General features: G+C 44.0%; 3 protein-coding genes across 3 annotated transcripts; all 3 read left to right on the plus strand.

Annotated features, from left to right (window-relative positions):
* Positions 1-2326: 2326 nt before the first annotated feature.
* On the plus strand, positions 2327-10465 carry LOC136612708 (C-type lectin domain family 17, member A-like). Its single transcript, XM_066593246.1, has 5 exons — positions 2327-2380; positions 2508-2585; positions 3362-3513; positions 4589-4701; positions 10161-10465. Exons 1-5 carry the CDS (start codon positions 2371-2373, stop codon positions 10291-10293), a joined length of 486 nt encoding a protein of 161 aa, XP_066449343.1. The 5' UTR covers positions 2327-2370; the 3' UTR covers positions 10294-10465.
* A 13240-nt stretch (positions 10466-23705) lies between these two features.
* On the plus strand, positions 23706-36256 carry LOC136612705 (hepatic lectin-like). Its single transcript, XM_066593244.1, has 8 exons — positions 23706-23833; positions 23943-24026; positions 26365-26469; positions 28374-28415; positions 30037-30114; positions 30882-31033; positions 32687-32799; positions 35966-36256. The coding sequence occupies exons 1-8, from the start codon at positions 23809-23811 to the stop codon at positions 36096-36098; spliced, it is 732 nt and encodes a 243-aa protein (XP_066449341.1). The 5' UTR covers positions 23706-23808; the 3' UTR covers positions 36099-36256.
* A 14593-nt stretch (positions 36257-50849) lies between these two features.
* Positions 50850-58199, plus strand: LOC136612706 (C-type lectin lectoxin-Phi2-like). Its single transcript, XM_066593245.1, has 7 exons — positions 50850-50955; positions 51061-51144; positions 53166-53270; positions 54361-54438; positions 55209-55360; positions 56081-56193; positions 58021-58199. The coding sequence occupies exons 1-7, from the start codon at positions 50931-50933 to the stop codon at positions 58151-58153; spliced, it is 690 nt and encodes a 229-aa protein (XP_066449342.1). The 5' UTR covers positions 50850-50930; the 3' UTR covers positions 58154-58199.
* Positions 58200-72089: the final 13890 nt, after the last annotated feature.

The raw sequence follows: 72089 nt of genomic DNA on the forward strand, positions 1-72089 counted from the left end.
GGTTGTGGCCAGGGGAGACTGCGTTATACACTCATGGTTCACGATAAAATCCTACCATGAGTGTAAACAGCAGCACAGTGTATAGTGAATGGAGAGGGGCAGAAGAGAGCCGAGAGAGAACGCTCCTGCAGCCCCCCACTGCAAAGCTACCTACTGCCCCCCCCCCACCCTGCTAAAGGAAAGTAAAACAAAACATTTCCCCACACACACATGCCCTCATAGTGCCCCTCCCACAGCAACCCCTCTCACAATGACCCCCCTCCCGACCTCTGTCAGCCGGGTCCCTGCACACACACACACACACACACACACACATCACTGCACCCCCCCCCCCTTGCACACATCCATCCATCCATCTCTCCCTCTCCACCCCCCCCCCCCCTTCCCCCGGGACTTCTGACAGCCGGGTCTCCAGACACCACTAGCACACACACACATCACTGCACCCCCCCCCCCCCCCTGCACACATCCATCCATCCATCCATCTCTCCCTCTCCACCACCCCCCCCCCCCCCGCGAGAGCCCGCCCCTCCACTCATTCTTACCTTGGAGATGAAGAGCCAGCAGCCACGCCTCCCCTGCAGGCAGAACTGAGCTTCCCAGCGGCTGAAGTTCTTCTGCACATGCGCAGAGCTGTGCTGGAGAAGCGCGTCCCCATCGTTCCGACAAGAAGAGGACAAGAGACTTGTCGGAACCATGGCAACCGAGGAGCAACACAGGGGGGGGCAGCCCAAGAGGTAAGTGAATAACTTCTGTTTGCCTAATTTACAATGCACAATGTATATTACAAAGTGCATTGTATTGGGCAAACAGAAGTAATGAGACCTAATGTTTATGGCCGGACAACCCCTTTAAATACTGCATGCAGGTTTTTTATGTGTCTTAATTGTGGTTCTAAAGTACAACATAAACATGACCCCCCTGAGGCCGCTCTCACATATGTGTTCAGAAAACGCAGCTCAAAATCGTGGCATTTTTACCAGAATTTCAAGCAGCCTTTTCGAACACAGGTACAGCGTTTGACAGCACTCTTCAATGCACCCCATCATTGTGATGGGTGATGAGATGTGTTAAAAACCACAAAAATGCAGGAACAGAACAGACAGCTCTCGAAAATCACAGTGTTAGAAACACCGTGTTCGAGCGCAAATTTGAGTAACCTCATTAAAATCTCTGGGAGTGTTGTACCGCGGTTAGTACGGCACTCGGGGCACTGTGCTAATAGCGGTAAAAAGCGGTGTGTGTGAGAGTGGCCTGCGGGGCTACAAACAAATCTTCATGTAGTGCAGGAAATGCGTCATGTTTGGAAAGATTACGCCAAGGGACAGATCATGTATGCAGCACGATCTAGGTATGGGTGCGGGGGCGTGTGGGGTGGAGGCCCGGGGTGGGGGGGCCCCAAGCTGAACTTTTGCACCCGGGCCCCTGAGCCTTTAGGTACACCCCTGGTATGCACTAATGTCTATGGTCAGCTTATGGTTGCTGCTACACATGATTATTGTTTTAGTGAACCGAAACATTAGAATCCTGTTTTAAGTCAAATTATACTAAAAGTTTAGCTCAGCACAAACCTGAACCTCGAGCAGTTCATCTCAGCCAAACCCACTAAAATAATAATAATTCTTCATCTTTACTTTTTTTCCCATCTTCTTCATTATTTTTCCTCCTACTACTTCATTCTTTTTTTCTCCTCCTCCTTCTTTGTCCTCGATCGTTATCCTCCTCCATTTTTTCATAATTTTTCTCCTTCTTTATTAATTTACATTCCTTTTCTTCTTTATCCTCTTCTTTCTTTTGCTTATTTTACTTCTTCATCTCATACTGTCTTTTTCTTCTTCTCCTTTACCTTCTTTTTCCATTTTTCTTCTTTGTTTTTTTCTTCACTATTTTTGCCTTAAAACAGCTCCAAAATGCTTAGATACACTGCTAGGTAACCTTCTTTATTTTTTTCCTTCTTCTTTTGCACCCTTTTTTATATACTTTTTCATTATTCTTCTTTTGTCTCCTTCTGTTTTGTTCTTGGCTTGGTTTAAAGTAATTTAGATAAAACAAAACATTTTGCTCAAATTCGGCAAACCGGCTAAACCAAACTTTTGAAAAGTTGACTTATCACTACACACTTATGGTTGCCTTGGACGTGCTATTGTTCTCAAGCTGCAAATCCAAGTTCACCATGGGAATTAACAGTAAACTGCTAGTTAACAAACATAACCTGCGGCAGCAGACACATGTAAGAGTACCCTACAGTGCCACTCACAAACTATTATTTATACAGCAGTGTACAATAGTGTTTGCAATACAACCACTGTCTGTTTCTGCAGATTCAGCTACCTGTAGAGAACTGAAGACTCTGATGGGCCCTGCATAACTATGATAGGAAGTAATAAGATAAATGTCTTCTGCATTTGTACATGGCTTACATGATTTGCATTAATGAAATAAATATCATTGTTGAATTTATGGAAATATTGCATTGACATTTTTCTGTACTACCTTACTATCTACAGTTTCCGAATTGCAGCAGCATACTATGGAGGAGCAGGACAACCTGAACACAAAGGTGGCCAACCTCAGTAATTTGATCGGTAAGACAATGTCTAGATGGTTCTAAGTGACCATGGAGGTATCCACAAACTTCTCTAGCTTGTCCTGAAGTTTCAGAAAATTAGCTGTGGAGTCTGTGAGCTAGGGTGAGGGCGGTCTCTAATCCTGTCTCATACATTTTACTTAGTTCCCCTTTCCTCTCAGCAGGATTTAAACAGCTAATCTCAGACTTAATGAGATTTGTATAAATCTATAGGCATTGAGCTCCCCCTAGTGGCAGTGCAGGTATACAGTATGAACATTTCCCTGCAAGCAGGGTAAGCAGTTCAGTGTAAGGCCCCTTCCACTACAGCTCCCACATTAGTCACATACGCTGCCTAGTAGATATATCACTGTTGATATCTATGCAAATGGTAAAATGGACCAACGCCTCTACAGCCAAGCCAGCACCCTACTGCGCAATGATGAGAGGCAAAATCCCCCAAAGTCTGTCTGTACATGGTTATCTTCTCCTTCAGGACAAGACTCCGGCTTTGACTTATATTCAGTCATTGTTACAAGGCTTCTTAAGAGGTCTGACATTGACTTACAAGAATGCTGCCTTCCAATAGGTGGTACTATAGAGGCATTGCTCCATCTGCCATTTGCATAAATTTCCCAGAGCAACATGCATGGCTTATAGGTCTTCTCAGTAGTTGCTTTCTCTAAGGATACCATACCCTTCCCAACCTGTCGATATCTAGAGCTTCTTATCCAATTGCTGCTCTCTAACTCCTGGATCTTTTACTTCTGTCTCTTTTACTGTCCTTTTACATAGACAAAATCTGCACATCGTGTCCCACTGGTTGGCATGCCATGGGTTCTTCATGCTATTACCTCTCGGAGGAAAAAAAGACTTGGTATGGAGCCCGAAATGAATGCTACAAAATTGACTCCTTTCTTGCCATGATCACGGACAGGAAGAAATCTGTGAGTGTTCTAAATTAGAGTTGAGCGAACATATTCTGTTGAGCTTGATGCTCGTTTGAGTATTAGCGTACTTGATGGTGCTCGTTACTCGAACGAGCATCAAATCGTGTTCGACCTCGCCCCAGCTTTTGGCTCCTCCCCGCTGTGACATGCCTATTTTGGCCCCTTCCGCCACAACGCAGGGCACGTCATTTGAACATTTTTGGTCTGGCAGGAAGGGGAAGGGAAAGGGGAAGAGAGAGAGAGAGAGAGAGAGAGAGAAACACGAACCAAGAAAAAAAAAAGCTTGGGACCCAGCGTCCCACATACTAAAATGCTCGAATCTCCCATTGTAGTCAATGGGGTTTGTTACTCGAGTAGAGCTCTCGAATTTTACGGAAAGCTCGACTCGAATAACGTGGCCCCTAGCATTTGGGTGCTCGCTCATCTCTATTCTACAAGTATGCAATAAACAGCTGTGTTGCTGAGTCTATATATTTATAGACTCTGTTTATCAAATTAGTATATAAATAGTAGTTTTAGCTTAAATAAATGGTCTGATTTTCTGCAAATAACAGTGCCACTCTTATTTCATAGGCTGTGTGTGGTATTACAGCTCAGTTACATTCACTTGAATATGTGCAAAACCATATACAGCTTACGAAGAAGAGTGCTATTGTTTCAGAAAAAAGAACAACCCTCTTGAGGCTCGTCTAGAAAACCTTCTTTAAGTAACAGTAATAGAACTCTGCCTTAAAGGGAACCTATCACCAAGATTGTATCTCCCAAACCAAGAATAAAGTCTGAACGTGCATACTCACCCATGTACCTGAGATGTTATACTGATGTCCTATCTGAAGGACCACTATGTTTGTTTCGGTTACCTTTAAAGCCCACTTTCTTTCAGAGCCACATTTACCCTGCTGGTTGTGGAATTCATAATTCCCAAAGTTCTGTACTAAGAAGAGAACTTACTCTTCTCAATACCTATGATAACACTGTCTTATTTTACTGAGAATGTAGTTCTGGGAATGAAGAGTAAAATCCACTCTAAGGTCAAATTCAGCTTAATGTATTTGCTGATGCTTTATTGTAGGATTCTCTGAATACGTTGTTTACCGGTTCCATAAGATACTGGATAGGACTGCGACGAGACCCCAAGAATATTCACATCTGGAAGTGGTTAGATGGGACAGAAGTGACCTTTACGTAAGTACAGCTACTCGATCTATCTACACTCATTTACAAATAATGCACCAAGAAGGAGCTGTTGGAATCGGATGAAATCTTGTATGTATGATTGTAATGAGGATATAAGTGTTTACAACATTAGAGTGAAAGGACAAATTTATTGGGGAAAACTATACAATTGAAAGGAGGCTCTAGTACGCCTCTAGTTTGGATGCATAATGAGATACAATTGGGCATGGAGGCATACAGGCTCCATATGTTATCCTGAAACATATTTGCCCACAGATTTTGCAACTCGGCCTCTACATCCTGCACACTGATAGGCTACCAAAGCTGACATCCCAGCTAGTCCCATAAATGCTCAATTAGTGATAAATGTGCCATCTAGGCAGGCCAAGGAAGTGTGGCAACCTGATAGAGGCATTCCTGGGAACCCCTTGCTGTGTATAGGCAAGCATTATCTTACTAAAAAATGCCTGTTGGAAGCCTGTCATGAAAAGCAACACGTGACCACAGGATTTCCTGCACGTCACTGAGATGTTAGTGTCACTTGTATTCGAATGATGATTGACTGTTGTATGCAATGGCTCCCCAAATCATCACACCAGCAGTAGGGATAGTGGGTCACTCCACAACAAAGGCAGGATTGTAGCACTCACCACAAGGACTGCATACTCAAACACGACTGTGGTCGGCTTCCAAACAGAACCTGGAATCATCACTGAAGACAATATTGGTTCCAGTCAGTATCAGTCCAGGTTTATCATTCATAACATCACTGTAAACTAAGGTGAAGGTGTTGGGGTTGCAGTGTCCCATAGGGAGACCCCGAACACCTGACATTCGTGGGGAGGTGGGAGGGTTTAGTGCTAACGTGTCACGGTGGCACTTACCAGACTCTTTCTTGGAGAGACACATGCAGCCACAGCCAGAGTATCACTGCAGGCTACCTTAGACACCCCTAGGGTAGGGAAATGCCCACTGAACAGGAGAACAGGGGTTGTAGTTGTCACTGTTCCTACACACACTTTATCATCCTCGGTGGATAATATATTCAGCCACAGACAGTTCTGAGTACCTTGGGTCTCTAGGAACGGTTAGAGCCCGGTATATAATTTACTTGAAAACAGATAATACAAGGCAGTTCAATCTTTAGACTTTACAGTGCAGGCAAAATGAATTCAGAATGTAGTACCTCCACACGGCTCTCATATACTCAAAGACGCACATGTGTGAACAGAGATTATTTTCTTGCAGTACCTCCACCCCAACTTGGAGATGCGTGGGTGTGACAATTAAGGGTGTACCTCTATGTGGTTATTCAGACCTCAGACAGCCACGTAGGAATAAGTAGTGCCTCTGCACTGGCCTTGAGAAGAAATAGTTACTTACAAATGCTCTCTCACTCTTAGGGCTCACTCCATTTACATCCAGTCTACAAGCTTCACAGGAAATCTCTCCTCCTCTTCCATCTTCACCACAGGAAGGCTGAAAGTGCCTCCATGTGGCTCTGTGTTAGGTGGAACTCAGGTGGCAGACAAGATGGAAGACCGCTTTCAAACACTCACATTTATAACCTCCTCTCGTACCACGTGACATGACATAGCTTGATACATTTACATGCAGGCTTTGGATTTTATTAAACACTTAACCCTTCTAGCGCTGCAGCTGGGGAACACACATACTGGAAATAACGAGACAGGTTTACACAGCGCATCCACATAAGACATTCATGTATGACAATTATGGAGGGGACCAGGATGATGTACTGGATCACTACAGAGTGTCAATGTAAATATGTTTCTTACATCAGCCTAGGCAAATATATATATATTCACCTTTAAAGGAAATAGCTACCGTGTTTTCCCGATAGTAAGACACCCCCGATTGTAAGACGTATCGGGGGTTTCAGGGGGGTCGGCTAATATAAGCCGTACCCCGAAAGTAAGACATATGTCTTACTTTCGGGGAAACACGGGGGTATTGCCGCCTCCCTCTCATCTAGCTGCGCGCCGCCTCCTGCCCACGTCCGTAGACAACCCCAATGCAGGGGTTAAAAAAAAACCCGGTTAGTACTTACCCGAATCCCGGCGGTCCGGCGTCTTCATACTCACCTGCTGAAGATGGCCGCCGGGATCTTCTGTCTCGGTGGACCGCAGAGCTTCTGTGCGGTCCATTGCCGATTCCAGCCTCCTGATTGGCTGGAATCGGCACGTGACGGGGCGGAGCTACACGGAGCCGGCATCCAGCACGAGCGGCCCCATTGAAGAAAGCAGAAGACCCGGACTGCGCAAGCGCGTCTAATTTGGCCATTAGACGCCGAAAATTAGACGGCTCCATGGAAACGAGGACACTAGCAACGGAGCAGGTAAGTGAAAAACTTCTTATAACTTCTGTATGGCTCATAATTAATGCACAATGTACATTACAAAGTGCATTAATATGGCCATACAGAAGTTTTTTCCAATTTTTTTCCAATATAAGACATACCCCGAAAGTAAGACATAGTGGGGCTTTTGGGGATAAAAAGAAAGTAAGACACTGTCTTACTTTCGGGGAAACACGGTAGCAGTTAAATGGTTAACTGGTTCAATATTGTACACTGGTGTGTGTGTTGGCTTCTTGTGCGCTATCCACAACACACACTCCTGCGCACCTTTCCCACAGGAGAGCGCTCTGGGGCCCCCAGCACTGATAAGGAAAAGCTACTTGCACAATGAACACAGTTTGTTCTCATCTAGTTAGAGGTGACATGTTTGGTAGCGGCATACACCTGGGGCATTAACATATGTTAATCATAGTCATTACCTACTAAGCCAATCATGAGTCGTTATGATGTTTGGGGACGTACATGTAATTGGTGCACCATGTTCAACTATATCTATATTGTGATATTAAAAATAAAGCAGAAGGGTATTAGAGAATAACTGATAACATGAGTCAAGGTCAAATGCATTTTCGTTTATGAAGCTTCTCATTATAACCAGTTGATACCAGAATATGATATTATTCCCATAACAACACGTAATGGAAACTGTGACACCAGATTTCCTTCTTCTAAGCACCTGGAAATGGTCCGTGCACAGACAGGGGTCTGTAATTAAGCTGCCACCTGTTACTGGATGGTGGACAACAAATCTGTTGCATCTGCTCATGCTTGTCAGCGGATCAATTAAAGGAGATGTCTCGAGGAAGCAGTCAATTTTTTTTTTTGCCCAGTCCCCCCTATTAAACACACATTACTAAGCCCCCCTGTAAATGACATTTCTAGCTGGTTCGTACTTACCGTTCCAGCGTTTCAGCAACTTATATAAGTTTCCTCAAAATGGCCGCCGGCTCTTTCCCCGTCGCTCGCTGCAGCCCGACGTGCGCGCTCCCGAGACGCCGCCAGCTGTGTCTCCATGGCAACCGGACGCATCGCAGCCGCCGACCAGACGCCCACCGCCAGGCAGCAGGTAAGCGGCGCTAGCCCCCGGCTCCCCAGCGCTAGACCCTCAGCCCAGGTGAAGGCCCCGGAGCCCAGCGCTAGGTTCCGGAGCCCAGCGCTAGTTCCCCCGGCCTAGCGGCAGCCCCCCCCGGCCTAGCGACAGCCCGGCGCAGCGGCAGCCCCCCCCCGGCCTAGCGCTAGTTCCCGAATCGCAGCGACAGCCCCCCCATCGCAGCGACAGCCCCCCCCGGCCTAGCGCTAGTTCCCGAATCGCAGCGACAGCCCCCCCGGCCTAGCGACAGCCCCCCCATCGCAGCGACAGCCCCCCCCGGCCTAGCGCTAGTTCCCCCATCGCAGCGACAGCCCCCCCGGCCTAGCGACAGCCCCCCCGGCGCAGCCCGGCGCAGCGACAGCAGCCCGGCGCAGCGACAGCAGCCCGGCGCAGCGGCAGCCCCCCCCGGCGCAGCCCGGCGCAGCGGCAGTCCCCCCCGACCCATCACTTACCTGGGAGGCTTCTCGGGGCGGCTGGGCTGGGCTGGTCTTCTCCGCTGGGCAGCTCCAGTTTCTGCACCTTCCTCTAACAGAGGATGGTGCAGAATGGCCGCTCCAGCGCGCTCCCGAGCAGTGACAGCTCTTCTGCGCATGCGCAGAAGAGCTGTAGCGGGGAGCACACTGAAGCGGCTCGTGCTGAATGGAGAAGACCGGACTGCGCAAGCGCGTCTAAAAAAGCAAGCTGCCGGCGAATTTAGACGGAACCATGGAGACGAGGACGCTAGCAACGGAGCAGGTAAGTGGAATAACTTCTGTATGGCTCATATTTAATGCACAATGTACATTACAAAGTGCATTAATATGGCCATACGGAAGTGTATAACCCCACTTGGTTTCGCGAGACCACCCCTTTAATCCTCAGTACTATTGGTCTGTCTGGGCCGTCCGGAGCCTGTGCACCGTATGTGTGTGCCCTCATGTAACCACTGCTCCCAACACCTCCAACAGCTTGGTCAGAAGGACCTAGATTGGAGGCAAATCATCAAAATGACATCCAGCTTCTCTCATTCCAATTATATGCCCCCTCTCAAAGTCTGTTTACTGGGCAAAATATCTTTGAGTGCATCGTAAAGGCATGTCTATTGATCAACGATCTCTCAACCAAAGGTCCACTACACAAAGGTAGCCTCTGAGGTCAACAGGGGAAGCACTTTTATGTCCTCTGGTAGCAAGACCCCCACATCTAATCACACCACAACTGTAATCATTTACATATCTGCCTAGGACATAACCGTTTGCTGGGTTTTGCAGCAATCCGATATTTCTATCTGATTGCATTGACCTCAATGAGTCTATCTGTCTATCTCAGTTGTAAGACAGTAGGATCTCTTGTACTGAAGTGCTCTACGCTTTGGTCGGTGTCCAGGACCATTAGAATTCTGCCGTTCATTGACATGTATTGTTAAAGGGGCTGTCCCGCGAAAGCAAGTGGGTCTATACACTTCTGTATGGCCATATTAATGCACTTTGTAATGTACATTGTGCATTAATTATGAGCCATACAGAAGTTATAAGAAGTTATTCACTTACCTGTTCCGTTGCTAGCGTCCTCGTCTCCATGCTGCCGTCTAATTTTCGGCGTCTAATCTCCAGATTAGATGCGCTTGCGCAGTCCGGTCTTCTGCTTTTCTCAATGGGGCCGCTCGTCCCGGAGAGCGGCTCCTGGTAGCTCCGCCCCGTCACGTGCCGATTCCAGCCAATCAGGAGGCTGGAATCGGCAATTGACCGCACAGAAGAGCTGCGGTCCACGGAGGGAGAAGATCCCGGCGGCCATCTTCAACCGGTAAGTAAGAAGTCACCGGAGCGCGGGGATTCAGGTAAGCGCTGTGCGGATTTTTTTTTAGGTCCCTGCATCGGGTTTGTCTCGCGCCGAACGGGGGGGCTGTTGAAAAAAAAAAAAAAAACGTTTCGGCGCGGGACAACCCCTTTAATACAGTAAAAATTCCTTTCATCCCTGGAGGTAGAGATTTTTGGTCATTTATTTTTCATATATTTGCAGAAACTGGGCAGTGAATCAACCCGACTATCTTGACCCATGGCAGCATTGTGGAGCAACCTCGTCAGGACCCTGGAATGATGTAAACTGTAATTTCTTCCGAAATTATATCTGTGAAAAGAAACGATCCTGTTGAGTTTAGTTAATAAATACTCTGATAATAAACAAGTACCGAATGAATCAATGAGGATTATGATCAAACACATCAGCTGACTTTGCATTTGATAGTTGAACTTTTATTTTATTTAAAGTGTATCTGAATTTTCAGCGAGTATTCTACAATAAACCAAGTCCTCCTTACTCTCTCAGTTCCTGCTGTTTGCACAATTTCTCATGTCTGTAAGCTCTTATTTTCAGGTGGTCTTTCCCATTTTTTTGCTGCCCTGTTTTTTTGCAATCCACTTTCATGCAGAAGTCGTGTAGCAGACCTAGCATTCTGCCAGTAGTTCACTGTCCTGACCTACTTGCCCTTATTTCCCATGTTGCATAGCACAGCCTGTAGTTTAATTGGCAGGGTGGCAGTATCTGAATGCCCGCCTCTTTGCTCTACCAGAATGATTCAGTCTTTTTGGCCAAATGGTGAGTGAACCCAATATAATGTGTGTACAGACATCCACAGGAGGGTCTGAGATTGTGTAGATTGTTATCACAGCATCTGCAGATCTGGCAGTCTGCTACCTCTGAGTGCATGGAAGCCCCCCTGTCCTGTATAGATAGCTCCTCACCCTGTAATGGAAAATATTTGATTCTAAAATATTTGGTTATGTTATACGAATTAAAAACTACAGACACCATTGAAATATACCAGGAGAAGCTACTTCACAAGCTAGGTTGTGTAACTATACTGAGGGACATATGTCTAGATGAGATAAGAATATCCAGGAGCTTCCACATGTTGGCTCAAGGAGCCCTACCAGAAATATCAAGATACTAGGGGGGGTTGACGCCTCACACTAAGAATAGAGAATAATGTAAATATATATATATATATGTAGGTGTACATGTATGTGTGTATGCCTATATGTATATAAGTGACATTTGAAATATTACGCCACAGAATCATCCTGTAATGTATTGCACAGATCGTGTGGCCATATTCTTGGCTAAGGGAAACATATGTTGAGATAAGATAAGAACTTCGAGCTACTTAGGCCTCTCAGCACTCTGTCAGGAGGTTATTTACTGCTGACTTGGAAGTTTCTAGAAGATATGTAAATGAAGGATGGAAAACTAACCAATAAACGGGCATAGTTAATTGTCCAATGATGCTGCGACCCTCCAATGTAAGGGGGCTACAAATAAAATGCCCAACTTCTATTTGTTGGGAATTCTTTGATGAATCCATAACTGTCTGGGCTCTGTCATTTAATTCCTCCGTCATATGACGTACTGAACTCTAGGTGTGGGCAGCCCTACTGCACGGGCCACCTGGAATTCAGTCACAAGGTACACTCTGCTGTCCCTCATCAGGCTATTGCCGTAGCATGGGTCATATGACGTCATTCACAAGGTACACTCCGCTTTCCCTAAACGGCCATATATTTTTGCCGTAACACACCCCTTTTGCTATTCCGGGTTACTACAGAAGCTGTGTACCTAATGAGAGATAGTAAATTGCAGAGACGCTGGAAGGATGACCCCTAGTGGCAGCTACTTCAACTGTGATTTACACTGGTAAAACGGCAACATTTGTAATGCAAGTATATTACAGAAATGATGAGACTAACATAAGCTAGTGCAGTGTCCCAGAGGGTAACTCCAGGCACTAATATAATTGCATCACAGAAGGGGAAATCAAGAATTCAAAACAATTACAGAAAATGACCTTTACTTACTGGGTGAGGAGTGCATATAGATCCATCCTCCTCTCACCATGCAGGTAGCTGACTACCAAATGGAGGAGCCAATAACACCTGTGCGGGACACCGATAAGACAGCCACTCACACTGTCTCTTGATAATGAGGGGGGGTGGATGCTTGGTGTAAACTCCCACACATAGTGGATACAGGGTGCCAGACCATTCTGATATATGTAGTTCACCATGCAGACTAGCAACCTATTAATGACGCCATGATAATTCGGCGGGTTGCCCTGCATTTCCTTCAGTGAACCACATTGGTACTGCCACCCTGGGCTCCCCCTGGAGTCTTAAAGCCACACTAGATGTGAATGATAGATAATAAATGCAAGGCATTGGTTGGATGTTGGCCAAGATACATGAGCCCACTAACCACTCCACTTTTTTAAAATACGGGTGCAGGTAGACAGAAGATTAGAGGTCAGGGAGGAAACTCAGAATGAAACCAGTCCTGCAGTCTTAGTTGTCTGCTGGGAACCGGTCCTGGAAGGGGAACTCTCCAGAGGAGGATAAGAGTAGGGTCACTCCACAGACACTCCTAAAGTACAGAACCTCTGCACGGTGCTTGGCTCTCTGCTTTCATGCTCTCTCTCTCAGTATCTCTTCCTTTCTATTTGGCCCCTGGCATTCGGATCCTCTGGGTTCCTCTCAGCCTCTTCCATTCTTCCCCACATGAAGGTACTTAGAATGGAACATTTCTCACACCCAAAATTCCACATATTTATAAAGTCTCTCATATCACATGACTAGTCAAATATTGATACATTTTCAGGCATCTCCCAATCTCATGCAAACATTTAACTCTTTATTTGCTGCAGCTGTTCAATACATATAACATTAGACAAGGCAATTTGCACAGTGCATCCACAAAAGACATGACATGTATGACACTTATGGAGGGGCCAGCAACATACACTCTCATCTACACTAGTAGATGAGCAGAAGTTGTCTGAAAAGTTAGTGTCACTTTAACCCTCCTTCATAACCCTGGCCCCAGTGGCGTCCCATATACAGGTCACATGAGCTTGTAGTTAATCCACGTAAACGGGATGTCATTGATAGCATCTTGTTGGTCATAGGCTAAAGCAATCACATGGATTGCCAGTGCTAACTACTAAGCAACCGTGCTGCCAACTACGTGGATATAATAGATGGGGCGTAGCATTTGGCATCAACTTCAATTATCTACTGTATAAAACCACTACAGACTATCTCAAGACTTGTTGGCGGTTTTCCCCCATCAGAATATCTTATTGTGGATGAAGAGTAATACCAGCGGGACCCTTATTGATCAGCTCATCGTTGGGGCAGCTTTTCCTGCCCCTTCTTTGGTGGTGGTTTAGGTAATACAATAAAGCAGCAGCAGGCTACTCTTACTGGAGTCACAATGTGTGTATTGTGCTGATGCAATGCAGAATTTTAATGCTCTTGCTCTCCTGCACCTTGCAAGCAAGGGGGTAGTTCAATGAGAATGCCCATACATGTATAACACTGTGATCAGAAATCTGTTTCTGCACAACTATCAGTTGGGGCATTTGGGCAGCACCGTCTAGAGGCAAAGGCTGGAGAAAAGTAACAATTATGATCACCACACCTCAGGGGTGTCAACAGACGAAAGGACTTGGTCAGTTTTTAATGCACAGGCAAAATGCCTTGGAACACACATAGTTAAATTGGCTACACAGGATAACTGCCAGTCAGGTGAGCAGAACAAGGAATTAGGATGGTTTTTTATAGGAGGTGCTGGATGAGTGCCATGATGTTTAGTGGGAGGAGCTAGTGAGGAGAAAAGCCCGTTGTTTTCCCACCAGTGAGGAGAGTCGAAGTGGGTGCATCCTGTTGTAGCTGTGCCAGTTTATAGAAGTGGTAGATAGTTCCAGCACATCACTGCAGACCCCTGGGGGATCGATCCACAGGGTATGCCACAAATGTCTGATACATGTGAGATTTACCTCTGGGACTTGCACCCATGGCTCCCACAATTTTTCAGGGGCCCCTTATCGGAATACCAACCAGTCCCCCATCACACCCTCGTCCACCAACTCTCTACCCCCATAAAAATGTTGTTACGGTACCCTGCATGTTTTAATCAAACAATAGATAAGGTTATATTATTAAATAAGTGTTCATAGAATACAAACTACAAAGTGAGTGTTCCAAACGTAGCACAATCATTTAAAAAGGTTTTTGCAATCTTTCATTTGAGCAAATTAATTTATTATATCTGAAAAATCATCAGTTTTTGCCAATTCATTTACTATTGCCGGTAATGCTAACTTGTTTGTCTTTCTTGCGATGTGGAGCTCCTCTGACATGTTTTTAACATACTCGCAAGTCTACTGAAGGACCTTTCTGCAGATGTCGCTATAACTAGTAGGGTGCAGAAGAGCCGAAGAGCCGGCAGGACCAGCCTATAAACATGCAATTCAACTCAATCACTGATGCTTATGCCTCCTAAGGGGGTGGATGGTTTAGATTTAGAGATGAGCGAGTACGCTCACTTAAGGCTGCTGCTCGAGCGAGTAGCAGTCTTATCGAGTAACTGTGTACTCGCCCGTGCAGCATGCGGGGGGGTGGCGGTGGGGGCACGTGGGGGGGGAGAGAGACAGACCTCTCTCACACTCTCCCTCGCATGCTGCTCGTTACTCGATAAGACTGCTACTCGCTCGAGCAGCAGCCTTAAAGGGGTTGTCCCGCGAAAGCAAGTGGGGGTATACACTTCTGTATGGCCATATTAATGCACTTTGTAATGTACATTGTGCATTAAATATGAGCCAGACAGAAGTTATTCACTTACCTGTTCCGTTGCTAGCGTCCTCGTCTCCATGGTGACGTCTAATTTTCAGCGTCTAATCGCCCGATTAAACGCGCTTGCGCAGTCCGGTCTTCTGCTTTTCTGAATGGGGCCGCTCATGCTGGAGAGCGGCTCCTCGTAGCTCCGCCCCCCCACGTGCAGATTCCAGCCAATCAGGAGGCTGAAATCGGCAATGGACCGCACAGAAGACCTGCGGTCCACCGAGGGAGAAGATCCCGGCGGCCATCTTCACAAGGTAAGTAAGAAGTCACCGGAGCGCGGGGATTCAGGTAAGCACTGTCCAGGTTTTTTTTTAACCCCTGCATCGGGTTTGTCTCGCGCCGAACGGGGGTCTATTGAAAAAAAAAAAAAACGTTTCGGCGCGGGACAAACCCTTTAAATGAGCATGCTTGCTCATCTCTATTTAGAATATTTTGAAAGCTTTCCCCCTCTCCTGCAATAGTTGTGTTTCAGACTCTTCCTTGTTATTTGTGTTTATTGCTGATGTCTCCTTTTTGCCTAAGGAGGGCAACCAAAGAAGAGGACGGGGAATGTAAGGTGCGGTTCTGTTATGTTTTGGGAGTTCTGATATATTTTATTGATTTTTTGCAACAGTTCATATATTAGGTCTAATGGAGGGATACTGTAGCATGTGAATGCACACAGAATCTGCTTCTAGAAAAGAAGTTCTGGCAAAGATGAGGTGCAGCATTTTGTATTGGCGCGATAGGTGCAAGAAGCAGCGGCAGAGATAGTCACAGTATTTTGGTTTTACTGGGCTTTCGTAACCATGTTGTTAGCCCAAGGGACACTAAAGGGGTATAAGTGTATCTTGACGCCACCAGGAAGGCCTGGTGGAGGCAAGATTGACAGGGGGGTTACGCCCCCTGTACCTGTTTTGCTGCACAGAGTCGTGGCCTGCAGGTCCTGGGAGCCCACAAAGCAGACATGGGGGGAAAAAAGGGTTTACAATAAGAAGCATAGATCGCCCTGGAGGCTCTTTGGCAGCGCAGGCACAGAAGGTCGCCCCTCTTTCCCAGAGATGTCACTGTCACATATTGGGGGCCAGCATGGAGGCAACAGCGGTGGCTGCCTGTGACACTGTGTCCCCTTCCTCCCTGGGCCGGGACAGTTACAGCCTCTGCCTGGGACAGAGGGCTGATCCTGCGCTCGGACTAGGTCAGGGGGCGTCACCGGCCTGTCATTGCTCTCTGCAGCTTTACTAGATGTTGGCGTCAAGATACACTAATACCCACTAAAGGTTTGTTTCCCAGTTGGAACTTGGCTGAATCAGCCTGAATATCCTTAAGAGCTGATCCGGATGTCAAGATCACAGTACTAATGTGGCGCTAGTGCTTCAATACTCCTGACTCGGAACCGGACATCTTCCAAACAAGTGAGCAGTTGTTTCTGTTAATAAAGTTGATAAGCAGCAAGTGGACGATGTCTTCTCTATGGCCTGCTCAAAATCCCTGGTACCAAGTTCCTGGTAAGGCTTGTGACCAGGCATTCTCTGAGCAACACCCACTCCCTTAGGTTGCATTATATTATTTGCTAGACATGTTACCTGAGCAGTGGCGTAATTTTAGCGGTCCAAGAGCCTATTCTCTTATATATAGGGAGACCAGTACTATGAATAAAGCATTATAGTAGATAGGCCACTGCAGCTATGGTTTTCATTGATGCATCAGAGAAGATGTGAATTTCCCTTTTGACGACAGCTGAAAGAGAACTGGGAGCATAACAGCGCGGTATTGAGTTGTACTAATACTTTCACGGACCTTTTCCATTTTTCCCACCTTTGTTATTTCTCGACGGGAAAAGGAACATCCCAATTCATATTCTCGGTAGTAAGCTGTCTCAGAAGTATCTTGCCCTGAATATTGATGGGGGCTATGAACCCGAGAGGACCATAAAAACTGTTCACAACCGATAAAACTCCATGCTTAATGAAAGGTTTGTCGCAAGCTAACACTTGATATATAAATTTATCTTGTTCGATATTCCACAGCAATCCTAGGCTGCGTTGTATAGGAAGAACTTCAGAGCTGAGGTCAAGGTCCCGCAAATTGATTGCATGATCGTCAGATGGAAAGGCCTTCATTAGTTCCTTGCTGTTGAAGTCTAAGGTTCCCAACAGACCGCATTTCCTTGGTTCTTGGGAGGAGATCAAACACCTCTACACTTGTGGGTAAGGTTTTAAGTCCATCATATACGTAGAAGTTCTTCTCAACGAATTGAAGAGCATCAGATCTGTACTCCTTCTCACCTTCTTGGGCTATCCTTCTCAGTCCATAGATTGCTACAGCAGGTGATGGCCTGTTGCCGAAGACATATACCTTCATCCGGTAATCTATGGCCTCTTTGTTGACATCATTGTCCTTGTGCCATAGGAACCTGAGATAGTTTCTGTCATCTTCCTTAACGACGAAGCAATGGAACATCTGCTGGATGTTGGCCATAACCACAATGGGCTCTTGTCTGAAGCGAATTAGAATGCCCATGAGGCTGTTGTTTAGGTTAGGGCCTGTGAGAAGCAGGTTGTTGAGAGAGACACCTTCCTGCTGAGCGCTGGAATTGAACACGACTCTGATTTGTTCAGGCTTGCGGGGGTGATACACGCCAAAGGACGGAAGGTACCACCATTCTTCTCCTTCCCTTACTGGTGGTGCAGGTTCTGCATGGTCTCTATCGAATATCTTCTGCATGAAGTTTACAAAATGTTTCTCCATTACTGGTTTTCTCTCAAGAGTGTGTTTCAGAGAGGAGAATGTAGTGGTAGCTTGCTGCCTATTGTTAGGTAGTTTTACTCTTCGAAAACGGAAGGGTAAGGGAGCTAACAAGCTATTGGAATCATCTTGGGTGAATACTCTTTCCATGACCTTGAGAAATCAATGTCTTCTCTAGCAGGTGCCAACTTGTTGTTGTCACTTGTTGTATTGAACGCTGTTGATCCAAGACTGCCGTCCCAGAGGAAAGTGTTCGTGCTGTCTTGTTGCTCATGATGCCACTTACTGTTGGTCAGTTTCTCCTTCACCCGATAATGGTGTGGGCATGGATGAAAATAAGTACTGCGACCATTTGGCAAGATGTGTGTTTTAAATAAGGAAATCTTGATTGGCTTTTTCATCTTGTCAATACAGACATTGCCTATGATGACCCATCCTAGGTCTAGGCATTCGGCAAATGGTGCGTCGTCAGGTTCATTAATTTGCTGGCGTATTTTGTGCACCCTAAGAATGAATCCAATGGAACAGTACCATAAACTAAGTTATAGTGTTGTTCCAGGTGGTGTCAGGGAGCTGGGGAATGTGGTTTTAATATTCACCCACTTCCTGTTTCTTGCAGTGTCCTTCTGTTAAGTCTGCACCGGATCTGAAAGCTTGACTGTTTTCAGACCAGTGTGCACGCACTCTCCCATAGACTTTAAAAGAAGAATGCGCATTGAGCAGGATTTGGCAGAAGTAGCCTGCGTGGGTTAGTCAACTCTAGACTGGTCACAGTGGTGGCTACTCGGCCTACAAAGATAGCTTGTGCGGCAGGTTTTTTAGTCTAAAAAGAGTAAAAAAATTCAGATCACATGGGAACTGGAAAGCGGGTGAGTATAAAAACCATGTCCTCCGTCTCCGTGTCACAATGCGGAACAGTACTATATTAGTTTATGGTGCTGTTCCATGGTGACGGTGTCCCTTTAAAAAAATATTTGCCTTTGCATTATGTAAGTGGCTAAAATTGTGCATTCTTCAACCTTTTTTATATGTTTCTGGCAACGGCATATTCATTTGTTGGGGAGGTCCACCATTGGCAGAATAGTCCACTCCACCTGTGATGCTACCTGTTTTCAGCCATCAGTGATGCCAGAGCCAACTGAAATTCATTGGCTGAAAACAGCTGAAGGTTTCCTGTTTTCTATGTAATTTCCAAACTGCTCAGGGTCCTAATTCTATAAATACAAACAATATTTCTCTGTAGTGCTGTTGGCTGTGGGCTATAGTAACTACAAGTTTGTAATTGTAGACATCAGGTCCTATAGAAGCACTGCAGATGCTTGTATCCTCAGAGCTTCCAGAATGGGTTAACGACTTATTCAAAACCATCTAGGTGTCCCACCTGCTAGGATACTGCCAGGATCATCTGACCGTCCCACGCCATTTATCATCATAGCTGATGAAGGATTTGTACTTACTACCAATGAAATGTGCCCATTTCCATGGAGGGGCTTAGATAAATGAAAACACATTTTAATTACCACCTCAGTAGGGTATGCTGCTTCGTGGAATGTGAGATTTCCATTTTGAATACATAACACTATGGTGGCCACTGGGCAGAACCTTCCCTTACAATGCTATAGAAAAAGTTTGATGGGTAGAACGTGTGCAACCATAGACATGTTTATCAATGCATTTGCTCTCTATTATGCTAATGATTTTAGGCTTCATATCTGTACATACCCAGATGCCGGTTGATGACGGCTCATACAGCTTTCTGTATACTGCCCTATTTATATAAAAGATGGCTGAACCATTGTACAGAACAAACACTTGTACCTCTTGTGTCTCCTCTCTTTCCTCATAGATTGTAAACTCTTGAGAGCAGGACCCTCCCTTCTATTATGTATTAGTGTACTACTGTATGTAATGTCTGATTTTGTGAATGCACCCTCTGATTTGTAAAATGCTGCCGAAGATATTGTCACTCTGTATTATAATTATTATCACCCTATTGAACATCCATATACTTTTTTATATCCTGGCTTTCTGAGCTTTAATCCCCAGGGCCATAAAAACATGCTCGTCCTGGGAATTAAAGCCACAGGGGCTGTGGACGTGACAGCTCTTTGCTATCAGCCGGAGGTAGCCGACAGCCTGGAGCTGTCTTGAAGGGCCGTGAAATGTGATCCCCGTTCACGCGATCATCGTTATGCAATGGATAACAGCAATCTCATAAAAGTAAATAAAGAGTCAAATAAAGTTAAAGTTTCAACTTTCCTAATGGATCGGATCCATGAGGAAGGCTGAAACTACTCACCTCTGTCCTCCGTGATGTCCCACGGCATTTTGTTCCTTCCAGGACCTGACGTAAAATGTCGGGCGCATACGCAGAAAGTCGAGGATCCGGGAGATTTAAAATCTTCTGGGTCCCAGCTAGCATGAATAGCAAAGAGCAGGGAGATGTTACCGGAACCTATGAATAACGGCAATCATGTAAAGTAAAAAAAAAAAGTGAAAAAAAAGTTTGTGTCATCTCTCCTCACATAACCATAAGGGAAGATGAAATTCTACCTAAGGCCCCTGGATTTATCCACAGAACCTACCCTGGCTTCTGTGTATGCGCCTGTCACCAAAATCCACGGATTACTGAGGTTATTTAAAATCTCCCAGTTCCTGACTACCAAACATAGCCGAGAGCCTGGAGATTTCACGGGGGCCCGTGGTATGCAGTCCCTTGTCACGTGATCACTGTTATCCTATGGATAACGGCAATCATGTAACAGTTAAAAAAAGTTAAAGTTTTACCTCCCATCATGGATCCGATCCATGAGGGGACGGGAAATTACTTACCTAAGGCCTTCGGCGATGTCCCCTGATGGGATCCTTATCCATGGACCTCTCCACAGCTTTGGCGCATGCGCCAGTCGGAAAAATGGTGGATGCAAGCGCAGAAGCTGGGGAGGACTTGGGAAATTTAAAATCTCCTTGCTCCTGGCTACTAAAGGTAGCCGAGAGCCTGGAGCAGTGACCGATGGCCACAGTGAGCAGCCCAAGGTTACATGATTGCCGGTATCCAATGGATAATGGCAATCACGTAAAAGTTAAAAAAATAGTTGAAGCTTAATCTCCCCTCACTGATTAGTCATGCAGCGCGCCAGATGGAATGAGAATGGTGCGAGTGGAAGTTAGCTAAACTGGTATCACAGTGACTATCACCAGTGTTGCTTAAACATGATTCTAAAACCCCCACAACTACCTGTTTGCAATATTGTTCCCAGGTGCAGTATGGGACACACAAACAAAAGAAGAAACAAGGAGGAAACAAAACTGAAACTGGGTTCCGAGTAGTCACTCGGGGTGCAAACCTTAATAGTAAAACGCTATCGGATCGCTGAGTAGTCTCTCAGGGTACAATCTTGTAATCAACAGTAGAGCATGTCACTGAGTAGTCTCTTAGTTGCAGACGGACGAAACATGTAGAATTGCATATGGTAAACAGTAAAATAGAAGAATAAACATGAAGTTCAGTCCTGATATCGGGCAGACAATTGTCCTTTGGTGCTCCATTTGCAACGTCGGACTGGATGTTCATTGTCATTGTCTATAAGTCCACAGCAGGTGTTGCTATTTTTAGCAATGTTGATCTTTGGAAAATCAGGGGTAACTCCAACGTTCTCTGGTCTAGTTCTGTATTTAGAGGTGACTCTCTTTCTTGTCTCTGTTTTTCAGAAGCTTGGGATTTGGTTACACACAACTTTAGTCTGTTTCTGTGGATGAATTTGGGTCTTTTTGGGCAATTTGATACAAGTTTCAGTCTGGGAATGAAATGAAAAGGATGGCGTAGGGTTGGATTTTCCATCTGGAATCAAGTTTTCCAGTTTTGTGTTCCTTTTTTAGCCAAATGTGGTCTCCTTTCTTTAAGGGTTCGGCTTGGGCTTGTTTGTTAAAGTCTGTCTTTTGTTCCTGGTGAATGTCTTCCATTCTGGTATCTACAATGCTTTGAGCTTCTTTTAGGCGATTTTGATGATCATTGACTCAGTTGGTAGATAGTAGCGGATTGATCTCATCTGGAACTCGTATTCTTATTGCCAGATCTGTAGGTAACTTTCCTTGTCTGCCAAGCATGAGTATGTATCCAGCTGAACAAGGGATAGTATTGTTATTGGTGTAAATCAACTTGGCTGATTTGGGCCAATCAGCTTTCTTTTGCAGTGGAATGGTGTGCAATAGGTCCAAGATGGTTTGGTTAAATTTCTTGCACAGTACATTTCCTTGGGGATGATAATTGGTGGTTCTTAACTTGGTGCAAATGTAGAGGTCACATGGTTCTTTGAACAGTTGAGATTCATCCGCTGGTTCGCGGTCAGTAAAGATTTCTTCAGGTGATCCATATGGCAGCAGGAATTTTTTCAACAATAACGCTGCGGTGGTTTTAGCTGTTAAGTCTTTCATGGGAACAGTGACAGTAAATTTGGTGATTGGTGTGACGGTTATAGAAGTTTGACATCTCTGTTTCTTCTCACTGGTCTTCTTCTGTATTGGGGCCTGTAGTTGTTGGTAGACGAGATAATGCATTGGCATTCTCATTTGCTTTACCAGCATGGTACTTAATGCTGAAATTGAAGTTTTCGAGTCTTGAAGCCCATCTTTGCTCTAAAGCTCCTAATTTTGCAGTATTTGGGTTGTCTGTATATGCAACAAAGGAGGAAGCAGCCAAATAATCTTTACATTTTTCGGTTACTGCCCAAACTAATGCAAGGAACTACAGTTTAAAGGAGCAATAATTCTCGTTGTTATGTTCTGCGCCCTTCAGTGAGCGACTGTCAAAGGAAATTACTTTTTGTTTTCCGTCTTGTATTTGATTAAGGATGGCTCCTAGTCTTCTGGAACTGGCACCTATACAGACGGAGTGGTTGGCTGTAGCCAGGTATCCCAATATTGGGGGAGTAGTCAGTCTCTCTTTCAGCTGTTGGAAGGCGAGTTCTTGTGCTTCTTCTCAGTATAGGTTTTCTTTGTTGTTCCTTGGGATGTCCTTTAAGCTTGTGTCTTTTCTGGGTCTTTTCACACTCCTTCAGCACTAACAACATGGCCTAGGTAACGTCCTTAGGTCTGTAATAGGCGGCAAACACTAGTGAACATACAAACATTCAAACATGCATAGAGTTGGTGTCAATCACTGTGGATAAGAATGCTTTATCCCACCGGGGTATAGTCTATAGATAGCTAGTCTCCAAAAGTGAAGACTTGTGTATCCCTTTGATATACCCTTATTGGAAGTTCTGATGGTAGAGACTTCTAAATTCCCACACTAGGAGTATAGATAACATGGATGTAATTTAGATCTCTAATGTTTGAATTTTTGAGCTCTGATGCCAAAATCGTCAACGCATTTTTCCGCGAATGTTGTGGATCATCAGGAAGTCACTGAGCCCACCAGACAACTTACAATAATGTTAGTTGATCACTCCAGACATACGCTGAGGTCTGTGTAGTTGTCATCCAACATATACTGCATTTATACTCATGTGTTTATACTCATATCAAAGTAGACAAAATGTCGTCCTGACATAGAGTACGTTTGTATTGTTCTCTTAGTTGTAACAGCTTTTGGGGGGAGTTTACGAGTAGCCAGACCCCAATACGGGGAGAGGTTGTTTGTTTATCAGCAAAAGCTATCTTCCGGATACAAATAGATACTAGAAAGTCCTCAGTTCAGGCTTTAAGACTGAAAATGACTTGGTCTCCTAACATTTCTCTGTCCCCTTCAGTCTGAATTGTTGATAGATAACAGTACACACCAAGGACTACTTGATCTCCTTAGATGCAAGGCATATATCAGTCAAGAGGAACAGACTGCATCTAGATGCTTGATTTAGATTATAACTCTGTCATTCCTCCTTTGACCAATGGGATTACTAAGGGGACAAATGAAATGGGAATTGGAGGGCGAAAATACTTTTAGCACCTTTGATTGTGTCACTTTTTTCAATATCTTTTACATTTCCCAATAGATACTACATTGGCAAAAGTAAAACTGAAAGCAGCCGATGAATTAGACCTAAACTAGAACACAGGCTGTGTGAATATTTTTAGTCCCTATTTGCATACATAATAATATTAATTATAGAATACTCGGGGTGCGGAATGCAGGACTGTTGATTTATTAAAAATCCCCTTCTTTACAGTCTCCTTCCTCTTCCCCGTCCAGAGGGTTTATAAAGTGCAGAGCGATTGGTTACAGAGAAGGATTCCGTATATGAGATCAGGGAAGAGGAGCCGAGAGGAGAATGAATGTGAATACTGTTAGCACTGGTAAGACGGAGACAATACACTTATGACTGCTCTGGTGAGACAGTAAGAATATGTTATACTGGTACGAAGAGCCGACGATCCTCTTCTTTATTCTGGTTCTCTTTCGCAGGGCATTTGAAAAATGACGATCGTTTCATTGGTTTGGAAGTATATAAGGCGATGGAAAACAATGGACCGGCTGAAAAGGGCAAATGTAAAGTATCTGTATATCTATCTATCTATCTATCTATCTATCTATCTATCTATCTATCTATCTATCTATCTGTCTATCTATCTATCTCTCTCTCTCTCATATCTATCTCATATCTATCTATCTAATATCTATCTAGCTATCTATCTCATATCATCTATCTATCTCATATCTATCTATCTATCTATCTATCTATCTATCTATCTATCTATCTATCCATCTATCTATCTATCTATCTATCTGTCTATCTATCTATCTCTCTCTCTCTCATATCTATCTCATATCTATCTATCTAATATCTATCTAGCTATCTATCTCATATCATCTATCTATCTCATATCTATCTATCTATCTATCTATCTATCTATCTATCTATCTATCTATCTATCTTATATCTCTCTCCTATCTATCTATCTATCTATCTATCTTTCTGTCATCATATCCTACTCAAAACACAAGTTCGCTCATTAAACTCAGTTCTTGAGGGGACAGTGAATCAATATCAATCTAAATCAAATTTTCTGACTTTTGGAATGTCTAAATGTGGGGGCTAACATTACAGCTTGACTGGAGATGTTCAAAAATGTTTTTGTCAAATTAATAAAATTTGGTTTTGCTTGGCAAATGAGCATGTAAAAATATGTCTTCTCTTTTTATGTTTTCATGCAATTTTTGATTAACCTGTGGGCTCTTTTAATTGAAAACTGATATGCTTCCTATGACAATATGTATGTAAACTAATCTGAAAAGCACAAACAAATATTACCAACACTAGTAGTTTAATACATATTGTACCAGCATTCAGCAAAATGATCATTCAGACACTGCTGTACTCCAGTGACTGTAATGAGAGAAAAACTGGTGTGCAGAAGATTGTTGACTTAAAGGGGTTCGGTCATTAGAAAAAAAAAATCATTACTTACCTATTCCTTTCCCGTCAGTCTTCTTACCGCATCTTCTGCTTGAGGATCTTCTCCTGGCTACTGCAGTGCCCCGGTTACCCCACCTGCAGACAGCCGGATCCTCTTCTTCCTGTGACATTACATACATTGATACATTGACGGCATTCTGCTTCCTGCAGGTCAGTGTAGGCCTAGCAGGGGATGCTGAATCCTATGGTGGGCTATTGCCAAAATGTGCACTGTCTCATGCCAATAGTATATGAACACTCGCGGCGAGACAGCGCAAATGTGCAGTCTCAACAATAGCCCAGCATAGGATTCAGCATTCCCTGCTAGGCAGTACACTGACCCTGCAGGAAGCAGAATACCGAGAAGAAGAAGGAAGAAGAGGATCAGGCTGGCTGGAGGTGAGGTGAGGTGAACCGGGGGACTGGAGGAGCCAGGAGAAGATTGGGGAGGAGAAGATGTAGTAAGAAGACTGACTGGGGAGGAATAGGTAAGTATAGATTTTTTTTTTCTAATGACAGAACCCCTTTAAGGAGTGGGAGATCTTTCTGTCTGTCCCAAAAAGACTCATTTTATTAATCCTGGTGCTACTTCAGTGTTAGAACCCATAGACTGGTAACATAGTATGTAAGGCGGAAAAAAAGACATATGTCTATCTAGTTCAACCGATAACCCCCACTCCCCAATGTTGATCCAGAAGAAGACAAAATAACTCCAATGAGGTGGAAGCCAATATTCCTAATTTCTGGGGAAAATAATACAGGTTTACAGTCCTTTAGGGACGCCAATGCTATTAGATCAAGCAGGATGTCCTGCACCTCCTAATCACACAAAGCACTGGGACTCACAAGGCGTGTGAACCGTTGAAGCGGACTGCGAGCTTATATATTTTGACCAAAATATCAACCAATATCTGTTTTTGCAGAAGAAATCTGGCATTGAGATACTGGGAGAGTCTGGGATGTAAAGTCTTTGTGTGGTACACTTGGAATGTGTGGGACAGCCTGGTATAATCGTATGAACGTCAGTAATAGGCTGTAAGCCTGCATGGTGCACTACATGTACCTGTTTGATTGACATATTATACAAGCCTTACCTGTGCACTAGTATAATACTATGCAGTCCCCAATCTATGCTAGGTGTATGAGTGGTTGTCTATTGGTATTTTGCATCTGTGCAATCACCTCCATGTAGCAATTGGTCTTTCTGCAAGCTACTGGGAACTGATGGCTGTACCTGCTATGTGTCTTTGTATCAGTAAGAATGGGCTTTTTCAGTAATTTTTGTATGGATTTGATCCCTTTTTTCAGTGATTTGACTTAATATTTAATTATTGGACCATCGGGGAGGTTTACACAATAGCTAATAAAGAAGCAGCAGATTGTGGAGGGATTAATAACATGAGCATAAACCTCTTTCCTTTTCTTTTCTAGTTGAATCCTGTTTCGGGAAGAGCAGGTCTATAGTATTCACAATAGTTCTCTGTGCTTTGATCTTGCTGATCTGTATAATCCTGATCATCGTCGTATGGGTATTAAGTAAGTATAAGAAATGGTGGAAGAATGTTTTCACGTGAGAATGGTGCTAAACTAAGAAATCAAAGGAACTTTGTCTAAAGCTTCTTCAAGGAGCCACCAGGCAATCCAGATGGCATCAACTTCTTTATAACCAACTTTGTTCAGTTTCCCAAATCTTCATCATTCAGTTCAGCTCTGTTCCAAAAGTCGCCAGAATCATTTAACTCTATGGCTGTGTGAGGAAGATCAGAGGATTTGGGCTCTATAACTTGAAAATGGAGTTTCAATCCTTAAACAGATATACTATGGAATGAATTACTGCATGATTCTAAAACTAAACACTGACTGAAGTTGGCGTTAGCATAATGAAGAATTACACTGGAAGAGATACCTTCTCACAATGATAAGCTAGCCATAGGCATAAAAGAGTTGTCAGGCAAGATTGGCTTAGCCAAATGGGCAAGTTATTTTTTTGGATGGAGAGGAATGGGCAGCTGCCAGACACTCCTGGTACTGCTTGTCTTGTCGAATCACTGTTTAGTCCAATGAGAGACATTACTGAACAGTCAGGAGGTCTCGGAGGACAAGAGATTGTATGCACTAATGTCTATGGTCAACTTATGGTTGCTGCTACAGATGAGTAGTGTTTTAGCGAACCGAAACATTAGAACCCTATTTTGAGTCGAACTATTCTAAAAGTTTGTTTCAGCACAAACCTGAACCTCAAGCAGTTTGTCTTCGCCGAACCCTCTAAAATAATAATTCTTCTTCTTCATTATCTTTCTTCCCCCTACTTCATTCTTCATTCTTTTTCCTCTTTCTTCATTCATTTCCATTCTTTTTACATTTTTTTCCTTCTTTATTGTCCTTTATCTGTTGCATCTTTTCTTCTTCATCTTATACTTTCTTTTTCTTCTTCTTTTTTACCTTTTGTTTTTCCATTCTTCTTTTTATATTTTTCTTATTTTTTTTCTTCATTACTTTTGCCTTTAGGGTGACTACCCACTACAGTTTTTTTTTACTGCGAAATTCACAGCGTTTTTTTTTCTGCAGGGGTCTATAAGATTTGTAATGTTAAAATCGCGATCACGAAAAATCCTGATTTCGCAGTAAATTGCGATTTTGCGCGATCGCGATTTTAACATTACAAGTCCCATAGACCCCTGCAGAAAAAAAAAACGCTGCGATTTTCGCAGTGAAAAAAACTGTAGTGGGTAGTCACCCTTAAACAGCTCCAAAATGCTTTCATACACTCTAAGGTGACCTTTTTTATTTTTTTTCCTTTTTACTTTTGCATTCTTCTTTATATACTTTTTCATTCTTCTTCTTTTATCTCCTAGTTTGTCCTTCTCCTTTCTTTATCCTTCTTCTTTTTCCTTCTTTCTACTTTTGCTTCTTTTTCTTCTTCATCTCTCACCTTAGTTTTCTTTCTTTTCCTTTCCCTTTTTCTCTTATTATTTCCTTCTGTTTCTTCTTTCCTTCATTAACTTTGCCTTAAAACCGCTTAAAGGTACTGTACTTAGATATACTCCTAAATGACCTAAGAGGGTTATACAGGACGTTTATGGCTCTTACACTATGTTATACATCAGTTTTAGAGGTATTGGTAAACTTCTGGTTTTGTTCGAACTAATTTGGACTAAACAAAACTTTTTGCTCAAATTCGGCAAAACGTCTGAAAAGTTTGCTTATCACTACACATGAGCTTGTGGTGTCAGGTACTCCTTATGGCTGCACTTGGACTTGCCATTGTTCTCAAGCTGCAAATCCAAGTTCACCGTGGCAATTAACAGTAAACTACAGCCATTACCTGTGATAGCTGCCATACATGTAAGAGCACCTTACAGTACCACTCAGGAGCTATCATTTATACAGCAATGTACAATAATCTTTATAATCAAACCATTGTCTGTCTGTTTCTGCAGATTCAGCTACCTGTAGAGAACTGAAGACACTAGATCTGCAAGGTAATTCCCCAGAGATGCTGCAATCTACAGGATAGGTGATAAAAGTATGATTACTGGAAGACTGATCCCTGGGACCCCCAGAAATCACGAGAACGACTCTCTAATCACTTCCTTGGGACTAACTGTAAAAGCAGCACACAGCACTAGGCTATCTCCACAGACAGTGAATGGAGCGGTGGTCATGGATCCACACTGCTGCTCCACTAACTAAGGAAATCCAGGGACCACTTTTCTTGTGATCCCTGGGGGTACCAAAGATTATACATTTATTACCTATCCTGTTGATTGGTGATAAATGTGCTTAAATAAATAAACCTCTTCCAGACCAGAGATTCTTCATTTTTGTACTTGCTTCTTTTCTTCCTGCCTTCCACATCCGTTTGAGGGCAGGTTTTTGTGGGGCAAGCGGAAGAGTTTTTTGGCACCATTTTTGGCACATTTATCATTTTGCTCACTTTTTATTTAATTCTTCCAGAGTCGGGGTAACAAGAGAAAAACACAGTTCTGGCATTCTATACTTTTTTCTTATGGTGTTTAATCTGCGGGGTGAATAGTGTAGTATTTAAAAGTGTTGACTTTTACAAACATGGCAATACCAAACTATGTGTTTTTTTGTATTTTTAGATTTTTTTATGAGAAAAATGCGAAAAAGGGTTTTTTCAACTTTTAATATTTGTTTTTTTAACTGCTTTCAAACTTTTATTGAAAGATACAACAAAAACTATGTAAGGACAACGCCCACAGGGAGTATTAAATAAATATAGCCCCTTTGGCTAGATAAGTAACATGTGAACTTACCCGGTGTTTAACAGGACCCTGATTAGGGACCCACTAACACCCCATATCCATGTAAGCTTTAATAACAATGATTGAATAATCAATCCTCCTCCAGAGATCCTCTTTATCCTGGCAGGTTAGGGACTACTTTTATTGAAGCTATTTCTACATTGCTTTCTCGTTCCCACAAGGGAATTAAACTTGCGATCTTGATCACTTGTACTACTGTATATACTGCAATATTTTCGTATTGCAGTACTGTATATAGTAATTTTCAATATTGTCTACTAAGCCCTACCACAGGCAGGGCTTAATACGCATCCATACAAGGCAGCCTTTGAAGCCTTCGCTATGCTCTGGGCATAGTCACAGGGGTTCTGATGGGGCACCAGTGGGAGCTCAATTTGACTGCAGCATCTAAACAGTGAACTGCCAAAATCAGAGCAGGCTCCAATTGCGGCAGTTGCTAGCAGATGTGTTAGCCATAAAAAACAGCTGATAGCCAATGGGTATTGAGTGGGTTTGGCTCTTGAGCCTGCTCTATACACCCTTTTTGACTGCATGATATAAATTTACATGATGTAGTCAGGAAGTGGTTAACTTTCAGATGCTTGTGTACATGAAGGAGGGCATCACATTAAAACATTGCCTTAGGTGATGGGAAGCCTTTGATGGGCCATGAACAACTATGATGGGAAGTAATGAGTAAAATGTCTTCTGCACTTAACTCATTACTTCCCATCATAATTGTGCATGGCCTACAGAATTTGCATTAATTAAATAATTATCATTATTGAATTTATTGAACTGTTACAAATTTTCTGTACTACCTTACTATCTACAGTTTCCAAATTGCAGCAGCATGCTATGGAGGAGCAGGACGACCTGAACACAAAAGTGGCCAACCTCAGTAATTTGATGGGTAGGACAATGTCTAGATGATTCTAAGTGCCTATGAAGGTGACCTCAAGCTTCTATACCTTGGCCTGTAGTTTTAGAAAATTAGCTGTGGAGTCTGTGGGCTAGGGTGAGGGCTATCTCTAATCCTGTCTCATACATTTTACATAGTTCCCCTTCCCTCTCAGCAGCATATATACAGTTAATCTCAGACTTAATGAGATTTGTATAAAACTATACACAGTGAGCTCCCCCTAGTGGCAGTGCAGGTATACAATATGAACATTTCATTGCAAGCAGTTCAGTGTAAGGCCCCTTCCACTACAGCTCCCACATTAGTCACATACGCTGCCTAGTAGATATATCACTGTTGATATCTATGCAAATGGAAAGATGGACCAACGCCTCTACAGCCAAGCCAGCATCCTACTGCGCAATGATGAGAGGCAAAATCACCCAAAGTCAGTCTGTGCATGGTTATCTTCTCCTTCTGGACAAGACTCTGGCTTTGACTTATATTCAGTCATTGTTACAAGTCTTCTTAAGAGGTCTGACATTGACTTACAAGAATGCTGCCTTCCAATAGGTGGTACTATAGAGGCATTGCTCCATCTGCCATTTGCATAAATTTCCCAGACTAACATGCATGGCTTATAAGTCTCCTCACTAGCTGGTCTCCCTAAGGAAAATCTATGCCGTTACCAACCTGTTGATATCTGCTTTTTATCCAATTGCTGCTCTCTAACTCCTGGACCTTTTACTTCTGTCTCTTTTACTGTCTCTTTTACATAGAGAAAATCTGCACCGCGTGTCCCGTTGGTTGGCATGCCATTGATTCTTCATGCTATTACCTCTCGGAGGAAAAAATGACTTGGTATGGAGCCCGAAATGAATGCTACAAAGTTGACTCCTTTCTTGCCATGATCACGGACAGGAAGAAATCTGTGAGTTTTCTAAATATATGTAATAAACAGCTGTGTTACGTTACATTTATAGACTCTGTCTGACAAATCTATATATATGAAGGCAAAAGCCATAACTGACTGACTCACCACTAATTCTCAAAATTCCCGCTGTCGTCCAAACTTGATAATTGGCGCAATCATTCTTTAGGTCCTAAATAGGAAAAGTAAAGGGCTCACAACTCGATTATTCAATGCTAAGTGCAAAAGTAAGCGAACCCCTATATAATGTAACTAATCTAATTCTCTAACTTCTGGATGTCATAAAAACTTGACATTTGACATGACCATTCTATAGGTGCTAAATAGGAAAAGTCAAGGGGTCACAATTTGATTATTAAATGCCAAGTGCAAAAGTAAGTGACTCCCTATGTTGTGTAACTTTCTGGTGTCATACAAGCGCGAAATTTGATACAACCACGTTTTAGGTCCTACATAACAAACATAAGGGGGTCACGACTTGATATTCAATGCTAAGTGCAAAGTAAGTGCACCCCTATGCAATGTACCTAATCTAATTCTTCAACTTCCCAATGTCGTTCAAACTTGAAATTTGGTACGACCATTCGCTAGGTGCTAAATAGGAAAAGTAAAGGGGTCAGAACTCGATTATTCAATGCTAAGTGCAAAAGTAAGTGACCCTTTATGTTATGTAACTTTCTGGTGTCGTGCGTTAAATTTGGCATGAGCATTCTTTAAATCATAAATAGGAAAAGTAAATGGGTCACAAATTGATTATTCAATTCTAAGGGCAAATATAAGTGACCCCCCATGTTATGTAACTAATATCACACATCTGAACCGCACAAACATGAATTTGCCACAACCATTCTTTATGTCCTAATAGGAAAAGTAAGCAGGTCTCAACTTCAGTATTTAATTCTAAGTGTGAAAAACTGAAAATCTGCCATACATGACAGTTCTTTTCTCAGAAACCATAAAGGCTAAGGAAATCATTTGTATGCGGAGGAGAATCTACCTCAGCTCTGTGTGTATATACTGAGAAGAATCTACCTCACCTCTATGTGTATATACTGAGAACAATCTAACTGACCTTTGTGTGCAAATACTGGAAGGCTGTAAAGTACATAAGGAAGCGATCATGGACTGCAGGGATGGAACATTCTTTTAAGGCTAAGAAGGGGTTGCAACCTCCAGTCTGAGGTTAAATTGGAATAAAAATGGGTGATACCTTTAAAGGGTAAAAAGTGAGGAGAGTGGGAGGGCTGGCACATCAGTACATGCAGTCTGAGGAGAATCTAACACTCCTCTATGTGTATAGATATTTTACTCATTGGTTCCTCTGAAGTAACCACCACTTCATAAAATTTTCCTGTGAAAAACAGTTAAACATCTGTACCAAATTAACTTTGGGTATATCAGCTAGTTAGCATATAAAAAGTTATTTTACCTAAGAAAAAAATGGTCTCCTTTTCTTCAGTGTTGACATCGGATACAGGTATTGAAACTCTTCTCCAATGAGACCACTAACTTTATCTAATAACGAAACACAGAAATAAAATATAAAATTTTTAACTAATCATGTTTTACTTTGAATGTAGTTATGGAAATGAAGGGTAAAATCCACTCCAAGGTAAAATTTAGCTTCATATATTTGCTGATGCTTTATTGTAGGATTCTGTGAATACATTGTTTACCGGTTCCATAAGATACTGGATAGGACTGCGGCGAGACCCCAAGAATATTCACATCTGGAAGTGGTTAGATGGGACAGAAGTGACCTTTACGTAAGTATGGCTACGCCATCTATCTAGACTCATTTACAAAACAAATAGTGCACTCAGAAGGAGTTGTTGGAATTAAATGATACCTTATATGTGTGATTGTAATGATGATGTAAGCAAGTGATTACAATATTAGTGTGAAATCATAATTTTATTGGGAAAAACTGTACAATTGAAAGGAGGTTCTGTTGGGCCGCCTCTACTCTGGATGCATAATGATGCAATACGATCGGGCATGAAGACATATTCTACGACACTTTGCCCACAGATGTTACAACTGGGTCTCTACATCCTGCACACTTGTAGGCTACCGAAGCTGACATCCCAGCTGGTTACATAAATGCTCAATCAGCAATAAATCTGCCTAGGCAGGCCTAGGAAGTATAACACCCTGGTAGAGGCATTCCTGGGAACCCCTTGGCGTGTGTAGGCAAGCATTATCCTACTGAAAAATGCCTGTTGGAAGTTCAGCCATGAGAAGCAACCTAAGGACACATGATTTCCTACACGTCACTGAGATGTTAGTGTCCCTAGTGTCACCATGAGGCTACCATACTCAAAAACGACCATTGTCAGCACCCAAACAGAACCTGTAATCATAACTAAAGACAATATATTTCCAGTCCGTAGCAGCCTGTGGCGCTCGGGCGCAGACCTTTTGTGGGGGGACAGCGTGGAGCAAGATGTTTGTCAATGGTGGCTCTACAGTCCCCTCTCGGAACATACAGACACGGCCCAACCTGGCTGTGCACAGTGGCAAGGATAGTAACAGTGATGATGAATACAATAATTTGAATGTCGACGTGACGTCAGTGCCTCCTAGGGTAATGAAACATCAGAACCAAATAAAGAGTCAATAGTCTAAGCGTTGTTTGAACCGGAGGCACACAATTTACTTAAGACTTGTAACGTTGATTTCTTAGTACATGCTATGACAGTCTTGGATTACAATAAATCAGGTACCTTCTTCTCATAACAGTCACTGATTAATTTTTGTTTGCTAACACTCTTTCCCTAAGGTACAGTAGTCATCAGTCTCAGTTATCTGATGGTGGGTCCTGAGAGCTTTTTCTTGGACATTGAGGGAAGCATACGGACAGTTTTGCTCTATTTCCTAAACCCCTTTCGCTGCTGTCTTAGTGGGTATTCCATACATTCACTTATGCCTGGCTGGTTCTCCAACTCGCAGCTGTGGAGTCTGTCCTGATTTACAATTCTACAGTTAAGCAGGGGAGTGCACAACATCCTCCAACAACTCCTTCTCCAAAACTGTCACTGGCTTACATTTCCCAGTTAAGCTGAGCTTGAGCTTAGCCTGGATGGCAATGTCGGAGCCGAAGCCTCCTCCATCAGTCATCCTTCACGAACTACATTTCTCCTCCCATATCCTCTCCTTCTTTCCACTCCACCCCTAGCCTGCCCCTAACCTACACAATCGCCAATCACACAGCACAAAGCAGGTTAGGGTGACAGGGGCATAGATGCATTAAGGTTCAGTAACACAAATACCAGACATGGACCCTTTGAAAACCTGAGCAGGTCAATACACCTATCACAGAAACCAACAAGGTAGATACACACACGCAGACATACATGAATCACTCACATGGGGTAGACAAACATGTGGGGTCCTTATTCTGGGCCACTACAAGTCCAGGTTTCACGTTCACAATACTATTCTAAACTAAGGCGATGGTTTTGGGGTGTTAATGGCAGGACATGCAATGGGAACGTGACACCAGATTTTTTTCTGAAAAGTGTGTGAAAATAGTCCGTGCAAAAACAGGGGTCTATAATGAAGGTGCCACCTGTGTATGGATGGTGGACAACAAATCTGTTGCATGTGCTCATACTTGTCAGCAGATCAAATAATCCTCAGTAATATTGGTCTGTCTGGGCCGTCCGGAGCCTGTACACAATATGTGTGTGCCTTCATGTAACCACTGCTCCAAACACCTCCCAACAGCTTGGTCAGAATGGCCTAGATGGGAGGCAAATCATCGAAATGACATCCAGATTCTCTCATTCCAATTATAGTCAGAGTCTGTTAACTGAGCAAAATGTCTTCAAATGCATCGTAGAGGCGTCTAGTGGTCTACGATCTCTCAACAGGAGGTCCACTACACAAAAGTAGCCTCTGAGGGCAACAGGGGAAGCACTTTTATGTCCTCTGGTAGCAAGACCCCCGTGTCTAATTGCACCACAACTGTAATCATTTACATATCAGCCTGAGGGTGCGTTCACACGAGCGCATAAACGGCGCGTTTTTGCGCCCAATCGTATAAATGTGACCATCTGAGGCATTGGTTTCCAATGTATTCGTTCGCACGGGCGATTTTACGGCGCGTAAAAACGGCAACCCGAAAAAAAACCGGAACATATGCGACCGAAATACGCGCCAACGCATATTCGATGGCCGAAAAGATAGTTTGCAAAGTAGGAACAAACGATAATACGCTTTCTAGCTCTGGTCATGATCGCCGAAAAACGTTCTTTCCGGCGATTAAACGCTGCGCACGTGCGAACGTAAATATGCCTACGCTCGTGTGACCGCGCCCTGAGACATTTCTATCTGGTGCATTGACCTCAATTAACAGAGTCTGTCTGTCTGTTTGTCTGCCTATTTAAGTTGTAAGACAGTAGGATATCTTGTACTCCAGGGGTCCCCAACTCCAGTCCTCAGGGACCACCAACAGGTCATGTTTTCAGGATCTCCTATGGTAAGAACACCTGTGGCAATGTCTGAGGCACCGACAATAATTACATCACCTGTGCAATACTGAGGAAATCCTGAAAACATGACCTGTTGGCGGTCCCTGAGGACTGGAGTTGGGGAACACTGTTGTACTCTACACTTTTCCCACTGCCCATTAGAATCCTGCCGTTCATTACCATGCATTGTTAATATAGTAAAAATTTCCTTTAATTCCTGGAAGTGGAGATTTTTGGTCATGTGTTTTTCATATATTTGCAACAGAGTCTGTCTGTCTGTCTATCTCACTTGTAAGACAGTAGGATCTCTTGTACTGAAGTGCTCTACACTTTGGTCAATGCCCAGGGCCATTAGAATTCTGTCGTTCATTGACATGCACTGTTAATATAGTAAAAATTTCCTTTAATCCCTGGAAGTGGAGATTTTTGGTCATGTGTTTTTTATATATCTTTGCAGAAACTGGGCAGTGACTCAACCCAACCTAATTAACCAATCGCAGCGTTGTGGAGAAACCTCGTCAGGACCCTGGAATGATGAAAGCTGTAATTTCTGGTATAATTATATCTGTGAAAAGAAACGATCCTGTTGAGTATAGTAAATAAATACTCTGCTAATAAACAAGTACCAAATGAATCAATGAGGGTTATGATCAAACACATCAGCTCACTTTGCATTTGATAGAACTTTGATTGTATTTAAAGTGTACCTGAGTTTTCTACAATAAACCAGGTCCTCCTTACTCTCTCAGTTGCTGCTGTTTATACCCTTTCGCATGTCAGTAAGTTTAGATATTCAGGTGGTCTTTCCCGATTTTCTGCTGCCCTGTTTTTGCAATCCACTTTCATGAAGAAGTTGTGCAGCAAACCTAGCATTCTGCCAGTAGTTCACTGTCCTGACCTACTTGCCCTTATTTTCCATGTTGTATTGGACAGTCTGCAGTCCAATCAGGAGGGGGGCAGTATCTGAATGCTTGTCCCTTTGCACTCCCAAGATGATTTAGGCTTTGGGGCCAAATGGTGAGTAAACCCAATATAATGTTTGTGCACAGACACGCACATACACACACAGACACCAACAGGAAGAGCAGAGATTGTGTGGATTGTTATCACAGCATCTGCAGATCTGGCAGCCTGCAGCCTCTGAGTGTATGGAAGTTCCCCTGTGGAGATAGCTTCTCCCTCATTGCTAAGGAAATGTCACTATGTCCTTGTTCTACAGAAGCTGTGTACCTAACAAGAGACAGTAGAAAAGCTGGAAGGATGACCCCTAGTGGCAGCTACTCCAAATGTGATTTACACTGGTAAAACAGTAAAATTTGTAATGCAAGTATAATACAAAAATTATGAGAGTGACACAAGCTAGTAGATGAGCAGAAGTTGTCTAAAAAGTTAGTGTCACTTTAGCCCTCATAACCCTGGCCCCAGTGGCGTCCCATATACAGGTCACATGAGCTTGTAGTTAATTATGCCAGGCCTATATAATAGATGGGGCATAGCATTTGGCATCAACTTCCATTAGCTACTATATAAAACCACTAGTGGCTGTCTCTTTCTCAAGACTTGTTGGTTGTTTTCCCCAGTCGTAATATCTGATTGTGGATGGAGAGTAATACCAACTGGACCCTCATTGATCAGCTCATCATTTGGAGACCTTTTCCTGTCTCTTCTTAGGTGTTGGTTAAGGTTATACAAGAAAGCAGCAGCAGGCTACTATTACTGGAGTTGCTCTCCTGCACCTTACACCTCTTACTCTCCTACACCTTACAAGCAAGGGGGTAATTCAATGAGAATGCCCACACTTGTATAGCACTGTGATCACAACAGCTGTTTCTGCACAACGTCTGTAAGTAAATTTGTAGATCCCCACTAGAATCAACTCCATGCCATCCAGTGTGCTACTATTGCAATGTATGCAGTCCTTGATCAGCCGATCGAGGGTACATACTGTTGCGTAAGATGCATGCATGTCGCACATTTGGAAGTCCTCTGAATGGCAGGGAGATGACTGCACCAGTAAGAAGGCGAAGGAAAGCACAGGGCAGGCTAGACCGGTCCTAGTGGTGGGGGACTCATTTGTAAGGGGGATAGAAAGGGCAATCTACCACAAAGACCAGGATTGTCGAACGGTGTGTTCTCTTCCTGGTGCTCGAGTTCGACACATTGCGGATTGGGTTGACAGATTACTGAGGGGCTGGTGAGGATCCAGCAGTCATGATGTACATTGGCACGAACGACAAAGTTAGTGGTCAGTGGGGGACCCTCAAAAACAATTTCAGGGACCTAGGATCTAAGCTTAGGGCAAGGACCTCCAAGGTAGTTTTCTCGGAAATAGTACATGTACCACAAGCCACACCAGAAAGGCAGTGGGAGCTCAGGGAGATAAACAAGTGGCTTCAGAGTTGGTATAAGAAGGAGGGCTTCAGGTTCCTAGACAACTGGGCTGACTTTGCTGTCAGCTGCAGATTCTACAGTAGGGACGGGCTGTATCTCAATGGAGAGGGTGCAACTGTGCTGGCGGAGAAGATGGATAGAAGGTTGGAGAAGTGTTTAAACCAGGGACTGACGGTGAGCAAAAAAAGTAATAGGGGCGATGACAGTGTAGACAGGGACCTGGGACCAAGTATTGGGAATGTGGGGGTTGAGCGAGGGGAGGGGTAAATTCAATTAGAACTGCTAGAACAGCTAATAGGACCATAAGTAGCAGAATGAATACAAAGAATAACAACAGCCATATAAATTGTATGGCAACGAATGCAAGAAGTCTGATCAGTAAAGTGGGTGAGCTTGAAGCGAGAATGTCTGAATAAAATTACGACATAGTAGGAATAACTAAAACATTGTTTGATGATAAATGCAATTGGACAGTGAATTTACAGGGTTACAATCTCTTCAGAAAAGACCATGGAAAACCGAAAGGGGGAGGGGTATGTCTGTACGTCAAATCCTACTTAAGGCCGTAGCTATGCAAAGATATAGGTGTAGGAGATGGACATGTGGAATCTCTGTGGGTAGAAATAGAGGGCGGGAAAAATGACAAAATCCTGATAGAGGTTTTCCATAGACCACCAAAAATAACAGAAGAAACTGAAAACATATTAATAAGGCAAATGGAAGAGGTGCCAAACCGCAATGAAGTATTATTATGGAGGACTTTAGTTATCCAGATATAATATGGGAAGATGAAACCTGGGAATCTCACAAGGGTGATAAGTTCTTGAGAACAATTAAAGATAACTACCTTACCCAACTTGTGCGGCAGTCAACTAGAGGGAGTGCCACTATGAACTTATTATTAACTAACAAACCAAACAAAATGACAGGAGTACCTGTAGAGGAAAACATAGGAAATAGTGACCACAATATAGTTAATTTCCAACTGTCATTCAATAAGAAGCCTTATCAGGGAGCGACAAAAAAACTAAACTTTAGTAAAGCAAAATTTGATCAGCTCAAAACTACTATCAGTAACATTAATTGGGACAACATCCTCATAGATAACAGCACAGACCAAATGGGAGAACTTTAAAAACATACTAATTACTAGAGATGAGCGAGCATACTCGTCCGAGCTTGATGCTCGTTCGAGTATTAGGGTGCTCGAGATGCTCGTTACTCGAGACGAGCACCACGCGATACTCGTCTCGATTAAACGAGCACTGACCATTGAATTCAATGGAGCCGGCAATACAGCCGACTCCATTGAAAGCAATGGGCTGCCGGCGTACGCGGGATGAATTGTCGGGAAAGGGTTAAATATATAAGCCCTTCCCTGCAATTCATCCAGAAATGTGTAAAAATAAAAAATACTCACCTGGTGCCGGCAGACGGAGTTCAGCGCGGCAGGCTGCAGTTCTCCTGAACTGCTCTGAACAGCTGTGAGTAGTATTCAGCAGCCGGGGATTTAAAATCCCCGCCTGCTGAATAAGATGCCTCTGATTGGTCACAGCCTGACCAATCAGAGGCCAGCCCTCACTCACACCCATTCATGAATTGGCTTTTTACACATTTCTGGATGAATTGCAGGGAAGGGCTTATATATTTAACCCCTTTCCGACAATTCATCCCGCGATCGCCGACAGCCCATTGCTTTCAATGGAGTCGGCTGTATTGACGGCTCCATTGAATTCAATGGGCTAACATCGCTCTGCCGGAACCAGGTAAGTATATATATATATTTTTTATTTTTACACATTTCTGGATGAATTGCAGGGAAGGGCTTATATATTTAACCCCTTTCCGACAATTCATCCCGCGATCGCCAGCAGCCCATTGCTTTCAATGGAGTCGGCTGTATTGACGGCTCCATTGAATTCAATGGGCTAACATCGTTCTTCTCTGCCACAGCTGTTACAGCTGTGGCAGGGGAGAACGATCATTATGCTGACAGTGGGGGGGGGGTCTCACTCTTGCCGCTATTGTGGCTTAATAGTGGGACCTGGGAACTTGAGATACAGCCCAAAATGTAGCTCCTCGCCTGCCCTATTCGTTTCTGTGTCGTTTCCATCACTTTCTTGTGTTTTGCAGATTTTCACAAATGAAAACCTTAGCGAGCATCGGCGATATACAAAAATGCTCGAGTCACCCATTGACTTCAATGGGGTTCGTTACTCGAAATGAACTCTCGAGCATCACTGAAAGTTCGACTCGAGTAACGAGCACCCGAGCATTTTGGTGCTCGCTCATCTCTACTAATTACCTAATGTGAGCAGTAAATACCATTTAAAAACAAAAGAACTACAAGTAAAAGGAAACCAATGGGGCTCGACAAGACTGTAAGGGTGGGTATAAGTGAAAAAAGAAAGTGTTTAAATTATTAAAACAAGAGGGAAGTGAAGAAGTGCTAAAAACATACAGGGGAAAAAATTCTGTAAGGAAAAGATACAAACTGCAAAGGAGGAGGCGGAAAGAGATTTGCCAAAGAGAGCAAAAATAGCCCTAAACTATTTTTCAATTATATAAATGGTAAGCTGATTTGCAATCAGAACACTGGCCCTTTAACAAATAATCATAGAAGATGATTGGGGGAAGGCGAATCTATTAAAAAAAAATTTCTCAAGTGTATTTATGAAGGAAAAAGAAATGTCACACGAGATGCAGGGGGATAAAACGATCCCCCCCCCCCCTTCCCCACAAAACATCACCTACCTAACTCAGAAGGAGGTGCAGAGCCGATTAACAAAAAAAGAACAAAATCGACAAATCGTCGGGCCCAGATGGAATATACCCAAGGGTTCTAAAGCAACTAAATGACATGATTGACAGACCACTGGTTGTACCACTGGATTGGCGTATTGCCAATGTGGTTACAGTATACAAAAATGGGTCAAGAAGGGAGCCTGGTAACTATAGGCCGGTAAGTCTCACTTCATTGATTGGGAAAATATTCAAGGGGTTTCTGAGGGATGCCATCTTGGAGTATCTACAGGAAAACAACAGTATAACTCATCATCACTGGTTCATGAGGGGTCGATCATGTCAGACCAATCTGATCAGCTTCTACAATGAAGTAAGTTCTAGGCTGGACCTGGAGAGTCTATTGATCTCGTATATCTGGATTTTTCTAAAGCATTTGGCATCGTGCCGCATAATAGGTTGATAAATAAAATGATACAGCTCGGATGTGAAAAAACGTGTGTAGTTGGGTAAAGGAAACTGGCTCGGAGACAGAAAGCAAATGGTGGTAATAAATGGTTCACACTCTGATTGGGCCACCGCTGCTAGTGGGGTGCCACAGGGTTTAGTACTAGGCCCCATTCTGTTTAATATATTTATCAACGAGCTGATAGAGGGGCTGCAGAGTAAAATATCAATAATTGCAGATGATATGAAACTATACAAGATAATACATTGGAGGACAATGTGTGGCTACAAAAGGACCCAGATAAGCTGGGGACTGGGGCAGAAAAATGGCAAATGAAGTTCAATATTGATAAATGTAAGGTTATGCACATGGGCAGGAGAAAAGGATGTCACCAATATACACTAAATGGGGTACTAATTGGGAAAAGTGATATGGAAAAAGACCTGGGGGTGCTAGTTGACTGTAGGCTTAACTGGAGCAATCAATGCCAATCAGCCGCTGCAAAAGCAAATAAAGTCTTGGGGTGCATTAAAAGAGGTATAGGGGCGAGGGCCGAGAACATTATTCTTCCACTATATAAGGCACTTGTCAGGCCTCACATGGAATACTCTGTACAGTTCTGGACACCGGTGCTCAGGAAAGACATTGCAGTGCTTCAGGGGGTACAAAGAAGGGCAATCAAATTAATAAACTGACGGAGGGAGAACTGGAATACCCAGAGAGGCTATCAAAATTTGGATTATTCACCCTGGAAAAAAGGTGGTTAAGGAGCGACCAAATAACTATGTATAACTACATTAGGGGACAATGCAAGGATCTCTAGTATGATCTGTTTATACCCAGGACTGTGACGTTAACAAGAGGGCATCCGCTACGTTTAGAGGAGAGAAGGTTTCCTCAGCAACACAGAAGGTGGTTCTTTACTGTAAGAGCAGTGAGATTGTGGAACTCTCTGCCTGAGGACGCGGTGATGGCAAAATCGATAGAGGAGTTTAAGAGGGGACTAGATGCCTTTCTAGAGTGCTATGATATTACAGGATATAGACATTAACCCCTTAAGGACAATGCCTATTCTGGGCATAAGGATGCAACGATTTTTGGCGCCTGTAGCTAGAGTCCTGTTGCCATTGTAACCCGTTGGGCTCTCTAGGAATTTATCGCAAGAGTCCAATGACATCAAAGAGAAAGCCCGCTCCCTCTGTGAACCCTTTACATGCTGCGATCTACATGAATCACGGCAGTGAATGAGGTTAACAGCGGGGGTCGCTGTCCTGATGCACCCCCACTATTGCAGCAGGAGCCAGCTATCAGTGACGGACGGCTCCCGCTGCCGAATAGCGCGGGATCTCTCCTGATCTTGCGTTACACTCAGGGCGTAACTGTAGGTCCTGTTGCATTAAAGGGGTTGTCCCGCGCCGAAACGGGTTTTTTTTTTTTTCAACCCCCCCCCCCGTTCGGCGCGAGACAACCCCGATGCAGGGACCTAAAGAAAGCTTACCGGAGCGCTTACCTGAATCCCCGCGCTCCGGTGACTTCTATACTTACCGGTGAAGATGGCCGCCGGGATCCTCTTCCTCCGTGGACCGCAGCTCTTCTGTGCGGTCCATTGCTGATTCCAGCCTCCTGATTGGCTGGAATCGGCACGTGACGGGGCGGAGCTACACGGAGCCGGCATTCTGCACGAGCGGCTCCATTGAAGAGAGCAGAAGACCCGGACTGCGCAAGCGCGGCTAATTTGGCCATCGGAGGGCGAAAATTAGTCGGCTCCATGGGAACGAGGACACTAGCAACGGAGCAGGTAAGTAAAAAACTTTTTATAACTTCTGTATGGCTCATAATTAATGCACAATGTACATTACAAAGTGCATTAATATGGCCATACAGAAGTGTATAGACCCACTTGCTGCCGCGGGACAACCCCTTTAAGTAACCTACTACTAGGACATACATTTAAGTCCTGTGGAATAAAGGGGTTAAAAGCCAGCAGGGTTGTTGATCCGGGTCTTGGAAGTCAGGTAGGAATTTTCAAACATTGATCCAGGGATTATTCTGACTGCCATTATGGAGTTCGGAAGGAATTTGTTTTTCCCAAGGGGGCTAATTGGCTTCTGCCTCATTAGGTTATTTTGCCTTCCTCTGGATCAACAATGGGGGGGTGGAAATAGACTGACCTAGATGGACATTGTCTCCCTTCAGCCTAACATACTATGTTACTCCATGTGTGTCATTCATTACAGATTAAGTTAGTGTCTGGGAATGGAAACAGGGTTAACTGGTGTTTTGTTCCTGTTTCTGTCTTTCCTCTTTCTTCCTCAGTTAACTCTCTCTCTTCTCTTCTCTGTTTCCTACCAACTCTCTCTCTCTCTCCAGCATAAACTTACTTTCATACTCACATTTAGATGTTGCTTCCCACAACACCAGCTACACCTAGGTGGCATCAGCACATCTTTTCCTGGAATTCACTGGACTACAATTCACAGCATCTCAGCTACTGTTAGTGTCTGCAATTTGGAGGAAGAGGAGAAAAATACTGATTGGCTGAGCAAAGGCTTGGGGGAGATTGTTGTATTGGAAGGAGAGAAAGAAGTCTCATAGCCAGCTAGGGCTGCTTTAATGATAAGACGAATGTTGCAGATGTAGCTGAGGGGGTCCACCTCATCAGCCCAGCTGCTAGGTGCTGAATCCTCAGGTAGCAAGTCTTGCAAATAATATAGCGGAACCTCAGGGATTGGGTGTTGCTGAGTGAATGCCCGGTCACAGGCCCTTTCAGAAACCTGACACCGGGGATCGTGAGCAGCCTGCTTATCAACTTTATTAACAGAAACAACTGCTCACTTGTTTGGAAAATGTCTGGTTCAGCATCATTACCAAGGCTACTGTTGCTGCCAGTGCTCTAAGGCAGCAAGGTCATACCATGGCCACATTGTCAAGTTGTTTGGAGAGATAGGCAACAGGTTGATGCTATGATCCCATCATCTGGGTGAGAACACCGATCGCCAGTCCCTTCTTCTCATTAACATACAGAATAAACAGTTTCTCCAGATTAGGCAAGGCCAGTGCAGGTGCTTTTAGGAGAGCTTGCTTGATGTTGTCATAGGCCCTTGTATGTTTCTCCTCCTATCAAAAGGGGGCATCTTCACCTCCCTTTGTGACTTCATAGGGGGGTTTGTTCATTTCAGCAAAACCAGGTATCCATATTCTTGCAGCTCCAAGCAATTCTCTGACTTTTTCTTCTGGTTGTTGGTACAGGGATATTGTAGTAAGCCTACTTTCTTTCAACTTCTAGTTGTCTCTTCCCTTGTGAGATGTGAAATCCCAGGTATTTGACAGTTGCTTGGCAGATCTGTGCCTTCTTCCTTGAGACTTTGTATCCAGAGTCATAGAAATAACAAAGCTCTGTCTCAGTGTTCTGCAGACATTGTTCAGAGATGGACCCAGTTATGAGAAGGTCATCCACATACTGCCGCAATACATTGCCTGGCTGAGAAGGGAAAGAGGGATTCTTCTTAGGTCAATAACAAGAGCTTCTCCGAAGAGTGTGGGTGAGTTTTTTAACCCTTAGGGCAAACGGGTCCAGGTAAGCTGGTACTTTTCTCCAATTCTTGGATCTTCCCATTGGAAGGTAAAGATAAGCTGGCTGTCCTTTGTCAGACTGACAGTGAAGAAAGCATCTTTCAAATCCAGCACAGTAAAGTGAGTTGATTTCCCCGATATCAGTCCAAGCAAGGTGTACGTGTTGGGCACTGTCTGATGCAAAGTAACCACAGCTTGATTTACCACTCTGAGATCCTGGAAATGGCGATACTCTGTTGTTTTTCCAGGCTTCTTTACATGCAAGAGGGGGGTGTTCCAGGGTGCAATGCCATGGCAGGCAGCAGATAGTCAGTGGTATTGCTTGATGGACGCCAGTCGTGCCCCTTGTTTCAGCTGTACTATGACTGGGGGTATATCCTGAGCTAGCCCTAGTGGATTATCTTCTGCCCATACTCCTGGTAATTTCATTACTAGGTCCAAGGTGGGGCCTGAGTGACCTGGCTCATGAATAACAGCAAACAATCTCCATTCTTCCTCTTGAGGAACTATCAGCGAGAGATTGTGGGCGGGAGTTGGAATATCTTTTCTAAGTTGTCTTTTCAAAGTCATCTGTCCATCTGGTTCAAAGGAAACTTGGGCCTTTAGTTTTCTCAGCATATGGTGCTTCCTGCCTTGTTGAGTAGCTCCCACAATCTGGGCTGCTCTGTGTGAAATAGCTGCTAGTCATTGGGTTATACCTGAATGTTCAGCTCCGGTATCAACCATAAAGTTCACAGAATGAACCCCTACATTTACTCTGACCATAGGATACAGGGAGCCTAGCAGATAGAAACCTAATAACCCTCATTCAGAATTATCTTCGTACAGCGGAACAATAGGAGCAGAATAAGATATAGGTCAGTGGGGGTGGGCCTTAGTGGCTCTGCCATGTGCTTGTCTCTGGTAGTGGCCATTTTGGACCCATCCCCTTCATCATTATTTTCCTGTATGAGCAGAGAAAGTGAGAGGGCAGTCTCTACTCCAGTGACCATGCTTCCTGCACCTTCTGCATTAGTCACTATCAAGGGGGCAGTCTTGGGCCCTGCCCTTCTGTAGTATGAAGGAGGTGGGTCTTTTGGGGCATTCTACGGGGGTGGGGGCCATTTTGACTGGATTGCTGTAGCCAGTAAGTCCTTTGTTTACCAGTAATTATATCCAGTAATTGTGTGGCATTCATTCCAGCTTTACGGACCCCCTCTATTATAGCCTTCCTATATACATTTGGACTGTATCCTCCACCATCAGACACGGCAGTTATATGAGCAGCTGCATTTTCTATATCATGTGGGCTTTTGCTCTACTCCAAAACTTGTGTCAATACAGCGACATTCTTCAATACTAAACAAAGAAGAAGAAGGTGTTAACAATCTCCATAACTGTGCTTGTGAGTGCTCCTGATACTTTCCAACAGCTCCGTCATTTCCTGCAGTTTTTCAGAGAATGAGGGAGTGCTGTTTTCCAGTTCAGAAGGTCAGAATTGGTATAAGGGGATATACAGAAAAACAGTATATCATCTGCAATAATAGTTTCTTGTTATGAGATTGGCAGTTTTAGATTTTGTTACACCTGTGGAACACTCTTGTCACATCTGCTGGATCCATAACCTGAAACACTATGCTACTGCTCACCAAACAGTACAAAATAATAGACAACCACAACAGGGAAACAAACTTTCCCTAATGAACTTTAGCCAGGGAAGGGACCTGCCTATATAGCAGATTACCCGTCCTGACAAGGATGAACCTGACCACATACCTCGGCCACTAGCTGACCCTATGTGGGATAGATGAATAACACAGAAAACAAGATGAAACAGATGTAAACAGCTTTGTGTAGTCACATGTATTCACAAGACAACTTCAACTTGAAACCTGCCTACATGCGGGGCGATCATCTTAATAGGGACGACACCACGCTAGAACCTAAGGACCTAGCTAGCCCTAGATAGTAATCAGTTCCTAGCAGAACAGGACACATCTCACACTAACACACAAGGAATTGCAAAACACACAGAACAGGGCTGTTCGTACAGCAAATGTCTGACCACTTGCACAGACACCCAGAACACATCATTGTTCACACAAATACATACAAACACCATGCCTGGAGCACATAGACGGTGTTAGAAAACCAGCTTTCTCTTGTGGTGTCCTCCTGTTAGAACTGCGCCCAGTCTGAAAGCTTGACTTTTTTCAGACCAGTGTGCATGCACTCTCCCATAGACTACGCACAGTAGTCTGGAAAGAGTCAAATTTTCAGACCACACGGGAACTGGCAAGCGGGTGAGTATAAAAACCAGATCCCCATCTCCTTGTCACCATGCCGAACAGTACTATATTAGTTTATGGTACTGTTCCATGGTGACAGTGTCCTTTTAAAAAAATATTAGCCTATGCATTGTGTAAGTGGCTAAGATGTGCATTATTTAACCTTTTTATAGGTTTTTGGCAATGGGAAATTAATTTGTTGGAAAGGTCCACCATTGGCAGATTAGTCCGCTCCAACTGTGATGCCGCCTGTCTTCAGCCATCAGTGATGCCAGAGACAACTGAAACCCAGTGGCTAAAAACAGCTTTCCTGTTTTCAATGCAGTTTCCAAACTGCTTAGGAGCCCTAAACATTTGTGTGAGAAGCCATCGCACTCAGTGTACTAATTCTATAATTACAAACAATACTTCTCTGTAGTGCTGTTGACTGTGGCCTATAGTAGCCACAAGTTTGTAATTGTAGACATCGGGTCCTATAGAAGCACTGCAGATATTCGCATCTTTAGAGCTTCCAGAATGGGTTAACGACTTATTCAAAACCACCTTGGTGTCCCACCTGGTAGGATACTGCGAGGATCATTTGGCCCTCCTACACCATTTGTCATCGTCACTGATGAAGGATTTGTACTTACTACCAATGTAATGTGCCCAATTCCATGGAAGGTCTTAAACGAGTGAAAGCAAATTTTAAATACCACCTCAGTAGAGCACGTAGCTTCGTGGAATGTGAGATTTCCATCTTGAATACTTAACACTATGGTGGCCACTGGGCAGCACCTTTCCTTACAATGCTATAGAAAAAGTTTGATGGGTAGAACGTGTGCAACCATAGACATGTTTATCAATGCATTTGCTCTCCATTCTGCTAATGATTTTAGGTTGAATTTCTCCGTAATCTGTACCTCCCACTTACATCTCCAAGATTTTTCCTGAGCTGCACCAGTTCTCTGGAATGCGCTACACCAGATTATCAGGTTAACTACCAATATCCAATGTTATAAGTGTGCCCAAAGAGCACAGTTCTTTAGGGAGGTCTACTATATTCCCTAATCTAACTATTCTCCTTCTACCACCCTTATACATTGTAGCAGTTGTAGTAGAGTGAGAGGTGAAGTGTGAGACGGAGGGTACATATCACGGAGACTACTAGCATCCGTGATGTAAACCCGGTCCATTCCTCACTCCAGTACTGAGTTCCACCTGGCCCAGACAGGTGAGGGGTATAAATTGGTGCAGGTTGCAGTGTGATGGGTGAGTTCAGAACTGCCTGGTGTGAGAGACACAAGCTGCAAGTGAGCGGAACTGCAGACTTCACCACACACTGCAACAAAGGTTTGCTGGGCCTTCGCCACGCTAACTTAAAAAGGACTTTTGAGTTTTGCTTTGCTGGACTGTTGGCTTGAAAAAAGACGGTTTCTTCCTGTTTTCTGTTATCTGGAGATTACCGGTGTATTTATGTTACGTTCAGCCAGTGAATATAAAGAGGCACGGACAGCATTCTGGTTGTGGCCTGAAGTGTGTCTCCCTGCGTTGCTACACAGTATAGCCCACACCCCGTCATGCACTTCATACCTGTACATACACAAATGCCGGTTGTTGACCATAAAGCTCATACAGCTTTCTGTATACTACCCTATTTATGTAAGAGACGGCTGGACCATTGTGCAGAACCAACACTTGTACCTCTTGTGTCTCCTCTGTTTCATCATAGGTTGTAAGCTCCTGTGAGCAGAACCCTCACTCCTATTGTGCATTAGTGTGCTACTATATATAATGTCCGATTTCGTGAATGCACCCTCTGATTTGTAAAGTGCTGCTAAAAATATTGTCGCTCTACATTATTATTATTAATAGTAAAAGATCGCAGGTTGAAACTTAGTGCAACCTTTTCAGCTCAAGATCACCACTATATAAAATATATAAAAAGATGTATTTGTATGAAAAAGGTGTTCCTAACAATGGCTAATACTATACAGCTCTGGGGTCTTTACTAAGGCCTTTATACATGGGCCAATAATCATTCGTATTCCTGCAATCCAGCGGAAATCTGAGCGATTATTGTTCAATGTAAATGCAGGCACTGACTGAACAACGAATGAGAATGCGCTCGCTCTGCATTTGGCATTTAATTTATGCATGCATAAAAACTAGACAATCGGCCAGTGTCAATGGGCAATCATTCATCTATGAACTACTGCCTCCTTACTGTGAATAGAGATGGGCATAGTGGAACGATCCCCGGCCCACTCTGCCTTTATTCACTTAGTGATGATGGTTCCTGTGTAAAAGCACGGGAAAGAGCATCACTGGGACGACTGTCGGGCGCTCTGCACTTTACTGGTTGTCCCATGTAAAAGGCCCCTGAGCCTTTTTGTCGGTCACAGATAGCAATGACAGGACTGACCAGCTCAAGATAAAGGGAGTCCTCACAGTACTGATTGCTATACATCAGGGATTAAGCAGTCCATATCTGAGATTTCCCCAATCCCAACCATTACTGGGGAAGTGTAGCAATTAGTGTTGCAGCATGATAGATGGGACTTCAATGGTGTGAGTGGGAGTTAGCTAAACTGGTGTCACCATTGTTTCCCAAAGAGCAGTGTCTGCAGTGAAGTAAATGGCTAAGGGTGACTTGTGATGGTAATTGTCGTGACGCCAGTGCTATATAGCACAATAGTTAGCAGTGAAGGAATAAAACAAAAGTTGAAAGTGTTAGTAAGGTAACCAAGCTGGAAAGACTTAAAAAAATGTACCCAATAGAATATTTAAATGTTTCGCCTTTTTACAAGAAGTAGCATAAAGGTTTTCTTATTACAGGGGTTACACAGGTTGCTTAAACATGATTCTAAAAACCCTGCAGCTACCTGTTTGCAATATCGTTCCCACGTGTAGTGAGGGGCACACAGACCATGAGTTCTTTTCTACACTGGCTGTAATATGGAAGAGGAAACAAAACTGGAACTGGGCTCCAAGTAGTCTCTCAGGGTGCAAACCTTATAATCCAAATGTTATCGGATTGCTGAGTACTCTCTCAGGGCACAATCTTGTAATCCACAGTAGAGCGTGTCACTGAGTAGTCTCTCAGGGTACAAATCTTGGTTGCAGACAGACGAAACTTGTAACTTCTTTCAGGGTTTTGGGGGTGGCTTTACTTTTTAGTCCATGTTTGATTAAAATCTGGAAAACTTCTGCAAGGTGTTGGAGATGCTCTTCATAGTTTTTACAGGATATGATAACATCATCCAGATACAATAAAACAGTCTCAAAGTATTTGTGACCTAAACAACGTTCCATAACATAAGTCTTTGGAATATGCCGGGAGCATTACAATGCTCAAATGGCATACAATTGAACTTAAACAGTCCCATCAAGGTTGTAAAGGTAGTTTTCTTCTGACATGGAAATTGGCCAATATCTACTTGTGAGATCTAGCGTGGAAAAGTAGGCAGCTGAGCCTGGGGGGATTCATAAACAGAAACACCTAAAATTAGGACAGGCTGAAGAGGTTTCCCATGGAAATAAACCTACTTAAAAATACAGGTACTTTTTATATGTGGTTCTGAAAGTCACCTGTGTAAATACACCCTAACACTGCTACTAAAAATGCTGCCTTTTCCTTCCCCAAAACGACCTGAAATAAGATTAAATGGGAATTGGAGGACTAAAATACTTTTAGCACCTTTGATTGTGTCACTTTTTTCAATACCTATTACATTTCCCAACAGATACTACACCGGCAAAAGTAAAACTGAAAGTAGCCGATGAATTAGACCTAAACTAGAACACAGGCTGTGTGAATATTTTTAGTCCTTATTTGCATACATAATAATATTAATTATAGAATACTCCGGGTGTGGCGCACAGGATTGCAGATTTATTAAAAATCCCCTTCTGTACCGTCTCCTCCCTCTTCCCGGTCCGAAGGGTTTATAAAGTGCAGAGCGATTGATTACAGAGAAGGATTCGGCATATGAGATCAGGGAAGAGGAGCCGAGAGGAGAATGAACGGGAATACTGTTAGCACTGGTAAGATGGAGACAATACACTTAGGATTGTTCTGGTGAGACAGTAAGAATGGTATACTGGTATGAAGAGCCGACATTCATCTTCTTTATTCTGGTTTATCCACAGAACATTTGGAAAATGACAATCGTTTCATTGGTTTGGAAGTATTTAAGGCGATAGAAAAAAATGGACCGGCTGAAAAGGGCAAATGTAAAGTATCTGTATATCTATCTATCTATCTATCTATCTATCTATCTATCTATCTATCTATCTATCTATCTATCTATCTATCTATCTATCTATCTATCTTCTATCTATCTATCTATCTCCTATCTATCTATCTATCTATCTATCTTCTATCTATCTCATATCTATCTATCTATCTATCTATCTCATATCATCTATCTTCTATGTATCTATCTATCTATCTATCTATCCTACTCAAAACACAAGTTCGCTCATTAAACTCAGCTCTTGAGGGGACATTGAATCAATATCAATATAAATCAAATTTTCTGACTTTCGGAATTCCTAAATGAGGGGCTAAAAATTATAGCTTGACTGGAGATTTTCAAAAGTTTTTTGTCAAATTAATAGAACTTGGTTTTGCTTGGCAAATGAGCATGTAAAAATGTTTCTTCTCTTTTTGTTTTCATGCAATTTCTGACTAACCTGTGGGCTCTTTTATTTTAAAACTGATATGCTTCTTATCACAATATGTTTGTAAACTTATCTGAAAAACACACAAAAAAAATATTATCAACACTAGCAGTTTGATGCATATTGTACCAGCATTCCAGTGACTGCAATGAGAGAAAAACTGGTGTGCAGAAGATTGTTGACTTAAAGGAGTTTTGGCATTTGAAAAAAAAAATTAATACTTACCTATTTCTCCCCAGTCAGTCTTCTTACCACATCTTCTCTCCGCCAATCTTCTCCTGGCTCCTCCTTCTTCCTATGACATTACATACATTCTCGGCTGTCTCCTTCCTGCAAGTCAATATACGCTACATCACTAGTAACATAGCGTTCATTGCCTAGTAGGTAATGCCGAATCCTATGCCAGGCTATTGCCACAACTGCGCATGCACACTGTCTTGCAGCAATAGTATACGAACACTCGTGGCCAGACAGCGCGCATGCGCAGTCTCGCCAATAGCCCAGCATAGGATTTGGCATTCCCTGCTAGGTAGTGAACGCTACTTAACTAATGAAGTAGCATTCACTAACCTACAGGAAGGAGAATGCCGAGAATAGATGCTACATAACAGGAAGGAGAGGATCCATCCATCTGGAGGCGATGTGACCCAGGGGACTGGTGGAGCCAGGAGAAGATCAGGGAGGAGAAGATGCAGTAAGAAAAACTGACTAGGGAGGGATAGGTAAGTATAGAATTTTTTTTTCCTACTAATGATGGAATCCCTTTAAGGAGTGGAAATGATGATGACCTGGGAGATCTTTCTGTCTGTCCCAGAGAGACTCCTTCTATTAATCCTAGTTCTACTTCAGTGTTAGAACTTATAGACTGGTAACATAGTAACATAGTATGTAAGGCTGAGTAAAAACATAAGTCCATCCTGTTCAGCCTATTACCCCCCTCCCCAATGTTGATCCAGAAGAAGGCAAAAAATATTCAAGTCACAGCCATCGCGTTGTGGAGGCGGGATTTATGAATTGGCTGAGCCGTGGCATTGATTGTCCAATTCATAATTCCCGCCTCCACAATGTGATGGCTGTGACTGGTTCTTCGACCGCTGCTCAAATAATCAATGCAGTGCTTGCTTTATAAACCAATCACAGCCATTGCTTCTTGAAGGTGGGATTTATGAATCCCCTAACCAAGTAGTGATCTTATGTGGATGGCCAAGGACTGCAATAAGCGAGTCGTAGCTTCGGAAAGCAGCAGAAGAGACCTGAACCAAGCCTGCTAGAAAAATGTATGCCTTTTTTATGTAATGCAGCTGGAGCTTATATTTCAAGCCTTCCTAAAAATCAGAGTAGGATTTATTTTCAGGGTGGGTCTTATCTTCAGGGAAACAGGGGGTGTGTCTTTGTATCAGTAAATACGGTCTTTTTCTTTGACTTTTAAATGGATTTGATCAATTTTTCAGTGCTTTGACTATTTAATTATTGGACTATGGGGGAGGTTTACACAATAGCTAATAAAGAAGCAGTTGATTGTGAAAGGGATTGATAACATGAGCATAAACCTCTTTCTTTCTCTTTTCTAGTTGAATGGTGTTTCGGGAAGAGCAGGTCTATAGTGTTTACAATAGTTATCCTTGCTTTAATATTGCTGATCTGTATAATCCTGATCATCGCTGTATGGGTATTAAGTAAGTATAAGAAATGGTGGAAGAATATTTTCCTGTAAGACTGGTGCTAAACTAAGAAATCAAAGGAGCTTTGTCTAAAGCTTCAAGGGGCCACCATCCAGATGGTATCAACTTCTTTATAACCAACTTTATTCAGTTTCCAACATCTTCATCATTTAGTCCAGCTCTGTTACAAAGGTTGACAGAATCATTTAACTCTATGGCTGTGTGAGGCAGATCAGAGGATTTGGAGCTCTATAACTTAAAAATGGAGTTTCAATCCAAAAACTTAATGAAAAGAGTTTGGTACCGTGTTAGCCAGTAGAGCAAAATGTGATTGTTCCCAGCAAGAGAAAACAAGTAATCTTGTAGATATGGTACCTTGATACATGATGTTAATTCGAGCTTTCGGACCTCTGAGGGTCCTTCATTAAGGCATAATCAAATGGATCCAAAGAGGCATGCATATTTATACACACATATGACAAGGCACAGACATGGATGTGATTAATTTGGACTAAAAAGAATACCACAACAGAAATACAAACATCTTTAAATAGTCACGGATAAAGATGTGAAGGTTTTAGGGTCACTGAATTAGTGTTTGGGGGTCATCAGGTCAGCAGTGTTATCTGTGCCATAGATGGCTCATACTCCTCAGTCAGGCATTAACCCTTTTGAGGAAATTTACCTTTTGTTGAAAGTGTCAAAAGTTGTTATAAATTTATATTCCCAAATTCTTCTGTGCCACTGTGATTTGAAATTGCCTCTCAGTATAATACCGGTACCTTTCACATCTTCTATGTTGTGTGCATGACTAGAAAAATGGTCAGGCACAGGTAATTCTGTCTTTCTCTGTTTAATTGTGTAGCAATGAGATCTCATCCTTGCTTTAAGTTTTTGTCCTGTCTCAGAGCTCAATTAACCCTCACCTGTGAAGCTGTGCTCACGGAAACCTGTAGAACCACAGGTCCCAGACACACAACCTAACAATTACTTCCCATCATAATTGTACATGACCTGCAGGATTTGCAGTAATTTATTGAATATCATAATTGAATTTATTGAACTGTTACATTGAAATTTTTCTGTACTATATTACTTTCTACAGTTTCTAAATTCCAGCAGCATACTATGGAGGAGCAGAATGACCTGAACACAAAAGTGGCCAACCTCAGTAATTTGATGGGTAAGACAATGTCTAGATGGTTCTCAGTGCCTGTGAAGGTGACCTCAAGCTTCTATACCTTGGCCTGTAGTTTTAGAAAATTAGCTGTGGGGTCTGTGGGCTGGGTTGGCGGCTGTATGTAATCTTGTCTACATTTTACCTAGTTCCCTTTCCCTCTCAGCAGGATTTATACAGCTAATCTCAGACTTAATGAGATTTGTATAAATCTATAGGCAGTGAGCTCCCCCTAGTGGCAGTGCAGGTATACAGTTTGAACATTTCACTGCAAGCAGGGCAAGCAGTTCAGTGTAACACCCCTTCCACTACAGCTCCCACATTAGTCACATGCACTGCCTGGTAGATATATCACTGTTGATCTCTATGCAAATGGTAAGATGGACCAACGCCTCTACAGCCAAGCCAGCATCCTACTGCACAATGATGAAGGGCAAAAATTCTAAAACAGTCTGTTTTTGAATGGTTAGCTTTTTCTTCAGGACAAGACTCTGGCTTTGACTTATATTCACAGTCATTGTTGCATGGCTACTTAAATGGTCTGACGTTGACTTACCAGAATGCTGCCTTCCAATAAATGATATACTATAGAGGCATTGCTCAATCTTCTATTTCCTTAAATTTCCCAGAGGAGCATGCATGACCTCACTAGCTGCTCTCCCTAAGGAAAAACCAAGCCCTTCCCAGCCTGTTGATATCTAGATCTCCTTATCCAATTGCTGCTCTCTAACTCTTGAATCTTCTACTTCTGTCTCTTTTACTGTCTTTTTACATAGAGAAAATCTGCACATCGTGTCCTGTTGGTTGGCATGCTATTGGTTCTTCATGCTATTACCTCTCAACGGAACTAAGGACTTGGGATGAAGCCAAAGATGAATGCTACAAAGCTGACTCTTTTCTTGCCATGATCACGGACAGGAAGAAATCTGTGAGTGCTCTACACGTATGCAATCTACAGCTGTGTTACCTTACTTTTATAGACTCTGTTTGGCAAATTAGCATATAAAAAGTAATTTTACCTAAGAAAAACAAAAAGGTCTGCTTTTCTTGTAATAACAGTGCCACTCCTATTTCACAGGCTGCGTGTGGTATTGCAGCTCAGTCACATTCACTTGAATACGTGCAATACCATATACAGCTTACGAAGGAGATGACTGTTATTGTTTCAGAAGAAATAATAACCCCTGCGAGGCTCTCTCAGAAAATCTCTTTTAAGTAACAGCAATAGAACTCTGCCTTAAAGGGAAGCTGTCACCAAGATTGTATCCCCCAAGCCAAGAATAAAGTCTGAAAGTGGCTACTGACCCATGTACCTGATAACTCATACTGATGTCCTATCTGAAGGAGCACCATGTTTGTTATCGGTTACCTTTAAAGCCCACTTTCTTCCAGAGCCACATTTACCCTGCTGGTTGTGGAATTCATATTTCCCAATGTTCTGTACTAATAATGTGTTGTCATCGGGTACAGACATTGAAGCTTTCCTTCAATGAGGCCAGTAACTTTATCCAATAATAAAGCACAGAAATAAAATGCAAACTTATTTTAACTAATCGTGTTTTACTGCGAATGTAGTTCTGGGAATGAGGGATAAAATCCACTCCAAGGCCAAAGTCAACTTCACATATTTGCTGATGCTTTATTATAGGATTCTGTGAATACATTGTTTACCCGTTTCAAAAGATACTGGATAGGACTACGACGAGACCCCAAGAATATTCACATCTGGAAGTGGTTAGATGGGACAGAAGTGACCTTTACGTAAGTACAGCTACTCGATCTATCTATACTCATTTACAAATAATGCACCAAGAAGGTATTGTTGGAATTGGATAAAACTTTGTAAATGTGATTTAATGAGGATAAAAAACAAACAGAACCTGGAATTGCAGCGTCCGAGGAGCGGGCCTTCAGCCTAGGAGACAGCAGGGTAAAGTTTGGGCCTCGTCACCGGGCTGTACCATCTCCCACCATGTGGGTAGCCAGGGGACCCGTTCAAGGAACCGAGGGCAGGCTATTAAATGGGTAACCCAAACAGTGGTTTATCTTAAGTCCTTGTCACGTGTGACGCCACCGTTCGATCCTCTGCGGTGAATTCAAGCAGGTTAAATAAAAACTCCACACACACAGAGGTGACTTTTCAAGCCCAAACCGGGAACGGTCGGTAAAGCCCATTTACTTGAAGAACAAACTTGTAAAACAGTCCAACACAGTTTACATCCACCGTCAGGATACTGGTGCAGGAGGACTTGTGGTGTGACTGGCACGAATCACGGGATGACAGATAAATCCACAGGCCAAGTTATCTCTGGGGTTCAGTTCCCAGACACTCTTTTCTCTCTCAAACTCTCTACTAGTACACACTCACGCTCTAGGATAGGCATTCAGCGCTGCACGGTGGGCTCTTGCCTACTTGCGGTTCTCCTAGTCTTTAGCATAGAGGCCTGGGTAGACAAGGCCCAGGACATACTCGTAGCATTCGCTTTGCTTCTTCCATCTTCACTACACACAGACTAAGGGGTGTCTGTGTGCAGGTAGACTCTCCACTAACCCTCACTCCAACTCGCTAACTAATATTTGAAGACTCCCCTCTCATGCACCTTGCAAACACATATATAAAACAAGGTCGCATGACACAACAATATACATTTTCTAGCCATAACCCAGACAGTAACCCATTTAGTGCTGCAGCTATGCAATACACATCAAATTCACTCGCATAGGAGACATAAGACATACATAGATCACTCAGAAACTTCTAGAAACTTGTGAACACTAACTTTTGTACTGAATCATCGCTAAAGACAATATAGTTCCAGTCGGTAGCAGTCCCAGTTTCTCATTCACAAAAGCACTTTAAATGAAGGAGACGGCATTAGTGTGTTAATGGCAGGATACGTAATGGTAGCCGTGAAACCAGATATCCCTCTGCTCAGCACCTGGAAATGGTCCGGGCAGAGACAGCAGTCTATAATGAAGGTTTCACCTGTGTCCGGATGGTGGATAATGAATCTGTTGGATCTGCTCGTGCTTGTCAGCTGATCAAATAATCCTCAGTATGGGTGGTCTGTCTGGGCCATTCACAGCCTGTACACCAAACACATCCTAACAGCTTAGTCAAAAAGGCTTAGATGGCAGGTAAATCATCAAAATGACCATCCAGCTTCTTTTATTCCAATGATATGCCCCCTCCCAAAGTCTGTTAATTGGGCAAAATGTCTTTGAGCGCATCATGGGTGCGTCTAGTGGTCAATGTTTTCTCAATAAGAGGTCCACTACACAAAAGTAGCCTCTTAGGCAACAGGGAAAGCACTTTTACCATCTCTGGTGGAAAGTCCCCACTTCTAATCATACCACAACTGACTGAGACTTAACTGTATGCCAGGTTTTGCAGCAATCCGACATTTCTATCTGGGTGCGTTGACCTCAATGAGTCTGTCTGTCTATCTCAGTTGTAAGACAGTAAGATCTCTTGTAGTCAGTGCCCAGGACCTGACATTCATTGATATGTATTGTTAATATAGTCGAAATATCCTTTAATCCCTGGAAGTGGAGATTTTTGGTAATTTGTTATTTATATATTTGCAGAAACTGGGCTGTGAATGAGCCTAACTATCTTCAACAATCGGAGCATTGTGGAGAAACCTTGTCAGGACCCTGGAATGATGAAAACTGTACTGTCAAGTTGAATTATATCTGTGAAAAAAAACGATCCTGTTGAGCGTATCTGTATGGTTAATAAATACTCTGATAATAATTATCATTGATTCATTTGATACTTGTTTATTATAAAACCAGAACATCACTGCAAACTTTAGAGAGTGAGTTGCAGGGAATACCACATATGTCAGATACATGTGTGACCTACATCTAGGACCTACACCCATCACCAGAATGGTGGTCCCCTAACCTCATCGTCATCCTCATCCCAGCTCATCTCCATGGCCAGTGGTGGCTGGGAGTATGGAAACAGTTCAACTGGTTGTTTTACGCTGCTTCCATAACTTCCATTCACTTCTAAAGGCGTTAAAGAAACGACATAGTGCAGCCCACTCGGATGTTTTGTAACACGTGGCCTGTAGTGAAGGCACGGTAGTGACTTAAGAGACAGAGTTCAGTGTAGTAATAAATAACTTTTACTGAAACCTAAATAATATGTAGATTATGCGGTATGCTATCTAGCGCTCCATAGGAAGGTGTGAGTAATTGAATGCTCCATCATAACATTACATATCGGTAGCATCTTCTTAAGGTGACAGCAACTAAGCATTTACTGGAATCCAAAGTGTTATTTATGATGTACAGCTTAAGACATTGGTCTATACATCACTCTCGGTTTCTCTAGAGTAGCAATGGCAAGACACATGTCAACTCGGACTTTAGGCATATATATATATAGTGCCCAAACTGGCTAGAATTTAGTAACTCACTTCTCAAAAGTTCCAATCAATATACTTTAGTTTCAAGTACTCTCACTCAGATTGGCAACTACTGGGATTCCACGTCTGGCCTTCTTCTGCCCATGTCATGTGCATGCTGGTTAACTACACTCACTCAACACACAACATGGGCTGAACACATCCCTGACTGCATTTCAGCACTCTATAAATGCACGGAAGCCTCCATTCAAATATATGCTATAAACATATAACCATTATATTATCCTATTAACCTAATATTAATATACAAGCCCTTGCCCTACAGATGACACCATATTTAACACTTTCCGGTAGTATTAACTGTTTCAGGTAGTCCCATAAGGTCCAAGACCTCCACCCTGGCCAGGGATTTTGTGCATAACTGAATCCGGATATAGACTTCTCCATAGCGCTCAGTCCAAAGAATCGGATGCCTATCTGATGGTCCAACAGAAGAATAGGGCATGTAATGTCCTCTGTCCGCAGAAAGGAGCGAGTTGAGCCGTCTGAATGCGGTCCTTACTGTGGATGAGTAATTAAATATAAGTGGATACATTAGGTTTTGTTATAGATAACCTTACTGCCCCCTTCAAAGGCCAATTTACCATATATACTCGAGTATAAGCCTAGTTTTTCAGCACTTTTTTTATGCTGAAAAAGCCCCCTCGGCTTATACTCGAGTGAGGTAAAAGAAAACAACAAAAAACCCCACAAAATACTGACCTCCCAGCCGGCGTCTGTGTCTCCGGCGAGATGGTCTCCCCGGCAGTGTGGCAAGCTGCTTGAGAATTCTCCCCGCTGTCATCACCCTGCTCAGCTTTGCATTCCCCCGCTGTCAGCGTTGCATAGGTAAGCACTGTGATTGGATCGATCGCCAGCCAATAACAGCCGGTGCTCGATCATTCACAGCCATTTAGTGAATGACATTATTGAATGGCTGTGATTGATTTATCGAGTGCCGGCTGTGATTGGCTAACGCTCGATCCAATCACAGCGCTTACTTACACAGCGCTGATGGCAGGGGAATGAAAAATGGAGCAGGGAGAAGTCTAAAGCAGCTTGCCGCACTGCCGGGAAGACCATCGCGCCGGGGACACAGACGCCAGCTGGGAGGTGAGTATTGCAGTTTTTTTTAACCTAGTATATACTCGAGTCTAGCTAGGCTTATACTCGAGTCAATAAGTTTTACCAGTTTTTTGTGGTAAAACTTATTGACTCGGCTTATACTCGGGTCGGCTAATACTCGAGTATAAACGGTAATTTGAGTGTCTAAAAAATATTATTGGATTACCAGAATAGCCATTCTCTATTCGTCTATAAGTCTCTGCAAATACTTTAATTTCATCCATGGTTGTTTTACTCACAAAACTAAATCTTCAAAAAGGCTTTCATATAGTATGCCTTCATATGTATTCATATGCCTTTGACATATAGTAGCTAGCAGGGACCATAGTGATTGGTCCCTGCTAACATGGATGGTTGTGATACACTTATCACAGCAATCCATGTCACTTGGTTAATAAATACAGCACAGGATTAATCCTGTGTATCTCTCTCCCCTCACTGAGAAAATTTGGAAGAGGAGAAAGATAAGAGCGCAAAATCCAGTGCTGTACAGAGTGAAAAAAGGACCCCCATCAGCCTGTTATTACCACCCCTCACACCCTAATCATCCTGCTTCACCCACAAAATAAAGAAAACCCACGTCCATTTTTTTTTGGTTAATTTAGTTTTTCATTTGGTCTACGTCCATTAAAAAACAAATTGTTCTAAAATGTTGCGTAGAAGTTATAGTGTAGAGCAGGCCTACGCTCTGTTATGTTCCAGCAGTTCGGGTAGTGATACCGAAACTACGTCAGAGGAAGACATACATTCCCACAATGAAGACCCGACAGCAACAGTCCCAGAAATAAAAAAAATAAAAAATGTGAATCATGCTATTAATGGGATCAGTAAAAAAAATCCTCCATCCGCTCATGCTGGTCTACCAGTGCTGTGCACACAACCCCTATGTTTGCGTCTGTTTTGCCCCGACACTGCTTTGAAAAGCTAATGTGTTTCCTCCATTTCTCTACGACAGGTTATATAAATTGAGGCCCCCAATCTCCCTGCTAAAAGAATCTTTTGAAACTATATATACCCCTGATAAAAATCTTTCCATTGAAGAGTCCCTGATGAGGTTCACGGGCTGTCTCTCATTCCGCCAGTTCACCCCATCTAAACACGCCAGGAATGGCATAAAGTTATACAAGGTGTGTGAGAGTACAATAGCCTTTACCTGTGATTTCTTCATATTTGAAGGCAGAGACCGCCCCCTTAATGCCCAAGATTGCCAAGAAAATATCGTCAGAAATGGGAAAATAGTTTGGGAGCTCATGGGCTCGTTTTTATACAAGGGGTACCATGTGTATACGAATAACTACTAGAGATGAGCGAGCACCAAAATGCTCTGGTGCTCGTTGCACGAGTCAAACTTTCCGTAATACTCAAGAGCTCGTTTCGAGTAACGAACCTCATTGCAGTCAATGGGCGACTCGAGCATTTTTGTATACGACCGATGCTCCGCATAGCTGATGACTTGTCAAGCACCAGAAAACATCTGCAAGTCATGGAAACACCACAGAAACCGATAGGGAAGGGCAGGGGGCAGCATGCATGGCTGCATCTGAGGCTCCCAGGTCCCACTATTAAGTCACAATGGGGGCAAGAGTCTGGCGTCACCCCCTAACAATTTTTACTTCGGACAAACCCTCATTAGCAAGGCACACCTTAGCTAAGCACCACACTACCTGCAACCAAGGACAATCCCTGCTGCGGGTGACATGACTGCCTCTTCTCCTGGGTCACATGCTGTCCAACCCCCCGCACGACCCTGCGTCCACAACGCACACAAAAGTTTCCCTGCGCAGTGTTCAGCTACCCTCATGCCACACGCTTGCTTCATAGCTACACCACCCTCATGTCTATTTCTAAGTGCATCTGCGATGAGGAGGAACCGGGGGCACACACTGCAGAGGGTTGGCAGGGCCAGGCAGCGACCCTCTTTGAAAGTGTGGGCGATAGCCCTCAATGCTGTTGAGAATTGATGATAAATTGACGTACGATCATCATTCTAATCTCGTGTCACCTCTGTCGCAAAATTGTCAGGAGCCGCAAACGTGGGCATAAAGGGGACTCAGGTGCCAGCACTTCTACACATCTCCACAATACAGAAATACTCTGTGTGGGAAGCACGTGAGCGGGTCCAGGGTCAGCCTCGGTCCCAGCCTCCATCTTGTGTGACCCAAGGTGCCGAGAGTTACATAGCAAAGGGAAATCCATGTGTCCCCACACAATTCATTCTGTGTAGGTGTTAGATAGCTCAACACCGCAATGGAAAGTCTTTGAGTTCCTTGGGCTTGCCTATGCTGTCGGTGCACAAAGAGGGTATTACACAAGAAGAAATCAGAGGGCCCAAACATGGCAGAGTTTCACCCCGCCAAGGACCTCGGCCCACATTTCTACCCTAGTCAGTCAGTGTATTAGTGCCAGACAGGTAAAGCAACGCAATGGGAAGTCTTTGTGCACTCACAGCATAGGTGAGCCAAAGGAACCCAAGGAAAGTATTAAACATGAAACAATTACAGTGCCCAAATATGGCAGACTTTCACTCCGTCGAGGACCTTGGCCTCTGCACACACCCTCACCAATCGTGGGCATAAGGTGGACTCTGATGCTAGTACAGCTGTGAACGTCTTATTTAATTAGTTGCGGTTGCTTTCACCGCTCCAAAGACTGGATTAACCAGGAACAAGTTCCATGGGCCCAACCTGGCGCAGTTGTATTTCCCCCCAGTACATAGGCCTCTGCCCATACCCTCAGCAATCGTGGGTATAAAGCGGACTCCGATGCTAGTACAGCAGTGAACGTCTCATTAAATCAGTTATGGTTGCTTTCACCGCTCCAAAGACTGGATTAACCAGGAACAAGTTCCACGGGCCCAACCTGGCGCAGTTGCATTTCCCCCGGGACATAGGCCTCAGCCCACACCCTCAGCAATCATGGGCATAAAGTGGACTCCGATGCTAGTACAGCTGTGAACGTCTCATTTAATTAGTTGCGATTGCTTTCACTGGTCCAAAGACTGGATTAACCAGGAACAATTCCACGGGCCTAATCTGGCGCAGTTTCATTTCCCCCAGGACATAGACCTCTGCCCACACCCTCAGCAATCCTGGGCATAAAGTGGACTCCGATGCTAGTACAGCAGTGAACATCTCATTTAATTAGTTGCGGTTGCTTTCACCACTCCAAAGACTGGATTAACCAGGAACAAGTTCCACGGGCCCAACCTGGCGCAGTTGCATGTCCCCCAGGACATAGGCCTCTGCCCACACCCTCACCAATCGTGGGCATAAAGTGGACTCGGATGCTAGTACAGCTGTGAACGTCTCATTTAATTAGTTGCGGTTGCTTTCACCGCTCCAAAGACTGGATTAACCAGGAACAAGTTCCATGGGCCCAGCCAGGCGCAGTCGCATTTCCCCAGGACATAGGCCTCAGCCCATACCCTCAGCAATCGTGGGTATAAAGCGGACTCCGATGCTAGTACAGCAGTGAACGTCTCATTAAATCAGTTACGGTTGCTTTCACCGCTCCAAAGACTGGATTAACCAGGAACAAGTTCCATGGGCCCAATCTGGTGCAGTTGCATTTCCCCCAGGACATTAGCCCTTAGCCCACACCCTCAGCAATAGTGGGCATAAAGTGGACTCCGATGCTAGTACAGCTGTGAACGTCTCATTTAATTAGTTGTGGTTGCTTTCACCGCTCCAAAGACTGGATTAACCAGGAACAAGTTCCACGGGCCCAACCTGGCGCGGTTGCATTTCCCCCAGGACATTGGCCTCAGCCCACACCCTCAGCAATCGTGGGCATAAAGTGGACTCCAATGCTAGTACAGCAGTGAACGTCTCATTAATGCAGTAATGCTCCTTTTGTTTGGCCCAAACCAGTGCCGCAGATAACTGTGGTAACACTAGAGAAAATACATGTTGCCCAGTGCTGATCCCCTGACCCCAAGCAGGAGGAGGTGGCATTACAAGGCCAAGAAACCATGAACAGGACCCGCTATAGTCTGTGTGGGAAGTATGTGAGCAGACCCTGGGTCAGGCTCGGTCCCAGCCTCCACCTTGTGTGACCCAAGGAGCCCTGAGTTACATAGCAATGGGAAATCCATGTGTCCCCACACAATTCATTCTGTGTAAGTGTCAGATAGCTCAATCAGCACCGCAAGGGGAAAGCCATCTGCACTCTGCACCCTACCCAAGTCAGTCAGTATATCTGTGCCAGATAGGTAAAACACCGCGATAGAAAGTCTTTGTGCACCCACAGTATAGGTAAACCCCTGTAACATTCCTGTAGCAGAAGTATAGGCAGACCCCAGTAACATTTCTGTAGTAAAAGCAGAGGCAGACCCCAGTAACATTCCTTTAGCAAAGGTATAGGCAGACCCTGTAACATTTCTGTAGCAGACGTATAGGTAGACCCCAGTAACATTTCTGTAGTAAAAGTAGAAGCGGACCCCAGTAACATTTCTGTAGTAAAAGTATAGGCAGACCCCTGTAACATTTCTGTAGTAAAAAGATAGGCAGACCCCTGTAACGTTTCTGTAGTAGAAGTATAGGCAGACCCCTGTAACATTTCTGTAGCAGAAGTATAGGCAGACCCCAGTAACATTTCTGTAGTAAAAGTAGAGGCAGATCCCTGTAACATTCCTGTAGCAAAGGTATAGGCAGACCCCTATAACATTTCTGTAGTAAAAGTATAGGCAGACCCCTGTAATATTTCTGTAGCAGAAGTATAGGCAGACCCCAGTAACATTTCTGTAGTAAAAGTAGAGGCGGACCCCAGTAACATTTCTGTAGTAAAAGTATAGGCAGACCCCTGTAACATTTCTGTAGCAGAAGTATAGGTCGACCCCAGTAACATTTCTGTAGCAAGAGTATAGGCAAACCCCTGAAACATTGGTGTACCATGAGTGTAGGCGAAGGCCAGAAAAATTAGTTAGATAACAGTATAGGCGAGGGCCAGAAAAATTAGTGTACCAAGAATACAAGTGTACCCCTGAAAAATTGCTCAACCGAGAGGGCAGGTGAAACCCAGAAATATTTTTTAAAGATACAGCTCGCTGTTGCTTAATTTGTAACAGAGCCTGGAGGCAGGCCTGAGAAAAAAATTGGTTTCTGACTGTTAACCCCTTAGTGACGAAGCCTGTTTGCGCCTTAGTGACGGAGCCAAATTTTGGAAATCTGACATGCGTCGTTCAACGTGGCATAACTCCGTAAAGGCTTTACATATCCCAGTGATTCTGACATTGTTTTTTCGCCACATGTTGTACTTCATTTAGATTGTAAAAAGAGACCGATATAATTTGTGTATATTTATTAAAAGTACCAATATTGGAAAAATTTTGAAAAAATTGTCATTTTTTCACATTTTCAACCGTAATATCTCAAATATATCCAAACATACTGTACAAATTTTTAATAAGATATGTATTTCCATCTGTTTACTTTATTCTGAATGCACACTTGAAAAACTTTTGTGTTTTTTTTTAACCATTTAGAGGACGTACAAATTTAAAGGGGTTGTCCCGCGGCAGCAAGTGGGTCTATACACTTCTGTATGGCCATATTAATGCACTTTGTAATGTACATTGTGCATTAATTATGGGCCATACAGAAGTTATCAAAAGTTTTATACTTACCTGCTCCGTTGCTGGCGTCCTCGTCTCCATGGTGCCGACTAATTTTCGGCCTCCGATGGCCAAATTAGCCGCGCTTGCGCAGTCCGGGTCTTCTGCTGTCTTCTATGGGGCCGCTCGTGCAGAATGCCGGCTCCGTGTAGCTCCGCCCCGTCACGTGCCGATTCCAGCCAATCAGGAGGCTGGAATCGGCAATGGACCGCACAGAAGAGCTGCGGTCCACAGAGAGACAGGATCCCGGCGGCCATCTTCAGCAGGTGAGTATGAAGATGCCGGACCGCCGGGATTCAGGTAAGCGCTGTGCGGTTTGTTTTTTTAACCCCTGCATCGGGGTTGTCTCGCGCCGAACGGGGGGGGGGGTTAAAAAAAAAAACCCGTTTCGGCGCGGGACAACCCCTTTAACATTACTTTTCAGCATTTTGAGGAGCACTTTGTTTTCCTGCACCAAGGCAAGTTTGCAAAGGCTCATAAGTGTCAGAATAATAGATACACCCACAAATGACCCCATTTTAAAAACTACACTCCTTAGTGTATTCACTGAGGGGGGGCATGAGTATTTTGACCCCACCAGTTTTTTTCAGGAATTAGTTCAATTTAGGGGAGAAAAAATAAAATTTCATATTTTTGCAAATATGTCATTTTAAAGACATATTTTTTTTCCTATAGAGCCCATGAAAATGAGGATTTACACACCAAAATGGATACCCCCGTTTCTCCCGTGTTCAGAGACATACCCATTGTGGCCCTAATCTCATGTCTGGATGCATAACGGGAGCCAAAATGAAAGGAGTAGTATGTTTCAGAACATAAATTTTGCTTGAAAGCGTTTTAGGCCCCATAGCACTTTTGTAGAGCTCTTGAGTGGCCAAAACCAAAGAGAACCCCCACAAGTGACCCCATTTTGAAAACTAGACCCCTTAACGAATTTATCTAGGGGTGTACTGACCATTTTGACCCCACAGTTTTTGAATGAATTCAAGCCAAGCAAAAGGAAAAAATTGTGATTTTCGTTTTTTTGTCAATTCTGTCATTTTAAAAACAGCTTTTTTTGTACAGCACACGCATGAATGAAGCCTTTCACCCCAAAGTGGATACCCCTGTTTCTCCCGTGTTCAGAGACATACCCATTGTGGCCCTAATCTCATGTCTGGGTGCACAATGGGGCCCAAAACGAAAGGAGTAGTCGGTGGCTTTCAGAACATAGCTTTTCCTTGAAGGCGTTTTAGGCCCCATAGCACATTTGTAGAGCTCTTGAGCGGCCAAAATCAAAGAGAACCCCCACAAGTGACCCCATTTTGAAAACTAGACCCCTTAACGAATTTATCTAGGGGTGTACTGCCCATTTTGACCCCACAGTTTTTGAATGAATTGAAGCAAAGCAAAAGAAAAAAATTGTGATTTTTGTTTTTTTGGCAATTCTGTCGTTTTAAAAACTGCTTTTTTGGTACAGCACACACATGAATGAAGACTTGCACCCCAAAGTGGATACCCCTGTTTCTCCCGTGTTCAGAGACATACCCATTGTGGCCCTAATCTTTTGTCTGGATGCACAACGGGGCCCAAAATGAAAGGAGTAGTCGGTGGCTTTCAGAACAGAAATTTAGCATGAAGGTGATTTAGACCCCATTGCCCACTTGTGGAGCCCTTGAGTGGCCAAAACGACAGAGAACCCCCACAAATGATCCCATTTTGAAAACTAGACCCCCTAACGAATTTATCTAGGGGTGTACTGTGTATTTTTACCCTACAATTTTTGAATAAATCTAAGCAAAGCAGTAGGAAAAAAATTACAATTTTCATTTTTTTGGCAGTTGTATCAATTTAAAAACTGTTTTTTTTGTACAGCACACATAGGAATGAAGACTTTCACCCCAAAATTGATACCCCTGTTTGTCCCGTGTTCAGAACCATACCCCTTGTGGCCCTAATCTACTTAAAGGACGCATGGCTAGGCCTATAATGGAAGGAGCACCCATTGGATTTTAGGGTACAACGGACTAAATTCCAGGCCCCATTGCCCACTTATAGAGCCATTGAGCGTCCAAAACGATAAAGAACCCCCACAAATGACCCCATTTTAAAAACTAGACCCCTTAACGAATTTATCTAGGAGTGTACTGCGTATTTTGACCCCACAGTATTTGAATAAATTTCAGCAAAGCAGAAGGAAAAAATTACGATTTTCATTTTTTTGGCAATTTTGTCAATTTAAAAACAGGTTTTTTTGTACAGTGTACATAGGAATGAAGACATTCACCCCAAAATGGATACCCCCGTTTGTCCCGTGTTCAAAAACATACCCATTGTGGCCCTAATCTACTTACAGGAAACATGGCAAGGCCTGTAATGGAGGGAACACCCGTTGGATTGCAGGGCACAACTGAATACATTCCAGGCCCCATTGCTCATTTGTACGGAATAAAAATTGACTCCCTAAAAATCCCCCCCCCGTCCTCCACGCCCTTTTCGGCGTTCCCCAAATCTTAGATAAAAGTAATAATGTGAACTGTGTAGTATTTCCAAAGACGGGTAATTATGGAGGCTGGTTGGGATGGGCACATAGGGCAATAAAATCGGGTATCCCCCCTCCTCTCATGCTTTTTGGGGGTCATTTTTTGACCTCAGTGGCAGGTATGGGGTGTAAAAAGTGGCGTTCCGTGAGTCTCCGTAAGCTTGACGAGGTGCGGCGGTCTCACACAGAAGGCGCTCAACAAGGTGCTCCTGGAACTGCATGAAGGCGAGCGTTCCCGGGGCTTCTTGTAAATTGCGTATTACAGGTAGCGGTCTGAATAACGCCGGGCTTATGCAGCCGTAGGTGGATCCCGGCTGTGAGCCCGGCTGTGACCCTGCGTACGGCCGCGTAATGTACTGCGCATAACTGCGTACTTACACGGGCGGTCATGCGCAGTACATTTTTTTTTTTGTTGTTTGTATTTCCCGCACCGTCGCTTAGCGATGACGCGGGTACCCGCAGCCCGTATACAACGTAGTTGCGTATGGGCTGCGGGTATATCCGCGACCATGGAGCACAATGGGCTCTATGTTGCTGATATCCGCGGTAAAATAGAACCTGCTGCGTTCTCTTTTCTGCGAGTGGATTACACAATTCCAACCCGCTAATGTGAGCGGAATTGTGTAATCCAATGCGATTGATCTGCGTATTACCGCTAATCAAACGCATGCGGAATCCGTAATTCCTATCCGGTCATGTGAGACCGGCCAAAGATAGATCGCTACCTTTTTATCACATGACCGGGGACCGCTCAACGAGGCCACCCGTCACTGCTCCAGGCTCTCGGCGACCAACGGAGATATTAAGTTTCCTGGGCTCCCCGACTCCTGCGCATGTGTGCGGTGTTTTGCCGGCGGTCGCATGCGCAGAATACGGGAAAGATCACGGAAGAAGATTGCGTCGGGGTGCAAATATGGAGGCCTCCGGTAAAAAGTTTTATCTCCTCTCACCGATCGCATCGGTGAGGGGAGATGAACCTTCCCCTTTTTTTAACTTTTACGTGATCGCCATTATTCTTTGGATAACGGCGAACACGTGATCAGGAACTGCTCACCGCGGCCCCCCGTGAAATCTCCAGGCTCTCGGCTAAGTTTTGTAGCCAGGAGCAGGGAGATTTTAAAAAACCACGGCTTTTGCGCATGCGCCTGCCACATTGGCGAAGGGCGCGTGCGCAGAAGCTGGGGTGAGGTCCACGGATAAATCCGCAGGCCTTAGGTACGTCATTTCATCCTCCCTGACGGATATGATCCGTGGGGGGAGATGAAACGCAAGCTTTTTTTAACTTTTTAAAACTTTTTTTAACTTTTTGCACTTTTTTTTTTTTACCTTTTACCCCTTTTTTTATTTATTTTTTTTTAACTTTTTGCACTTTTTTTTTACTTTACATGATCACTGTCATCCATTGGATGACAGTGATCATGTCCCTGGTGACATCCCTCTGCTCTTGGCTACACATGGCAGCCAGGAGCAGAGCAATTTTGAATTTCCCGGGGCACGAGCCCCTCTGTGCACGCGCCCGATGTCAATCATCGGGCGCGCATGCGCAGACGGGGATTTCGGGTCCCGGGACATCGGGACATCGCAGAGGACCGGGGGTGAGTATCTTCACCTCCCCTCATAGATCCGATCCATGAGGGGAGGTGAAACTTTACTTTTGTTTTACTTTTTCAACTTTTTCGCGATCACCGCTATCGCAATGGATAGCGGTGATCGCGGGCCCGGGGACCGCTCACAGTGGTCCCCGGTAACACCTCCTGGTTCCCGGCTACCTTCAGGAGCCGGGAGCCAGGAGATTTTAAATCTGCTGGGGCACCCGGGCTTCTGCGCGTGCGCGTGACGTCATCGTCTGGCGCGCATGCGCAGAAGGCCGCCGGCGGGTCCGGGAGGACCAGATCTCCGGGGAACACCGCCGACAAGCCGTGTGAGTATTTTCAGCTGCCGTGATGGATCCGATCCATCATAGCAGCTGAATTACTACTTTTTAACACTGTTTTATTTACTTTTTGCGATCGGCGCTATTCATTTTATAGCGCCGATCGCAATACCGGGGGGGACTGCCCGCATCCTGGGATGACAGCTCCATGCTGTCGGCTACCTGCGGGCACCGACAGCATGGAGCTGTCACGTCCTCAGGCCAGTGGGCATCAATCCAAAGAGGATGCATAAAACTACATCCTCTAGGATTAAGGCCCACTTTCTGAGGACGTAGTTTCCCGATGGGGCGGTCGTTAAGGGGTTAAAGTTTCAAAACAATACTTTTGAAACTTTGAAAAATTGTAAAAAAAATTGTAAGCAGAGCCTTTTGGACTGCTGAAAAATTGGCAGTTCAGCGTGATGACATGCTGTTTTAGGAGGAGGAGTAATAATATCCGATAGTGATTGACAAAGCTAATTCCCCCTTTTTTTTCCGGTGATAGAGAATACTTTTTTCTCTGGTTGCAGCGAAAAGAATCTTTAGGTTCCGCTGCTCTCCGCCGGTGGAGAAAAGAAGTCTGGGGAAATCCAGGCTTTGTTCATCTTTATGAGTGTAAGCATGTTGGCACTGGCAGTTGACAGGTGGGTACGCTTATCCATGATGATTCCCCCAGCTGCACTAAACACCCTCTCCGACAAGACGCTAGCGGCAGGGCAAGCCAGCACCTCCAGCAAGCCTGCTCATAAAACCCGGCCAACATGTGCAGCATAGAATTCCACCATGTGGGCACGTCGCACAGCAGTCGGTGCTCTGGCCGAGTAAACTGATGTTGCAAGGTCCTCAGGGTGGCAGCGTCCGTGGTGGACTTGCGGAAATGTGCGCAACGCGGCGCACCTTGCCGAGCAGGTCAGATAAGTGCAGGTAGTTTTTCAGAAACCGCTGAACCACCAGATTGAAGACGTAGGCCAGGCATGGCTCGTGTGTGAGGCTGCCGAGCTGCAGAGCCGCCACCAGGTTACGGCCGTGGTCACACACGACCATGCCCGGTTGGAGGCTCAGCGGCGAAAGCCAGAGATCGGTCTGCTCTGTCAGACCCTGCAACAATTCAGGGGCCATGTGTCTCTTGTCACCTAGGCTGAGTAGTTTCAGCACCGCTTGCTGACACTTGCCCACTGTTGTGTTGCCGCGCCACACTGACTGCTGGCGACGTGCTGCTCACATTTCTTAATTGAGAGGTAGAGGTTGTGTAGGAGGAGGATGAGGGGGAGGGTTTAGAGGAGGTGGCATAGACCGCCGCAGATACCAGCACCGAGGAAGGACCCGCTATTCTGGGTGTGGGTAGGACGTGTGCGGTCCCAGGCTCTGACTCGGTCCCAGCCTCCACCAAATTCACCCAATGTGCCGTTAGGGAGATATAGTGGCCCTGCCCGCCAGTACTTGTCCATGTGTCTGTGGTTAAGTAGACCTTCCCAGTAACCGCGTTGGTGAGGGCATGATTGATGTTGCAGGAGACGTGCTGGTGCAGGGCTGGAACAGCACACCGGGAAAAATAGTGGCCACTGGGGACCGAGTAGCGTGGGACCGCCGCCGCCATCATGTTTTTGAAAGCCTCCGTTTCCACAAGCCTGTACGACAGCATCTCCAGGCTGATTAATTTGGCAATGTGCACTTTTAAAGCTTGAGCGTGCGGGTGCGTGGCGGCATATTTGCGCTTTCGCTCCAACGCTAGCGCTAGAGACAGCTGAACGCTGCGCTGAGAGACATTGCTGGATGGGGTGGAGGACAGCGGAGCTGAGGGTGTGAGTTCAGGACGGGAGGCGCTCATGCCAGTGTCCTGAGAGGGGGGTTGGATCTGAGTGGCAGGTTGGGGCACAGGGGAAGAGGCAGTGGTGTGACCCGGAGGCGGTGAACGGCCTTCGTCCCACCTTGTGGGGTGCTTGGCCATCATATGCCTGCGCATGCTGGTGGTGGTGAGGCTGGTAGTAGTGGCTCCCCGGCTGATCTTGGCGCGACACAGGTTGCACACCACTGTTCGTCGGTCGTCCGCGCTCTCACTGAAAAACATCC

The sequence above is a fragment of the Eleutherodactylus coqui genome, chromosome 2 (genome assembly GCF_035609145.1).
Source record: "Eleutherodactylus coqui strain aEleCoq1 chromosome 2, aEleCoq1.hap1, whole genome shotgun sequence".
Lineage (NCBI taxonomy): Eukaryota > Metazoa > Chordata > Amphibia > Anura > Eleutherodactylidae > Eleutherodactylus > Eleutherodactylus coqui.

What these genes read in the sequence shown, in the direction of transcription:
- LOC136612705 (XM_066593244.1), top strand. Translation starts at nt 23,809, where the DNA reads ATGAATGTGAATACTGTTAGCACTG. An exon ending in TGTGAATACTGTTAGCACTG is followed by an intron (nt 23,834 to 23,942) that starts GTAAGACGGAGA and finishes TCTCTTTCGCAG; the next exon opens with GGCATTTGAAAAATGACGAT. An exon ending in TCACGGACAGGAAGAAATCT is followed by an intron (nt 31,034 to 32,686) that starts GTGAGTTTTCTA and finishes GCTTTATTGTAG; the next exon opens with GATTCTGTGAATACATTGTT.
- LOC136612706 (XM_066593245.1), top strand. Translation starts at nt 50,931, where the DNA reads ATGAACGGGAATACTGTTAGCACTG. An exon ending in ACCGGCTGAAAAGGGCAAAT is followed by an intron (nt 51,145 to 53,165) that starts GTAAAGTATCTG and finishes TCTCTTTTCTAG; the next exon opens with TTGAATGGTGTTTCGGGAAG. An exon ending in CATCGCTGTATGGGTATTAA is followed by an intron (nt 53,271 to 54,360) that starts GTAAGTATAAGA and finishes TACTTTCTACAG; the next exon opens with TTTCTAAATTCCAGCAGCAT.
- LOC136612708 (XM_066593246.1), top strand. An exon ending in CAACCTCAGTAATTTGATCG is followed by an intron (nt 2,586 to 3,361) that starts GTAAGACAATGT and finishes CCTTTTACATAG; the next exon opens with ACAAAATCTGCACATCGTGT. An exon ending in TCACGGACAGGAAGAAATCT is followed by an intron (nt 3,514 to 4,588) that starts GTGAGTGTTCTA and finishes GCTTTATTGTAG; the next exon opens with GATTCTCTGAATACGTTGTT.